Source organism: Lagenorhynchus albirostris, chromosome 6 (genome assembly GCF_949774975.1).
Source record: "Lagenorhynchus albirostris chromosome 6, mLagAlb1.1, whole genome shotgun sequence".
Taxonomy (NCBI): Eukaryota; Metazoa; Chordata; class Mammalia; order Artiodactyla; family Delphinidae; genus Lagenorhynchus; species Lagenorhynchus albirostris.
Genome location: NC_083100.1, coordinates 3667363 through 3738905, shown reverse-complemented (window position 1 = coordinate 3738905; position 71543 = coordinate 3667363). Strand labels below are relative to the sequence as shown.

The 71543-nt window shown below is 44.9% G+C and overlaps 1 protein-coding gene and 1 long non-coding RNA gene across 4 annotated transcripts; one reads left to right on the top strand and one right to left on the bottom strand.

Moving 5' to 3' along the window:
- The first annotated feature begins 23211 nt into the window (after positions 1-23211).
- Positions 23212-35666, top strand: COPS8 (COP9 signalosome subunit 8). Of its 2 annotated transcripts, XM_060151768.1 has the most exons (8): positions 23212-23351; positions 24407-24477; positions 25604-25652; positions 26858-26990; positions 30205-30312; positions 32414-32476; positions 33870-33917; positions 34644-35666. In XM_060151768.1, exons 1-8 carry the CDS (start codon positions 23274-23276, stop codon positions 34721-34723), a joined length of 630 nt encoding a protein of 209 aa, XP_060007751.1. In that variant the 5' UTR covers positions 23212-23273; the 3' UTR covers positions 34724-35666. The 2 variants fall into 2 exon arrangements, with proteins under 2 accessions (XP_060007751.1, XP_060007752.1); XM_060151769.1 differs by lacking the exon at positions 33870-33917.
- Positions 35667-37146: 1480 nt separating this feature from the next.
- On the bottom strand, positions 37147-56602 carry LOC132521990 (uncharacterized). 2 transcript variants are annotated; one of them, XR_009541005.1, is made up of 2 exons: positions 56117-56602; positions 37147-39499 (listed from the first exon to the last, which is right to left on the bottom strand). It is a non-coding gene; the product is annotated as an uncharacterized LOC132521990 (long non-coding RNA). The 2 variants fall into 2 exon arrangements; XR_009541006.1 differs by lacking the exon at positions 56117-56602 and adding an exon at positions 55683-56103.
- Positions 56603-71543: the final 14941 nt, after the last annotated feature.

The window sequence follows — 71543 nt, the reverse complement described above, 5'->3', positions numbered from 1 at the left end:
GTAGAAATAGAATAATTTTTGCATAAAACCAAACTCCTGGGCTTCCCTGGTGGCGCAGCGGTTGAGAGTCCGCCTGCCGATGCAGGGGACACGGGTTCGTGCCCCGGTCCGGGAAGATCCCACATGCCGCAGAGCGGCTGGGCCTGTGAGCCACGGCCACTGAGCCTGCGTGTCCGGAGCCTGTGCTCCGCAACAGGAGAGGCCACAACAGTGAGAGGCCCGCGTACTGCAAAACAAAAAACAAAAAACAAAAAAATAACCAAACTCTTCCCTATATCCCTAGAATTTCTGGGTTAGGATAAAATCCTAAATTCACATCCCAAAGGCTGCCCTGCCCAACTCCCCCCTCTGGGGGGAAAGCGTTTATCCACCCAGGAAATCACATATGGCAGGCGTTTTGTGGCTTCATCAGTGTTCTAGGTCACTTTGAAGATGGAGCTTTTCTTTCCCAGACAAGTTCAAGAGTAGCTCCTCTGTTCTGAGCTAGAGCTTGGGACAACACAGGATTAGGTTATGCAAATCAAACTGCAAATACTGGGAAAGCAGAAAAAGGAAAGAATGCCCAGGAAAGTTTCAGATTGATTTTGTTCGTACTGTTGTGTTTGTAAATGGAGAACTAATAAGAAAGATTATATTTGGGGGATGAAGCAGTGACTGGACTGGAATCCTTTTGTGGAGAGCACCACCTTGTGGTCCATCTCTTGAATTTTCCCAAGAACACGGTAGAGGCACCCAGGCTTGGGGACAGGGGTCTCGCCACCCACACTTGGACAAATACACCTAACCTTCCCACCTGAGGGCTCAGGACCACCACAGACCCACCCCAGCAGGCTCATCCCACTTTCTGGAATTAAGACTGGACCAGGGCACAGGTGTCTTGTAACCATCACTCTGCCCCCAGGTCACTCTCTGCTTCCTCAGGTTGCCGCCACACCTGAGATCATTGCCCTACACAGTGCCCACCCACCCCACCCCATGCCTATTTTGACTTACAACTACCATCTGCCAGGAAATTCTATCCTTCCCTCCACATTCAGACCCATCCTGCAGCCAAAGTGACTTGGCAAAGGTGACTTCTGATGTGGACCCAGGAGGCTGGCCTGGCCCCATATCCAACACTTGGTTCATCGTATTTGATTCATTCTCCCCAACAACAGTTTAATGTAGTGATTGTTTCCCCCATTTTACAGATGAGGAAACAGAGGCTCAGGAGGTTAGAAATGTACTTGTCTTGAATTTCCCTAGACATTATCAACCTGTTGAATGAGTTCACTTTGTCACAGATACTCAAATTCTACTCGTTTGTGACTCCCCTCAAATGGAAGTAGCATCAGCAGCCCCACCGGGACCCCTCAGTGATATGTGGGCATTTCTGGGTGTCTCTGGTCTCTGGGTATCTCACATGGGCTCTCCTCATGGACACCTCTGCTTGCAGAACCGTGGGGGTCAGCACCTCCTTCACCATGGCTGCAGGTGGGTTCTGGAAGAACCATCTGGACAAACTCAGGAGGACCCACGTGTGCAGGGTTCCGTCAGCCCTCTCCATGCTGCAACGAGGCTGTTCTCCTTACAGAACTGGGCAAACTATCCTGTCCTCCCAGGGAGCATGTGTGGTGACCAGCATTTAAGCTGAAAACTGCTCCGTCACGCTCTGTCCAGAGCCCTCTTGCTGCAGGGCTCAGACCAGGGGCCACCAGGCACAGGCACTGCTTTCCTCTTCTTTACTCTGTATTCATTTTCTACTGTTGCCATAACAATCACCACAACCTTAGTGGTTTCACCACACAAGTGTGTAATCTGTTGTTCTGTAGGTCAGAAGGTCAAATCTCGCCAGACTAAAAGCTGAGTGTAGGCAGTTGCCCTTCTCTCGGGAGCCTGGGCCGGGGGGGGGGGGGAGGGAGGGTCGATTTCCTGCTCATTCAGGAGTCAGCAGAATTCAGTTCCTTGTGGTTGTAGGACCGACGTCCCTGTTTTCTTGCTGGTTGTCCTCTGAAGCCTGTTCCTAGTTTCTATAGAACAAATGGGATTAACAGGATGTCCTTCAGAGGGCTGAGGTTCCTCGATATCTAGCGTGGCATGCAGATGGGTTCTTGGTCTTCAGAATCATCACTCAAATCCAGCTCCCTCAGATGACAGAGAGCCCTTTCTCCCTGGTCACTATTTTACGGAAAGCAGATAATCTTTATTTCTCAGTCTGTCACTCTGTGTCTCTCCTGCCACTGTCCCCAAAGTTCTACCATGCTCCTGTTCACCTCTGAATGGTTCCCGCATACCATGAGGTCTACTCACCAGTCAGCTGCTCTCCCAATGATGTGGGAACATCGGATACTGGGGGACCAAGTCAGAGAGACGGTACATCCCTACCTGGAGCAGTCAATCCTGCTGAGATCCAGGGACTGCTCAGAGCCAAGAGCTAATGGACAGGACAGGAAGGCTGGATCTGTTGATGTAAACTGGGCAGAGGGGCTAGAAGATTTGAAAAATGGAGAGACCATCAGCAGGCACCCAGAGGTGGAGCAGAAAGCTGGGAGAGGCTCATTAACTGGGGAGACAAACGTGGGAAGTCAGGAGGGAAAGGGTGGCCCTAGGTGACTCTGGAAGAAGAGGTGCAGGTGCTGCCACTGTCTTTAACTGTTTGGAGCAGGAGAAAGGTTGGCAGCCCTTTCCATCACCCCCCGCCAGGCTGGGAAGTGATGGACCAGCGCTGGGGTCCTGCCACATTTCCTGTAACTATGTCTGCCCACTTCTCAGACTCTCAGGTGACCCTATGCAGGAGGCCCACGTACCTGGGACAGGGTGCGCGTTGGCCACCCAGACTCGAGGCCACCTACGGACAGGCAAAGGCAGACTGCAACACTTAGGAGAGCAAAAGGAGGCATCCAGAAATGGTTAGAGAGGAATTCCCTGGTGGTCCAGTGGTTAGGACTCAGTGCTTTCACTGTTGGGGCCTAGGTTCAATCCCCAGTCAGGGAACTAAGATCCCACAAGCTGCATGGCATGGCCTACATAAATCAATAAATAAATGTTTTTAAAAAATGGTTAGAGAAAAAAGAGCAGAATAACACAGCTGTGCTGGAAATTGTCATGGAAACAGTAATACAGCCAAACAGAGGATATTTATGGGATCTGTACTAGAGTGAAGACTAGGGCGAAACAGTGAGGTGAGCAGAGGCCTAATGATGGTTTTCAAGGGCTTTGCAGGCAGTAAGAAATATGCCAGAAGGAGAGGTGTGGGAGGTAACCATGTGACTCATGTGTAGATAGTGAACTGAACATGAAGACCCAGGTGGTGGTCAGGGCTGAGCTCCCCCATAGGCTCTATCGGCCCCAGTTAAGATGGCTCACGTCCGGGAGGAAGGCTGCTGACTGTGTATGTAGGAGACCCATCCTGGATCAAGAAGTTTGAATTGCATCCAGCAGAGGCACTTCCATCACTAGAAAGCCAATATCTCCAACTCTGTAGGCCTAAATCTTTCATCTCCACTGAAGCATGGCTTGCAGGCTGTGGCCAGGAGGTCAACACGCTGCGCAGATCCAACCAGCTAGCTGAGCAGAAGGAAGACGGAGCCTTTGCACGTCATTTATCAGTGGACTAGCTTTGAAGGGACAGCCCCCCAGGATCGCAGATGTGTTGGGATGAATGACCAGGTGCCTTTGGGACCTCTCAAAAATGCCATGCAGGGCTTCCCTGGTGGCTCAGTGGTTGAGAGTCCGCCTGCCGATGCAGGGGACACGGGTTCGTGCCCCAGTCCGGGAAGATCCCACATGCCGCAGAGCGGCTGGGCCCGTGAGCCATGGCCGCTGAGCCTGCGTGTCCGGAGCCTGTGCTCCGCAACGGGAGAGGCCACAACAGTGAGAGGCCCGCGTACCAAAAAAAAAAAAAAAAAAAAATGCCATGCAAAGGTGACAGGGCACACACTGATCCCAGCTTAGCAGCCCATAGGCCAGTTGCTTTGGCTTCTGTTTGGACGGGGGACAGCTCCCACTTCCAAAGAGACTTCTAGAAGTGGAGCACGACCACTAAGGAGACGGACAAAGCTGGGACCCCATTGCCCCAATTCACACACTGATAAGCCCCGCTGGTCCTGGGCTATACATAGAAGACAGAGCAGAGAGGAATACTTGGCTTGACTTGCCAACATCCTCTGGGTTGTTTTAATGGAAAAGTCCTGATGTTAAGCTTCCAGAGAAAGTTTTAAGCACTGAACCTGAGCTAGATAGACTATTACCTCCTGTGTTGTGTGTTCACATCTGTGAATCATCTCTCTCCCATTTATCTTTCCCTGTCCTTTTACCTCCATGTGAAAGCAGCCACTTGTGATCCTTTCCACTGAAAACAATATGATCACACGCCTGGAGCTCCAGGCGCTGGACCACAAAAGAGAGCAAGATGTGATAAATAATATTTAAACCACTGCAAAGTTTGATTTTCATGTCTAATATCTGCCTCTGGAGATTCTGCTAAATGTCTTTTATTCCTCTGTTCATAAATTCTTATGATAACAGCTTTATTTGGGAATTAATCCAGATTCCCATTACTCATTGAATTAGACTTTCTGGGAGTGTAATTCCTCGTTGTAAGTTACAAGGCTTTAGAAGCTGCGTTAACTCTTTCTGGCTACTATAGTGACAGGGAGGTATTGCTAATTCTCCCGTGTTTCAGTATTATATCTTAAGAGCATTCATGTAGTTTTAAAGGGTTTACAAATTAAAACCAGGGTGAAAATTGGCTCCTGAGAGAACCTGATTCGCACTATTATGGGATGTTTAAATACACTGCTATTTATCCCACGGCCATTGCCTTTGGCCCCCATGCAAGGAACGGGCTTCCCTCTTGAATCCCTCTACAAGCATGCAAGCTCTGGAATGGGACTTCCAGGGTTCAAATCTTCGCCCCATCCCTCACTGGCTGTGCGACCTGAGCCATGCTGCATAAACTTCCCGAGCTTTGGTGTATTTGTTTGTAAACTGGAGAAAATAAGACCCACTTCCTGAGGCTGTTGTAAGGATGAAATGATAGAGAACAAGTTAGGAGCTGAGAATCGTGCTTGGCCAATAGTAATATGAGTTAACATTGACCTAGGACGTGGCCACGTGCCACGCAAGCGTGCCTTCCTAAGTGCTTTACAGGACTAACTCAGTGAGCCCCTCAGCAGCCCTGAGGTTGGGCTCAGGGACTGCTGGTCATTTTCTGTTGGTTCGGACCCCTGGCAGCCACTCACCGCACTGCCGGTGGCTCTTTCCAGATTTCAGCCTGGAAAGCACGCCCACGCGGCCTGCCTCAAGTCCACGGGCTCTGGGTGGGGTCGAAGCCAATCAGAGCCTCACAACATCTTCGCACTGACTGGCCTACTGGGCGCCAGATCCCGTGGGACTGTCTCCTGCTGCCCTTGAACCTGAGAAGGTGAGGCTGGGCCTGCCTGCCAGTGTGCCAACTCAGGGGAAACTGAGTCACGGTGGGACGGGAGAAACCAGGTTCAGGTGGCAACATGAGACCCCCCTCAGAAAGCCCGCCTGAAATGCCCGACTCCGGGCTTCTCTGTTCTTTGCGCCCTTGTCGGTTGAGACGGTGTAGTTGGATTTCTGGCATGAAAAGTCCTAACTGACACGGTAATGTACAAAGTATGATCATAAAATGTATCTGAGAAAATGAATTCCTTTCCTTGTATCTTGACCCAGAGCATGGAAGCTTCTTGGGAAAGCACTGAGGAGGAGGCTAAGCCCCACGTCCCTCCCCCACTCTCCCCCCCCACCCCCAGGAGGAGGGACCCGCGGGGTGAGGGCAAGTGGAGTTGACATGTTCAAGGGAGGGCAATGCCTCCAGGCTTCTCTCTTTCTACAGAAAGTAGATTAGAGGTTACCAGGGCATGGGGGAGAGGGGGCGGGGAGTTATTGTTTAAGGGGTACAGAGTTTCTATTTGAGGTGATGAAAAAATTGTGGAAATAGTGATTATGATTACACAACACTGTGCATGTACTTAATGGATTATAGCAAATTGGGGACTTCCCCGGGCGCAGTGGTTAAGAATCCGCCTGCCAGTGCAGGCGACACAGCTTTGAGCCCTGGTCCAGGAAGATCCTACGTTCTGCGGAGCAACTAAGTCCACGCGCCACAACTACTGAGCCCATGTGCTGCCACTACTGAAGCCCGCGCGCCTCGAGCCCGTGCTCCGCAACAAAAGAAGCCACGCAATGAGAAGCCCGCGCACCGCAAGGAAGAGTAGCCCCTGGCTCGCCGCAAGTAGAGAAAGTCCGCGCGGTGTAACGAAGACCCAACGCAGCCAAAAATAAATAAATAAATAAATTTATTTTTTTTTAAAAAGCAAATTATATATTATTTAAGTAAATCCTTTTATAATATTTTACCATAGTAAAAGAAATATAATAAAACACCAGCTCTACTGAGGACAAGCTGTGTGACTCTGGAAGAGGCTTTACAACCCATCGGGGCTTCACCAGCCCCATCTTCAGATGGAGGAAACTGGACGCACCGTGTGCCGAGTCTAATGATGGATGAGGGGCCCAGGGCCCAGCCTGTGTGACAGCCTGACCAACGAGAACCACGCTCGAGGCAGCCCCATTCAGCCCGCAGTCCAGGCTTCTCACGTCGGTGGAGGGTGGGGAGAGGGGGGCGCAGGTCTCACGCCCGCCCCCTGCCGGCCAGACCTCCCAAGGGCTGTCTCTGTTGGCGGTTGGTTTCCCTTGCTCCCCCAGTCCTGTACCCACCTGCCCAGCTTTCCGACAAGCCAGACCCTAAGGCTCCTTTGAGGTCCTATAGATTTCCCACTTCTTTCATCAATTCTCCCTGTGGACTTAGCTTTTCTACGCGCACCCCGACTTTGTTCTTTCCCAGCGGCCCCAGTACAGGAATCTGTGTCATCTACCTGCTCAGAGCCCACGGGGCAGGAGGTGACTCCCTTTGCCACTTAGTCCTTGTCAGCACCCAGCAGGCAGCTTATGCATACTTACTGACTCGACTTGAAAACCAGACCTCCCAGCACGGGCAGGGCAGCCGCCCGATGCAAAGCAGGCCCGGCACCGGTGGAGGCGGTCGGGGGCCTCTGTCTGGTTACCTACAGAGCTCAGCTGTCCGCCGTGATTGGCAGCGATCTGTGTCTTGGGTCTGGGCACTGTGGCCCTGGGAAAACGCTACCCCTGCCCTGGTGGGTCTACTGGACCCAGACGATCCTTTCCACCAGCACAGAACTGTGAGGTCACCTGGGGCTACTGCAATGGCAGGGGCGAGGCTGCTGAGCAACTGCACAGACCCCCGCCTGTAGCACAGGTCTCTCCCTCCAAAGCCTTCTTTGCCCTGTGTGTTGCGGAACCCGCGGAAAAATTGTCTGGGGAAAAATTGTCTGGGCTGGTCGCAGGCCATCCCGCCCATCTGCAGGCCCCGCCTCCACCATCTGCAGGCCCCGCCCCTCCTCACCCACGTGGTCACCCAGTCTGGGTATCACACCTTTTCCAACCCCTGGGTCTTCATCACCACCACCCAGGTTCTGCCAAACTCCAAGCGAAGATTCAGACCCCCAGCTGCAAGTTTAGGAGTCCCGAGAGCCACCCTCACTCAGACCAGCTGGTTACAAGTTTGGGGCTCCCTATGGACACCCACAGGATTAATAATCCGCTAGAATGACTCACAGAACTCAGGAAAGCACGACACTTACAATGACAGTTTTATTATAGCAAAAGGAAATAAATCAGAACCAGCCAGAGGAAGAGACCCATGGGGCAGGTCTAGGCGTGGGAGCGTTCCAAACGTGAAGCTTCTATATCCTCAAGGACGCAGTACCCTCCCGTCACTGATGTGTGACGATCCACACAGAGTTTTCCCAGCCCAGGAAGCTCACCCAAGCTTCCGTATCCAGAATCTATTATTGGAGTTTCATTCCAGAGGAATGATTGATGGAATCACCACCTGCATGACTGAACTCCACATCCAGCCCCCGCCTGTCCCCCTGGATTTGGGCTGACAGCTTGAGGATCAAACCTCCAACTTGCTGATCACATCATCGTTCTATCTGGCATGGCCAGCCCAAATCCTGAGTCATCTCATAAACATAAAATATCTAAGGGTCCCCCACGAGTCACCTCATTGGCATCACCTACCAGGTGGGGTCTAAAAGGCCCACCATGAATAACAAAGACCTTCCCGTCACTCAGGAAATTCCAAAGGTTTAGAGGTTACCTCCTCTCCCGGGAACCAAAGATAAAGGCCAACCAGATTCCTTATTACATAACCAGCTACTGACATCCCTTTGGGTGAGTAGGGCTCTGGGGCAGGAACGCTTACATTTAAATTCTGTAACTGGATAAGTATTTAACCAAACAGCAAAATTGTAGCCCCGTAATCATACGTATAATGCCTCTTTGGCCCGCCCACTTTCTGTGAATTACTTTTTGTTTTCCTCTGAGCCCATATTTAATATCAGTATCATATTCTATTGAAGGCTCTCTGTTTTGCCAGAGCTGATGTTATCAATCACCCTGAAATTCAGAAACTTCACCCTGGTTTGTCCCCTCAATTAGGGAGTACATCAACAGTTCGTGTAAGCTGGCCTTTGCCTGGGGGCCACAGGATGTGCTATTGAATATCAGGAAAGTCATTTCCCACAGAGGTCTTCTGAGGATTTCAACACTCACCAGCTAACAGAGACCCAGTAGCTCTAAAAGGAAATGAGTATGTTTCTAAAAAAATACACTTTCCTCTTCCTCTGGGCAAATGGGGCAATGGTTTGCTATCTGCCCCAGATGATGTCAGCAATGGTTGAACCCTTCAAAGGGGTCAAACCATGTGGAAAATTTCCAGTGCCTCCTGGGGAGGAAAATGAAATGTCATCATGCAAGCTTCACAGGTTGCAGGGCTGTGAGCAGTGGGGCCCTTCAGAGCCTCCAGGGCAGAGCCTTGGCTGGTGGCAACAGAAGACCCAGGTCCCAGAGGAGCAGTTCGGAGAAACCATCTGGTTAGGACCCAGCAGTGATCAGCTCGGAAGAGTAACATATCCAAAGCCTTCAAAGGCTGAAGTGTCCTCTAAAATACTATTTTAAGACCCCATAATGAAAATGTCAGCTCTTAGAGGGACCAGACCCCTCCGTCCAGGCCCTTCTCTACCTGTGGATACCTTTCTGGCAGGAAGGTCATTTTGGGTGCTGGAGGGAGGGAATGAAGGACTTGGACATTTTTCAAAGCCCCTCACCATTTCCCTTACCCTGGCTCAAAGAGTTGAGGGCCTCCTTGCCTTCCCTAGAGACGAGACTTGCCAAAGAAACCATGATTTCAGTGCCCTTGATCATGACCTTGTTGGCTGCACCAACCATATTCCATGTCTGCCCCCAATCTTTTATGGGATATCCAAGAGAGAGGAGGTGGAAGTTGCCAGTCTTCCTGAAGACTAGTCCCCTTAAAGAACTGACAGAATTCACTTCTATGTTCTACTGGGCACAGTAGAAGGAAGGAAGGAAGATTCAGGGTCAGCCCAGATTCTGCATGCAGTTAGCTGCACGTTCATACTGGGACTCATGGAATTGACTGTGTCATCTTTGGAGTCAGTGAAGATATTCTTCATTCCTTTTTAGAGCTATAAACCTCTGAAAAGCGTTCCACTGAGAGTATGTACCATGGTTTAGCCAACCAAGCTTCTGCGTCTCAGCATTTAGATGGTTTTCAACTACAAACAATGCCTTAATGAATAAGATGGTTCATGTACTATTTGTTGTATCGTTGGAGGTGTGTCTTCATGATAAATTCCTAGAAGAGGCATTATTTGGCCAAAGGGTACATGTATTCATTGCCTCGGACTACCTAATACATGCTAGTATTAATATTACCTAACACTACAAAATGTGTGGTTTTAGGGAATTCCTAGGCGGTTAGGATGCTGTGCTGTCACTGCCGAGGGCTCAGGTTCAATCCCTGGTTGGGGATCCCGCAAGCCGCGCAGTGTGGCCAAAAAAAAAAAAAAAAAAAAATGTGGTTTTAAATCACAGTAATCTATTCTTTCACAGTTTTGGAGGCTAGAGTTCCAAAATCAAGGTGTTGGTAGGGCCATGCTCTCTAGGAAGGCTCTAGGGAAAAATCCTTCATTGCCTCTTGCAGCCTCTGGTGTTGCTGGCAGCCCCTGGCATTCCTTGACTTATGGACCCATCACTCCAATCATCACATGACCGTCTTTCTGTGTCTGTGTCTCTTCTCTTCCCATAAGGAAGTCATATTTGGTTTAAGACCAACCCTGCTCCAGGATGATCTCGTCTTAACTTGATTATATCTGCGAAGACCCTATTTCCAAATGAGGTCCCATTCACAGGTTTTGGGTGCACAGAAATTTGGGGAGAAGCTATTCAACCCAGTCCTGTAAGTGTGTATGTAGTTTGGCTATATTGTGTTGAATTCCCCCCCACGGACTTACCCCGTGGTGGTCTCTCCGTGGCGGTGTATGGGAGCGCCAGTTTCTCCACAGTCAGCAACAAGGTGTGTTGTCAAGCTTTGGAAATTTTGCCAACCTCACATGTGGAAAACAGTACTCAGTGGTCCCATTTTCATTATGCATAAAGTTGAGCGTTTTTCTTATGTGTCGATTTGCACATTTTTTTTTTTGGACAGTTCATATCTTTGCCCATTTTTTCTAAGGAGCTCTGGTCTTTTTCCCTCAATTTTTCCTATCCAACTTGTCCAGGATTTTCCCTCAATTCCTTTTTGTTGTTCTTTTTCGTGTGGCGAAGTTTTCACGACCAGTTAGAAGGAATCGTGGCTCACACTAGCTTCTCTAATCCACAGAGCTCTCTGCCCTTACTCATGTAAAACGTTTTTTAAATACGGCAGCTTGGTTTCTGAAATTCCCTGGCTATGTTCCTCTTGTTCAGTTGTATGCAGACCCTCTCTTTCCCGTTTCTCAGTTGCCCCTTTTCTGGAAACTGTTTATTCCACTCCCGGCAGTTTCTCCCGGGTGCAGGGTGTCCCGGAAGAAAGCCCTGAGGGGTCCGTTTTAAGAGTCAACTGGGGCTAGGAGGCTCCACCCCCCTTCACCAGGGACCACCGCAGTCATTGGCTGCTGAGGTTGGCTCTGTCCCTGCCTCTGCGCTCAAATCATGCTTCTGTGCATTATCGTGAAAACCCCGTGGCTATTCTGGGGGTTTCCTCTTCCAGGGTCCATCAGAAGCCCCATTACTTCTGCTTTTCCTTGCACAGACACAAAAACACACGAGTCTTCACGTACTGATAATGGTCTGCTCCCATCTGCTTGTATTTTGAAGTTCTTAAGACATCTTGTGACCCAGTTTTATTATAAATGTTACCCGTAGCTTCTGCTTCTCTGTCTAGTTGCTCTAGCTATTCTTATGGAGGAATTCAGAGAGAATGAAAAACCAGAGTACTGCCAACGTGGCCATCTTCACCTGTCTTTGCTCAGTCTTGAAGGATTCTTTATGGGCTCCTGAAATTGTCCCTGTTTCTGATACATTGCAAGTATTTTCTGGCAAATTGTGTGTGTGTGTGTTTTAAGCAGTGCACGTGGCACATTTGGGTTGCAGAGGTGCTTTTGTAATTTTTATGTGTTTTATTTTACTCACTTTTTCTTTCATGACACCTGGATTCTGATTCATAATGAAAAACCTTTTCCCCATAGAGGAATTCACTCATGTTACCTTCTAGAATTTGTATGATTTCATTGTTCTCGTTTATATGTCTAATTCATTTGAAGCTTATTGTTGTGTCTGAGATGAGGAATGGTTACTTAATTTTCTCAGCATCAATTGTTAAAAGGCCTATCACTTTTCCAGCATGTGAAATGTCATCTTTATCATAGACTAGATTTCCCTATGTACTTGGGTTATTTCTGGACTTTTGTTCTGTGGATCAGTCTTTCTATTCATGCACCAACACCCTGAGTTTTCTTTTAAAAGAATACTTTCTTCTTACAGCATTTACTGTGAAATATTGAAGACATACCCAAAGGTTTAAAGAGTGAGGCAATGATGACCTGTATACCTATTACCCAGCTTAAGAAAGAAAAAAAATCACTGTAACAGCTGAACCCCTCTGTGTGTGTGTCCCTCCCCCACTCACACCAGTAGAAACACTGCCAGCTTGGACTGAAGACACATAAAGAAAGGAAGAGTTAGACCAGCAGGAAACAGATTGAGGAGACCATTTAGCTGTAAACACATTTGACCTTTCATGAATAAAGGAAGGATGGCTCAGAGTCAGGAGCTAGAGAGATGTGGAAACTATTCCAGAAATGGTCGCCATTTACCCAACTGAATTTCAGAACTGCTGTGGACCAGTGACTCCTTCATACCCCCATTTCCCCCCCTTTCTTGAGCAGGCATATCTACAGCGGTTGTCCTGTGCCCGTCCCACCTGCAGTGCACAGGGGACAGGGCATGTGTCTCTTTAGTTTCACAGATCTACAGATTGAGAGGAACTGTACTTGAACCACACCCTGGGGCCTTGTTCACACCCAGATCTGATTCAGACGCTGAGATTCTGGACTTTGAGCTGATGTGAAAATGGAATGGGACTTTGGGGGTCTTGGGAGGAGTTGAGTGTATTTTTCATGTGAAAGGGATGTGAATCTTTGAGGGCCAGAGGGCAAACTGGTGGGCAGCCTCTAAGATGACCCCAGTGCCGCCCCGCCCCCCGCCCCGCTTCAGGTAGCCACACCTTCTTCCAGTGCTCACAGCCTTTCCAGGAAGTGTGGGCTGCACCTAATGACCTGATTCTGAAGAACATAAGACAGCAGAGTGATGGGATGTCACGTCAATATCCAGTTACGAAAAGACTCTGGTTTTAATTTGTGGTGCTGTCTCCCATCTGAGGTGGCACCGTGAGCTGATCTGCGGGGGGCCCGCCTGGCAGGGAACTGAGGGAGGCCTCCAGCCAACAGCCCTGAGGTGCTGAACCCTGCCAAGGACCACGTGAAGGGGCGTGGAAGGGCTCCTTCCCCAGGGCCCTCAAGAGGAGTCAACACCTTAATGACGGCCTGTGAGAGACCCTGAGGAAGAACCCAACTAAGCCACACCAGGATCCCAAACTTTAGGGAGTATGAGATGATAAAAGTCTATCGTGTCATCTGCTACGTTCTGGGATTGTGTGTTATGTAAATAATTAATACAGAATGGAGAGTAAATTCTAGAAAGCACAGACCCCAGAGAAATGCCTCACGGGAACGTGGGCGGCCCGAGGACAGAGACTGTGCCCCAGAAGCCAGAGCAGTGCCAGGCGCACAGTAAGCACTTGGTACACGAGCTGCTCCAGGAGGGAGAAGCGCTGACATGGGCAGAGTGAGTAGGTCTTGGTGGGGTAGTGGGCAGAGTGGATCTAAGTGCGGAGAGAGAACGGAATTGAAAGGATCAGGAAGGATGTGGATTCATAATATGGCCTCAGAAATTCAGCTGTGACCTGGGCTTAAACTTGTGTCCAGGCTGCCTCAGGCACCAATCCCCAGGAGTCACATAGCTGGAGAGAGTGCCCCTTGGTACTGAGGGGTCCCCCCAGCCTCTTGTGCAACGCTGCTGAGAATGTGAGTTCAAACCTCTCATACTTACTAGCTGTGTGACCTCCGGAGAGTTACCTAACCTCTCTGAGCCTTGGTTCTTCATTTGGAAGAAGATTGCAGGAGTTGCTGCAAATAAGGTAGCTTAATACATGGTCATTCAAATCTAGTTAAATCCAGTTCAAAAATCATCCTCGGGCTTCCCCGGTGGCGCAGTGGTTGAGAGTCCGCCTGCCGATGCAGGGGACACGGGTTCGTGCCCCGGTCCGGGAAGATCCCACATGCCGCGGAGCGGCTGGGCCCGTGAGCCATGGCCGCTGAGCCTGCGCGTCCGGAGCCTGTGCACTGCACCGGGAGACCCCACAACAGTGAGAGGCCCGCATACCCAAAAAAAAAAAAAAAAAAAAATCATCCTCAACTTTATCGGACTCAGCCCCCGACCTCCAAGACATGCAGCAGTGACCTTTTCACAGCCTCACGCTCCTTCACACCGGCCCCTCCTTCAGCCCAGCAGCCTCCCCAAGACAGCTGGGAACGCCCCCTTCCCAGCAAGGACGCCCAGAGGAACCTACCTACCAGCTTCCTTCCCCTCTGCTCTCCCAAAACCTTCATCGAATTTGCACCCAGATGCTCCCGGCTGATCCTGACCTGCACCCCGAGCCTCGTACACACGTCCACTTGCTTGGACCATCAGTGCAGCCCAAAGGGGACTACAGGCCTGAGGAAGCCGGAAGATTTAGAGCCAAATATAAGGCACACGGAAGGGGACCCCTCAGAAGCACAGAGCCCCAGGTTTCCACTTGAAAAAGTCATTTGGAGGAGGAGGAGGAATTAATTGCCCTGAACTGAAAAATAGAGGATGAGATAAGGCCCCGCGTGTTAAACTGCTCAACCCAAGGTCTGTCCGAATTCCTCCCGGTAGGAGGGAAATTAAAGATCCTCGCGGTGCGATACCGCCCCCTAGTGGCGCGTCCTGAGATGGCACCCAGAAGGTTTCCAGGCGGCTCCCGTCTTTGCTTTGGAGGAGAGAAAGCTGAAAATTACTTCCCTACGATCTTGTTGCCTCCAGAAAACTTAAGTATAATGTTTGCTTTCCACTCTTACAGGTTAAAGAAGCTGTGTCTTAAAACCCCGGCTGAATAAGGTTATGGGACATCCCAACCTAGCGTCCATCTGGCTGCTTCCACCGGTTAACAATAATCACCTCGTTTTAGCCCAAACGCTGGACTAAGAGTAACCTAATCCAGTCCTCAGAGCGGCCTTGCAGGGCAGCCCCGGTGTTGCCTCGGTTTGACAGGAGCAGAAGTAGCCTCAGAGGGGCTAAGGGTCTCGCCCAAGGTCAGTGATAGGATTCTAAGGCTGGGATCCCAAAACTTCGGCTGTAAGTTGTGTGGGAAACACTTTCTGGTTTCAGCTTTGATTCCACAAATACACGATGAGTTCTGTTTGGTTTCCAGAATTCCTACATTTCTTTCCCCACCAAAAACTGACTTTCTGTTAGTCAACTCCGGATTCCAGTCTGCTTTTAGGAATGTATAAATCATCCCTCCGAGAGAGAGAGAGAATTGATGACATGCAGTTTGCAAGGGAGCTGGGTTAGGCGCTGTGGGAAAGCAAGCAGCAGGAGTCTCACATTCTGGGCGAGCGGTTCGCACAGTCCAGTGGGCACAGGGTCACCCGGGTGACTCTGGTGGCTCCAAAGCATGGCTACAATCAGACTCCCAGCTGAGAAATCAAGTGAAACCCAGGGTTCATTACCACGTGCGTGCTGTGGCTGTGAGCCTTGGGTCAGGCTTGCAGGTCACAGCGACTCACTCCGGCACAGAGTCTGCTGGGACCTGGGGAGCCCTGAGCAAACAGGAGGCAGGAAGGAAGGATGAACAGGGAGAGAAGTGCCTAAGGAAGATACCGTCTCGATTCCACCTCTGGAGATGCTCAAGATCGGGACGCTGATCAAGCCTATGGGGCACGACATCCTTGTGCAGGAATGAAGGCGGCCACCAACCTATTCACCCCGATCACTCCAAGTTGCTCACCAACTCTGATCCTAAGCGGGGATTCTAAGACCACATCCAGGCTCCATTGGAAAGAAGGCTGTGATTGATTAGTAATGGCTGCAGCAGGGGCCACATCCACACGATGAATTTGCCTTTTCTGGTTCCAAGAGAGCTGTCTGTACTCAGGCTGGAAATGGAGGAGATGACCTAAAGCAAGGGGAGGAAAGTCAAGGGCACTGGATGGAGTATGGAGTCCTAACCCAGTGGGAATGGGTTGGGTCCTGGGTGGTCCTACAGTCCAGGAAGAGTGAAGAGGACAGAAGCCATCAGCATAAACCATGAGGGAGTGTTGCAGGACAGAAGGCAGATGTCCAGGCAGAGGCTCTGGGTGCTACTGGGGAGGGCAGAGGGGGATCCTAGGAGGTGACATCATGAATGTCCTGTGCTGGGCTCCCTGAAGACAAGAGAAGTTCCAGCCACGACCCTGTCCTGAGGTTTGGGTGCATGCAAGGAGCCAGATCCCCCCGGGTGGGGAGGGGAGAGCACCACCGAGACACCCTTTTGTCTTGAGAAAGGTCCTCTTCATCAAATGGCCACCGGAGCTGAAAGTACCAGAAGACCCTGTTGCAAAGAGATGAAGACACAGAAGGAAAGGAAGCAAGAATTAATGGACAGAGAGGAAGGGCAAGCAAGACCAGGTCCTGGTCTCAGGGAATAAATGAAAGTAAACACATGCAGTCAGCATTCATTCAACATTGACTGAGCACCTACAACGTTATGATGTGCTCACAATACAAGAGTGTGGCACTGCCCCATGGAGCTTAAAGAATTAAAATAAAACTAGCAACGACAAAGCATAATGAACTGTTTACATTCCCTCTCATGTTGTTAGCCAAGAGACTCGTCTTTACCGAGGAAATAAATAACGAGTATGAGAAGGGGCTTTAAATGATGACATTTTTCTAGAAGACTGCCCCTGTTCCCGGTCCATCCCTGGCCTCGCTTTCCCTTGTACATCTTCTATTCTTCCCTGCTTTATTTATAATGCCTTTGCTTCTACCACTGCCATCATTTTTTTTTACCACTTTTCTTTATTCCTCCAAACTTTCCCTAACATTTATCTGCCCTTAGCTCCAGGGCCTTTCAGAAGTTTTGCAAAAATGTTCTCTTTTATTATTCAACTGTGAACACAAGCATTAGTCAAAAGGGGGAAAAAAGAAAGAGACCAAAAAGAAAAAAGAAAAGAAAAGAAAGAGAAATGTCCTATTTTTTAAGTTTGGATTGTTAAAGTTAAGACTTGGGGCAAAAAAAATCATTAAAATAATTTTACAATATCTTTAAAAATCTTAAAAGAAAATATTGTTTCACTGATCATTTATCCCCCTAACCTTAAAAGAGTTTTCAATTCTATGTTCCCTTCCAATATCTATCCATAAATCTAGTCTAGAACATACTAATAGCCAAGAGGTATATATAATATCACTTTCCATGTTTTTTTTAATATTATCTCAGAAAGACTACTCTTACAAAGACTTTATGTTTATGAATTTAATTGCTGCAAAAATCCCCTTGAATTGATTGACCATGACACGTGTGGCCATTCACCTATTAAACATTTAGGTCACGTTAAGGGCTTCAGCCGTTGTATTCATGTTGCTGCGCCATTTTTAGCTATGTTTACTTCCTCTTTTGCAATGGCCCCCTCAGGATAACTTCCGAGGGGCAGAACTCTACATTGAGGCTAAGGTCGCATTGCTAACTTACTTTCCAAAATGGCGGCATCCACCAGTGACGCCGCCCACAGGGCATGACTTTGCCAAGAGCTCCATTTGTAATTTTACCACACAGAGACCCATACACCCTCTAAGTCAACGGGCCAATGGAGTACATCAGTACTACCTTCCTGCTCTTGGCCACATCGGCAGCCCCCAAATGCCTGGGCCTCCAGAGGACCACCCATCAGAATTAATACACTCCTCAACTCTGCTGAGACTTCTCGATGGCCCAGGAATTAAAAATGCATCCCTTTCCCTCCCTGCCTGTTCTGCTCACCCTGTGACAGAGGCAGCTGCCCATGAGCTGACTTTATTTTCCACCCTTAGTGTGAAGCCCAGGTCCTTGCCACGGAGGAGGGCTGGTTCAAGACTGGCCCGCTGCTGCAGCTGCTTCCCTGCAACTCTGATGCAGACCTGTGTTGTCAGCAAACTCCACCCATGGCTCTGGTCCTTTGTGGCCCATCCTCTTTCCCCAGGTCCTGCTGCCTCCTGCCAGTTCCTTTCTGTCTCTACGGATTTGCCTATTCTGAATATTTCATATAAAGAGAATCATACTGTATTTGGTCATTTGCAATTGGCTTATTTCACTTAACACAATGTTTTCAAGAGTCCTCCAGGTTGTAGCGTATGTCAGTACTTCTACTGTTTTTATTGCCCAATAGTATTCCACTGTACAGGTATATCACATTTTATTATCAATTCATCAATTGATAGACATTTGGATTGTTTTTACTTTTTGGCTGCTATGAATAATGCTGCTATAAACATCTACGTAAACATTTTGTGTGGACATATTTTCATTTCTCTTGGATGTATACCTAGGAATAGAATTGCTAGGTCACGTGATATCTCTATGTTTAAACTTTTGAGGAAGTTCCAGACTGTTTTCCAAAGAAATTGCACCGTATCACAGACCCACCAGCAGTGTATGAGTGTTTCAACTTCTCCATATCCTCACACATTTTTCTGCCTTTTTTATTATAACCACCCTAGTGGGTGGGAAGTAATATCTCATTTTGGGTCTGATTTGCATTTTCCTAACCAGTAGTGATGTTGAGCGTCTTTTCATGTGCTTATCGGCCATTTGTACATCTTCTCTGAAGAAATGACTACGTAAACCCTTTGTCTATTCTTAAATTTGGTTATTTGCCATTCTACTTTTGAGTTATTCTAAACCCAAGTCTCCTGTCCAACATATGATTTATAAAATTTTCTTGCATTCTTTGGTTGTCTTTTCACTTTCTTGACGTGTCTTTTGAAGCACAAAAGATTTAAGTTTGATAACATCTAACTTATCTATTTTTTCTTTTGATGCCTGTGCTTTTGGTGTCATATCTGAGAAACCAGTGCCTAATCCCAGGTCATGAAGACTTAACACTATGTTTTCTTCTAACAGTTTTATAGTTTTACCTCTTACATTGAAGTCCTTGATCCAGTTTGAGTTTATTATTGTATCTAGTATGAGATAGGAGTCCAACTTTTTTCTTTTGCGTATGGATATCTAGTTGTCACAGCACCATTTGCTGAGAAGACTATTCTTTTGCACACAGAATGGTCTTGGCAGCCTGGTCAAAAATTTATTGAATGTAAATGCAAGGGTTTATTTCTGCACTCTCAATATGTCCCATTGATCTATATATCTCCTCTAATTATCCATTGACCTACATATCTACCATGTATTGATTACTGTAGCTTTGTAGTTAAGTTTTTACATTGAAATGTGTGAGACTTACTGTTCTTTTTTCAATTACTTTATTTATTTTTGGCTGCGCTGGGTCTCCATTGCTGTGTGCGGGCTTTCTCTAGTTGCGGTGAGCAGGGGCTACTCTTTGTTGCGGTGCGCGGGCTTCTCATTGTGGTGGCTTCTCTTGCTGCAGAGCACGGGCTCTAGAGCGCATGGGTTTCAGTAGTTGTGGCACGTGGGCTCAGTAGCTGAGGCTCATGGGCTCAGTAGTTGAGACTCACAGGCTCTAGAACATAGGCTCAGTAGTTGTGGCACACGGGCTTAGTTGCTCCACGGCATGTGGGATTTTCCCGGACCAGGGCTCGAACCCGTGTCCCCTACATTGGCGGGCGGATTCTTAACCACTGTGCCACCAGGGAAGTCTGAAACCTACTGTTCTTAATTTTCAAGATTGTTTAGACTATTCCCTGTCCCTTGAATGTGGATAGGAATTTTGTGATCATCTTGTCAATATCTGCAAAGAAACCAGCTGTGATTTTGATCAGGATATGCACTAAATCTGAATGTGAGTAGTGTAGCCATCATCATATAAAGTCTTCCAATCCATGGACAAGACATGCATTTCCATTTCTTTAAGCCTTCTTTAATTTCTTTGAACAGTGCTTTATAGTTTTCAGAGTATAAATTTTGCACTTACTGTGTTAACTTTCTTCCTAAGTATCTCATTCTTTCCATGCTATTGTAAATGAAGTTGTTTTCTTAATTTCAGTTTGTTCATGGTTACTGTATAGAAATCAATTCTTTTGTATGTTGATCATCTATTCCTGCAATCTTGCTGAGCCCGTTTATTAATTCTAGTTTTTATCAGTGGATTCCTTAGGAACTAGATGAAATTTTGGAGTCCCGAGTTAGCCATCTTCCCGTTTCCAACCCCTTGATGACAACTGTGATTCTCCTCTGAGAACCGTTGGGAGAGGAGGGGCAACTTGCAGAAGTGGGGGCTAAGCTAAGGGTAATGGGTATGAGACCTACACTCTCCAGCCTCAGGAGCCCACGCTTCCCTGCTGCATGATGACCCATCCTTCATCCCAAGCGCACTGGGAAAAACAGCCTCCCGCCAGCCCCAAGGTAGCATCTCCGGGGAGCAGAGCTTCCTTCTGGTGGCCTCTTCTCTACTGTCTTGCTTTTGCAGCATTTCTATATCTCTTCTGAGTCCTACCTCCTGGAATTACTGCCTTCTATACCACAGTGCCCTTTATCATACCCTTTCACTCCATTATTGAAAGTTTGGGGGTAAAAACATAGGTACAGCACCATCAGTAACAACTTAAAACTGAATGTCAGCCACTGCAGCCCTGGAAATCCATCAGCCCTTCACGGTCACTTGGAATTCTCTGCATGTAAGCCAAGTCTCACCATAGGCCCCCAATTACTCCATTCCCCTCACATTCAGAGCCCTCTTTCCCTCTCCAAGACTCTCTTCCTTCCCCCCTGTAGCTCCCAGCCTCCAATTCCCAAATCCCTGTACCTGTCTGTTAAAGAAGAGCTTGGTCCTCTGACTGACACCCCAAACTCTACCTCTAACCTGTGATTGTATTTCCAAAGCTTTATTGTGATTTTCTGTTCAGCAAAAAACCCATCTATTGTCTTCATCTTTTAGCAACCCATATTACCTGCCAAAGCTTTAAAAATCATAGTTTTCCCTTTAAATGATCAAACTGCTGGAATCAGGTGAAATTTCAGGGATCTGAATTAGCCATCTTCCCACTGGATCCTTCTTAGTCAGAAGTAGGCTGGGAGCCATTCTCACATGTTGAAAATTCAAAATCTGGCTCCTCAAACTTTACGGAATGATCTCAGAATCATTCTGCCCTGAGTCCTTCTCTCTTCTGCATGATTAATGAAACTTTGTTGCTTTATTCCTTCAAAATATCTAGTTATACTAGCTATTTGATACCTTCCTATTTAAGGTTGGCTATTCTTCAAGGGACTTTTGTAGTCTTTTTTTTTTTTTTTTTTTGCGGTACGCGGGCCTCTCACTGTTGTGGCCTCTCCCGTTGCGGAGCACAGGCTCCAGACGCGCAGGTTCAGCGGTCATGGCTCACGGGCCCAGCCGCTCCGCGGCATGTGGGATCTTCCCGGACCAGGGCACGAACCCGTGTCCCCCGCATCGGCAGGCGGACTCTCAACCACTGCGCCACCAGGGAAGCCCTGTAGTCAGTTTTTATTTTTATATTCCATCCAATGCATTACTAAACACAATCATTTCCATGTGGAAACAGTGTTGATTCTGCAAAACTAATCAGTAAAGCCATCACTGTCTTAGCATCCTTAATAATTTTATCTTCTAGCTTGTGTTTGGTAAATGAAGTCCACAGGGACAGTGGAAACACAAGCAGAGAGACACATGCAGTGTGTTGTCTGCCATTCCAGAGCGTGTTTAAAATACCCCATGAATCTAGAACTCTCAGTGGATCCCCAATGGTGGGAATTCACCCACCCAAGACTCAACATGAGTGCAAGGCAACTGTGTTATGTCTTCAATAGAGTACGCTGGGTGCTGACATCCCTGAAAGGCCACATTTTCCCCTTAGAACCTGAACTGGCTTCAAATGCATAATGTAGACAATGGTGTCCTAAGAAACATGAATAATCAAGGAACCTGATCATATTCTTTCTTACTTGTGTTACTTCCTTGTATGATGCTAAATATTCCTTTGTTTTGAAAACAATAACGTAACAGTGAAGGGCAAGATAGGGCAACCCATAGTTCCTTTTGCTTTCAGTCCTCCCTCACACATCCATAAGCCTAACTAAGGTAGGGAGTGCTGGTAGGGCTTCTGCAAAAAACAAAGTGTGGTAAAAACAGTTGAGTTCATTTTGTGAAGCATTCCCATGTACGAGCTATGAAATACAAATTGTGTGATTTCTGTGATTCCACGTATCAGTTAAATGCACTTATATTTGCTTTTAAAACTGGCTTCCCAATGGATGGATTGGGAGTTTGAGATTAGCAGATGCAAACTATTCTACATAGAATGGATAAACAACAAGGTCTTACTGTATAGCACAGGGAATTATAGTCAATATCCTGTGATAAACTATAATGGAAAAGAATATGAAAAAGAATATGTATACACATATATAGAACTGAATCACTTTGCTGTACACCAGAAACTAACACAACATTGTAAATCAAGTATGCTTCAATAACAAATTAATTAAAATAAAATAAAATTTAACGGGCTTTGCATAAAGATGGATGGTAAAATTCATGCTAATAATTTAAAATTGTATTACTTTTTCTTTACTTAGGATATGAAATAGCAGTTTTTGAAATGATGTGAAAGTCTGAGAGACACACTGCGAATAAAGGGAAAAGCTTTATATTACATAGCTTTAATTGTACTTTCCCCTGTTTTTTGAACAAGGGACCTGCGTTTTCAATTTCCTCTGGGCCCATAAATAGTGTAGCCAGCCCTGCAACATGGGACAAATGGAAGTCACTTCCCTGGCTGTGTAGCCAAGGGCAGCAAAACAAAGATGTAAATAAATAATTCACAACATAATGTTCGCTAACGATAAGCACCGGGCAGAAAACTAAGGAGGCCAGGATGGCCAGAGCGAGTCAGAGGGGATCTGGGAATTAGATCTTGAAGCCCTCTGCAACCAATGTGAAAGACTGGATTTTAGGAATTTGTTGTTATGCTATCATTTTCATCAGAGCAACAAGATCTGATTTATGTTTCCGAAAGCATCGTTTCGGCTGCGGTGGCTGTGTGGGGAGTAGCCTGGAGGGAGGCAGGAGTGGAAGTCAGGATAACGTTGCAGTTCAGGCAGTGCTGGAGGTCCAGGCCAGCGCAGCTTCCCTCGGAGGTGGGGACGTGAGGTCGCCGGAGGGGAGCCCCGCAGGGCACCGCAGCGCCTTCACCGATGTGGCAGGGCTGCTGAAGGAGTAGGTGCGGGAGGAACCAAAAGTTAGGTTTTGAACGTTTAAATTTGCATGGCCTCAAAGCAAAGACGTCTAATCGTCCTCAAATATGCACAAAACCCCTCCCATCCCGACTTTGGCTGCACGCTCTTAAAGCGACTGGCTGCCTTGGAGGCCGGGCCAGTCCTCCAGAGCACCGAGAGCGCCGGCCAGAGCGGTGGCATACCCTCCCGACCGCAGGGATGTCTGCTGACGCGGCGGAACCAACGAGGCGCCTGCGCATGGGCGCTCGGCGGCATCGTCGGCTTTTACGTCATCGCGGGCGCGACGCCCCGAGGGACAGTCTGAGGTCCGGCTCGGCGGGGAGGTTCGGTGGCGGGACCGGCCGGGAAAATGCCAGTGGCGGTGATGGCGGAAAGTTCCTTTAGTTTCAGAAAGTTGCTGGATCAGTGCGAGAACCAGGAGCTCGAGGTAGCCATTCTCCTCGTGGGGTCGCTCGTGGCTTCGGGCCGCCCCGGTCTCCAGGGTAACGGGGCCTGGGGCCCACGGGGCTTGGGGCCGGCCCCTTGCGGGCGCGGGAGCTGGACGTGTGGAGTCCGGGCCGCCGGGGCCTGCTCCGAAGGCTAAGCATCCAGGCCTGGCCTCCCCCAACTCGCTCGGAGCTTTCTGTTGTTTGTCTTCAGCTAGTGAGCCCGAAAACGCTGTGCATCTTTGCTCCTAACATCCTTTATGCTTCTCGTATTAAACTAAATCTCTTTCCTCCCCATTGTGGGGAGAGGTGGAGAATATGTATATTATTAAAGACGTTTGTGCAGGCCTACACACAGACCAAGAAGATGTAACTTGTAACCTTTTATTAATTCGGAAAGCCCTTAGTCTCCTGTGATCACTGAAGCTTACCGTTTGTTTTCAGTAGGGCAGGTGAAGGTTATATCATGCAACTACTAAAGTAATTAAGGGTTTGTTTTTTTTTCTTAGAAAGGCCCTTAAAGACATTTATAGCATTGGTCTAAAAAGCTAATTAACCAAAGGAGGGAACTGCGAAGAAGCAGCCGCTCACTAACAGACGCTTAGTAGATGTCTCCTGAATGAATTAAAATTGAATGAGGGGAGTAGTGTCTTTGTAACTCAGCTGTGATGCTTTTCTCTTTATTACTCATTTATGTAGCTATTTAACATATTCGGTATAATGGGCAGAATCATATTGCTTTAGGAATCTGTTGGAAATACTTCCTATAATAGTGAGGCTATTTAAATAAGAATTTGAGAACTGGAAAAGGGATCCCATTTAAATACTCTTGTGCGTATGAAGACACAGAGGCCCAGAGGGGGAGAAGTCACATCTGATGACAGATCTAAACTTAATACTCTGGGTTTTTAGTGTGCAATACTTCTCTAAGCTGTCTCTCCATCTGTAAGTACTATAGAATATACTTACTCTTTAGATGAGTTAAGAAAACACTTCTAAAAATATAAAAGTATAAGAATAAATGAGGTTTTTTTTCTTTTGTTTTTTGGTCTTACAGGCTCCAGGAGGAATTGCTACACCCCCAGTGTATGGTCAGCTTCTAGCTTTATATCTGCTTTATAATGACATGTAAGTACCTTTTACCTAAAGCTAAGAGAAGCGTTTTCCTCAAGCAGTTATTCTTGCCTTGAAGTACCAACACTAAAGCATAGGCACAAGGAGCTATACTTTTTAGTGTAATACTTAATATGTTTATTTCGTATATTGAATCATGACAAGAAATTATTAGTCTGAGTTATTTTTAAATACACCTGTTTTACATATACCTTGTAAAAAACATTCCAGTTTGTTACGAGAAACTGCATTGTCAGTAAATTCCTTTAAATCTATTGATCTTTTCTTTATTCTCTTGTTATAAAACCTCTGTCTTTTATGACCTCTGTTTACTTAACTTCACATGTAAAGTTTACTTTACTGTTGACTTAAACTGTTTACTCAACTTCCCAGTCTCTATTGAGACTGAGAGAAACTGAAAGGGAAGATTGAGAAGACTAAGAGGAATTTGTTACTAACATGTATGACAGTTCTTGAAAGGTTTTTGTTTTTTAATTATTCCTAATTCACGTTCATTGAAGAAAAGTCAGAAAGTATAGTTGTGCAAAAAGAGTCCCTTGTAGTTCTGTAACCCACTGATGGTTACTGTTAAATTTTGTTTTAAATTCTTCTAAACCTTTTCATTTCATACCTTTTAAACTAAACTGAGATTTTCATTATGTCATATGCTTGATGTCATTCAAGCTTGCGAACTCTTTAAAAAAAAAAGAACTACCTTGAAGTTTTGGTGGCTCTATATCCACTAGTAGGACGAGGGGTCATGATAAGGAGAAAAGCATCGTGTACTGTGTATATTGTCAGGCAATGCCAGGACCCTGAAAGTGTATGAATTTGTTTATTTTATATATGAATAAATTATTTAGGCAGTTCTATTTAAGGCTTTGTAGTGTTGCCTCAATTTAAGATCTGTATTATTAATTTAAAAATTCACTAAAAATGGTAAAACATTACTTTGGTAAAAATATTTCATGTCTTTTATCTGGAAAACCACTGTTACTTCCCCTGGATAAACTCATTATATGAATTTCGCTCTGTATTTTATAGAGTATTTTAAAGTATACTTCTGGGATCTAGAATTCTAAACATTTACGGAGGTGATTTTTTTAAATTGCTTATTCTTTCTTGGGGGGGTGTAAATTAGGAATAATGCAAGATATCTTTGGAAAAGAATACCACCTGCTATAAAATCTGTAAGTAGTCTTCAATATACCTTATTACTTTAATATAGTAATGACATTCATTTAAAAAGCAATCTCTTAAAAGTTTCTGTTTTCTTTTTCATGTGGATCACAGAAATAGTTATTAAACTGGTATTAAAGTTTAAGAATAGATCTACAAATTCTTCTCATCAGAAATTGTAATTTCCCTTGGGTGGTACAGAAATCTGTGCTCAGCTCCTGCCGATCAGGTTTCTTAAGACACTTTGTAGCAAAGTGTCAATTTACGCAATAAACAACTGGGTCAGTTTAGGTAAAAGTTTGGTTTTTGTTGGTTAGGTTTTTTTTTTTAACTGATCTGTGCAGTTTCCTATAATGATATTTATTTTGCAACTAGTATTATTTACAAGAACACTCTAAAAATAATAATTATTCAGAGCATTAAGATTTTTGCTAATTAGGATTTTGGATTTCTTGTTTTTCGTGTGAGAATAGATGAACTCACTTAAAAGTTTCTTCCAAGATGGAATGAAGTAAATTTTTAATTTCAGGTGATTCACTGTGTCTAGCATAAATGTGAAGTGAATTTTTTGTACATTCACAGAGCATTAATAAGAATTCACCTAAATTCCTTTGTTCATTATTGATATTCAGCAGCAGATCAGATTAGCATTTATACTCTCTTTCTTTCCTCCACATTCTATTAAGTAAGTTTGGAATGTTCCTCCAGCTTTACTGGTTTAAAATAAAGCTGTAAATGAGATGATATTTCAGTGATATTAGTGGGAACTTTATCCTTAGGCTACATTTTATGACATCTTAGATTGGGAGTCTATATTATTAGCCATTTTGCTACTATTTTTGCCCTAAGAATAGGTGTATGTATTTTATGTACATGCATATGTGGATTAGTACATGTTCTGTATACTATACATAAGTATATATGAAATATAAATAAATGTAAATCTTCAAAAAACAATGTTTCAGATAACTAATTCCTAAACTTATTTGTGAAATATTGTTGGACTAATTTCCCATGCCTTAATTTTCTGTTATAATAAAACGTGCAAATAAATTCTACAGTACTGTTCAAAACATTTGAAAACCTTTTTGATAGTGGTTGGGCTGAAAAAGTAATTACACCTCTTAAAAGAAATGTTGAATTATGTTTTAAGATACATTTGTTGGTATATGTGCAGAGTGAATATCTTCAAATGAGGCAATGATATTTATTGCAGGCAAATTCTGAACTTGGGGGAATTTGGTCGGTAGGACAAAGAATCTGGCAGAGAGATTTCCCCGGGATCTATACCACCATCAGCGCTCACCCGTGGTCTGAGACGGTCCAGCCAATCATGGAGGCACTTAGAGGTAGTGTTTCTTTGTGGCTCAGAATTAAGTCAGACTAGACCTGTTCCCCTAAGGTGCCAGGGTGTTGAAGTAAGTCGATGATGTGTGTGAAAATAGGTACGCTCTGCTAAGTGAGTAGGGTTTTCAGAAGTCTTTTTTAGATTTGCTGTAATCATGCTTTGATTTCACGTTGCTTGAGTTTATGTCGGCAGCTGAGGACCTCACTGTCTATTAATTTAATTCTAGAAGTGAAGTTGCTTGTCAGTAAGAGGTGTTTTTTTTGCTACTGAAATGAAATGTAATATTCTAATAAGTCCAGGTCATGAGTTGGATAAGATTTCAAGCCTGCATGTTTGAAAGTAGAGACTGCTTTGGACTCTGTGGACCTCAGCATTTGATGGGGTTGTCTCCAGCTTCTGGATTTGCGATTAATCAGTTCAGTACGCAGATGCTCAAACTTCTTTTAATCACGCTGAAAGATTGCAAGTCTGGTGTGACATAGCACTGATCCTGCAACAAAACTCCCCCGTGCTTCTCTCTTTCCATTCTCCCACCCCCAGCGTTTGCTTCCAGTCTCTTGGTTCCCCCTCTTATATGTTGTTATACCCTCACTTCTTGTTACCTTGTTTCTCTGGCCACTACCTGCCCTCACTGTCCGCCCTTCTGCTCTGGAGGAATCAGTGAGCAGAAGTTCTTGAGAATCGCTCATCACTCTGGCAGGACATGTCAGCTTTTCAGGGGCAGGAGGGGAAGGTTGCTTCTGAGGTGCACCCGGTTCTTGGCGTGGTGAAGCAGAGCAGTGTGAGTGAGGAAACAGGAGTCGCTTCCTTTCAGCGTGGGGGAAGTGAGCAGGGGCACGGAGCCGGCAGCGGTGGGAGGGAGGCGTGTGGGGTCACTGCTGCGCCGGCGCAGTGGGGGCAGCTTTGGATCTCCGCACTGGAGGCAGCCTTAACCGCATTGCATAAGCCCTGAGGAGCGGGGATACAGAGCTTTAGCCAGAGCGAGACAGGGAGGGGCCGAGGAAATACATTCCCTGCCCTGCAGAATCCCATTCACGGAGTAAGGGAGCCCAGGTGCCACAGGCCTGGGTGGCCGCCGCCCTGGAATTTAAGGGCAGAGATGGGTTGGGAAGGACAGCAAGCTCACCTTCCCTTGTGTCTCCAGTGCCGGCAGTTGGCAGTTCCCGGTAGATAATAGGCACATTTAAGTATTCGTTGAACAAAAGAATGAGCGTTCTCTTAGGGTCTCCCCAGGACTGTCCCAGGATGAATTGCCAGCAGTATTAGGTGCGAGCTCAACTGATGCCACCTTCCAGCTTGTCGTTGTAACGCGTGCCCTCCTGAGGTTACACGTCTCATAGATCTCCCGGGCCACATAGTGACTGGTGAGAATGCAGATGTCAGATTCATTCGCGCTGAGAGGTTAAAAGCCGCCTGAGTGTCTAACTGGTGCCCTGGATCACTTAGCCTTGATTTCTGCTCTCCTTGTCAGTCTGCTGTGCCTCCCCTTGTATGTTTCTCTTCTCTCCATTCTGTTTTTCTCTTTCATTCACATTCTATTCTTGTTCTGTTCCCCATCTTTTTCAAATCTGAGAATCTGACCAGAGTACTTGAACTAAAGTGAATGTTTTTACAATATGGTAAGCTTGCCAAATGAATGTAGTTTTCGGTGCACCCTTGTATTTTCCTCTTTCATTGTTGCTCTCGGTTCTTTTCCACTGAATGTCTGTAGCCTTGAACGGAAAAAGTTCCTTCATCTCTAAGCTGTATTAGAAGTCTGATTTAAGGTCGTTTGCTGAGAGTTGGTAGCAAGAAGGAAGGAATTGGAAGAGGAGCAAACAGTGGCTCAGTGAAAGCTGGGGAGGGTGTCAGCCTCAGTGAGAAATGACACAAGGTGATTGACTGCCCGCGATTTTTCAGGCAGATGGGAGCACAAAGCCTAGGGCTGGGGTCGGGCCCCCTTGGGTCCTGGTGAGACCTTCCACAAGCCTGTGTACAGCACATACTTCCTTAGAGATGCTGGGCCCCTCAGGGGATATAAAGATATAAAAGCCCTCCTGCAGAGAAGTTCCTGATATAATTGAGACGATGGGGTGAGGAGGGGTGCAGTGTACACCACAGGTGGTAAAAGATTGCTTGTTCAATAAGTAAACGTTACTGTGAGTTCAGAGAAGGGCGGAGATTGCAGTGACTCCAGTGCCACAGGGAGAGTTTATAAACAGACCTGGGACTAGAAGAGAGGAGGGTGGTTCAGACCACACAGCAGCATAAACCCGACGCCGCAGGGATGAGAAGGTGTAAGGCTCCTCTCTCAGAGCCAGCAGGCCACTTTGGAGCAGTGTGTCTATGGGGATTGATGTGGCTGTTAGGCGGTGTCCCAGGAGTGGAGAGCGGATTTTCTTATGTTGCAGGGCTATCTTGTACGTGTATACTTGCCTATTAAGTGTGGAAAGTAAAATCCAGAACACTTGCTAAGCATGTTGAAGGCAGGTGGAGGATGCTTTGTGTTACTCAAGGAGCAGTGGGCGGGAAGACAGACCAGCTGGGCTCCACTTTCTACCATTTGGTTATTGTCTCTGCTTCATTCCTGAATTATTTAATGTGGAAATTTAAGCCTGGGGGGCGGAAATCCCACATGTGGTCTCCAGGGAGGAGGTTTTGTTGCTGGAATTGCTTGCAGCCCCTTTCTGTGAGGCTCAGTCATTCAGGATTTGCAGCTGAATGACGTCAAGAGTTCAGAGTAGACTTGAAAGTTAGGAAGGTGCTCTAGTTACAAGGTTTGCTCTGCAACTCCCAGGTGTGGTCCTATAGCAGAGGCCCTGATGAGAAAGGACAACTAATTATGGGACTAGGTAATTTCTGCTCCATTCTTTCTAGTTTTTATAAGTGAGATAAAAAAAATTTTGAAATATACATCCCCAGTACATCCCAAATTTAAATGAAATTTTCTTAGAGCTGGAGTCTTGTGTATATTAACTTTTTTCCATCTTTGTAATTTTTATTGCCACCTGAGATTTTTTGACCTAAGAGGAAGTGCATGTGTTTATTCAGCAATATTTGAGCCCCTCTTACATGTTAGGCGCCTACAGCTGTACCTGTAAACACAGAAATTTAGGTTGATGTAGTCTTGCTTATCAAACTTGGACAAGGACAGTGATGTAATAATTTAATTGTGTGTTTCAAAAAATGCCAGCTCTTGTGGTTCACTGTTTGTCAAACCTCCCCTCCCACAATAGATGCCACCCGGAGGCGAGCCTTCGCCCTGGTCTCTCAGGCATATACCTCCATCATTGCCGACGATTTCGCAGCCTTTGTTGGACTTCCCGTGGAAGAGGCTGTGAAAGGTATTTGGGGCTTACTTTTTACTTTCAGGGAAAACGGAAGTGTAAATTACAGGTCCACGGTCCCTTATCTGAAACCATTGGAACAGGATGTGTTTTGGAGTTCAGGTTGTGTGTGTTCTTTAGAAAGGTGCTGGCAGACCTGCACTGCACAAACCGTAGCAGCCAGCACCACGTGGCCAAGCCCAGTCGTGGTTCTGCAGGCAGCAGAGCGCAGACCCGCACGCAGGTGGCGTCAGGGAAGAGTGTACAGAAAAGGCTTGGGGGTTCGCATCAGATTTCGCCACCATGGCGGTTAAAGAAGACTTTTTGGTTCATAGAGTTTTTTTGACTTCCGCGTGTGGATGAGAAATTTCGGGTTTGTGTTTACTAAAGCACTTTTTGCCAAAGACAGGCAGCAGTTAGAGATGTCTTAGAACAGGAGCTTTGTAAAGGAATACTTTGCCATTTTTATGAAATTAACATTTGACTGTGTCTTTGAGATGTACCCTTGTTGCATGTGATTATTCTAGCTCTTTCCTTATGGAACCTCTTTAATGTTCCTGTAGCTATTTCTTATCATGGTACCCATGGTCTGACCCCTGAATATTTTCTACTTTTATCTCTAAGACCTTTGATCAACTCCTAAGCCCTACGAAGTGATAGTGAGCTCTCCAAGTTGATGCCTAGGAAGGAAAAATTAGAGCTGCTGTTGACTAAGAGTGGAAGGAAAAAGAAGGTGGTGAGAACAGTGAGTTACTGGAAGAAAAAGGTAGTGAATGGGGGGACAGAGTCAAGCATTCGATAACATTCCCACATCTGAGCCCCAGGTTACAGCATAGTTGTTACAAGTGGTAGAAAATGTGAGATGCAAGAAAATAAAGCATGTGCACATTATTTGCTTCTAAACATGCCAGGTGGGTAACATTATATTCATAATTCTGAGCTTAAAGTTTGTAACGTCTTTAAATTATTTCTCTTCCTTTGAAAATCAGCACGAGGTGGGGGTTTGGTTGGTGGGTTTTCTCAGGGAAGGAAGTTTTAGTTGGTCTGGAACTCGCATTTAGAAATCCCTGTTTCACCCTTCCGTGGTGAAGGCGGTCTCATCCCAGTATCCCTTTTCAGCCCAACTTTTCCCTCACCATTTCTTAACAGTAAACTAGGTGCTTGCACCCCACTCTTAGCCACTGGTTTCCAGATGTGCTTTTGCATTTTCATTTTTCAGGTCATGCCCAAACTGTCCCCTCCCCTTGCTAGGTTGCTGTAGAATATTAATACTGCATGTGCCTTGTGGCGTTGTTTTACGATGATGGATTCTCCAGTCAAAATATGAGCTCCACTAAGCACCACAGATTATAAATTTCCAAGGCCTAGCACAGTTCTAGACGCATAGACGGCAGGTTAATGAACGTTCTTATAGTAAATCATACTGTTACTTACTAATACAAACATTTATTTGTTTTGACTATTTTGAAATTGATCCATAATTTATTATCTAATAAATAGTATATCCCAGAGTCCATACTCTTAACTGACTGAGTGTGAATCCTGGTACCCTTCCCCATGCTAGCTACGTGACCTAAGGCAATTTACTGGAATTCTCTAAACTTCCTTTTCCACGTCTGTTCAATTATGGTGCTGTGTCCCCTTACAGAGTTGTGGTGATTACGTAAAGTGATCCCTGTAAGAGCACCTAGCACAGTACCTAGTGGCCAGCCTTCTGTGTTGTGTATGTATGCTGTTGTTTTTATTGTCACCATCGTCTTTGTTATTACTGATGTAATGATTATAGAAGATACTAAATAAGTCTTCCTTATGTCTGTCTTTAATAAGGTTTGATCAGGTTAATACTATAATATATATATATTATAGAAAACTAATCATCTGTTAGTGATTATAGCAGCCTGATAGAATAAAATCATAGATGTTTCAGAAATATTTCAAAAATAAGTTCCCATGAGAATGCTGTCTCTAGTATACGCTTCTAGTTAAAAATACACATTACAGGTTAATCTACACACGTCAGGTCTCCCGTACAAGTAGTGTCATTGACAGATTGTGAATCTTGTAAATGAAAAGTTTTTGGTTTTTTTAATTCATTTCTGTGTTAAATACACATTTTTAGGTATCCTAGAACAAGGATGGCAGGCCGACTCCGCCACGAGGATGGTCATGCCCAGAAAGCCAGGTAGGTGGAGCTCTTCGTCCGTCTTGCAGCACTGAGCTCTTGTAAGATCACTGAAGTTTTTCAGGCATTGAATTTGAATAATTTGATATAAAATTCTGCTATACTAACAAAATGAGAGTAACTCATGTTAAGTTCAGGTATAGGATGGACACTTAGGGTAGAAAGGATCTTAAAGGTCACCTGGGGCTTCCCTGGTGGCGCAGTGGTTGAGAGTCCACCTGCCAATGAAGGGGACACAGGTTTATGCCCTGGTCCAGGAAGATCCCACGTGCTGCGGAGCGGCTGGGACCGTGAGCCATGGCCGCTGAGCCTGCGTGTCCGGAGCCTGTGCTCCTCAATGGGAGAGGCCACAACAGTGAAAGGCCCGCACACTGCAAAAAAAAAAAAAAAAAGTCACCTGGTTTTACCTTAATTTTTTTAATGTATTTCATACATAAACTATTTTATGTGAGTGTTTCATAATCTTTATTACAACTTAATTTTTAATAAGTATTAATCTCTCATTCTTTTATTTATGGGGCCATTTCTAACTGCTTATTCTTAATATCTAAACTATTGCCTTTTAAAAAGATATTTAAAATATTCAGAAATTCCCCTTTTCTCCTCATGCTGTAGACACATAGACTCTTCTCCTAAACAAGATATTCAGTGGCTTTAACGTTCACAAAATTAAGGTCTCTGGCCTTTACAGGCCTTAAATGATTTGGCCTGTCCTCATTGTCTCCACCTGAATTCCTGGTCCCTCGGCCTTCCTCTCTGAAATGAGCCACGTTCCCTCCTGCAAGAAGGCTCCACTCCCTCCTGCTTACCAGGAGTGGCCTTTCCTGCCCTGTCCTTAGAGCTGGCCTCAGTGCCCACATCCATAAACCTTCTGATCTGCCTCATCCCAGAGTTCCTTCCGTCTGCTCTGAACCCCTGTTGTTAGACATTGTTGACCCCACAGTAAAGTGGTGCACAAATCTCCATGTGCTCGGACCTGCGAGGGTGCAGAGGAGTGATGCGAGGGGGTCCTGTCAGTCTAGATGGGGAGAGAAGACTGCTGCAGTAAAAAAGCAATGCAATAAAATAGAGCGTAACTGTCTCTGTCTGAACGCCACTGCATTAAAAATGACATGTTCTGGGCTTCCCTGGTGGTGCGGTGGTTGAGAGTCCGCCTGCCGATGCAGGGGACACGGGTTCGTGCCCCGGTCTGGGAAGATCCCACATGCCGCGGAGCAGCTGGGCCCGTGAGCCATGGCCGCTGAGCCTGTGTGTCCGGAGCCTGTGCTCCGCAACGGGAGAGGCCACAACAGTGAGAGGCCTGCGTACCGCAAAAAAAAAAAAAAAAATGACATGTTCTATGTGAAGGTTCTTTACAATGACTTCTGTAAATTGGGCTCTACATTTTATTTAGTTGCAGGGGCCCTGGATGTTTCCTTTAACAGGTTTATTCCCTTTTCAGGTATGTATTTTCATATGCTCATTTAAAAATTGTTTCATCGTTTTTCTTGTTTGCTGTTGTAGTATTTATTTTTCTTAGCTCTAATCTTATAAACAAGGGGATGAAATCCTAACTTGGTATTTATAATAGTACATCTGGTTACAACCGTGAATGTGTGGACTCCCCTCTGTAGCTTACCTGGAGGTAGTGATCCCCTCTGGCCTGGCCGCAGGGTGTCCTGTAGGGGAGGTGTGATCGAGCATCTCACCAGCATTGACACAGACGCAGCCCCAGGCTGACACTTAGTAGCTTAAAAGTTAGAAGTAAACTTTTGGGGGATGGGGTCCTTTGTGGGTTTTTTGTTCACTGACAATTGAGTAGTCTAGAGGAGTGCCTGGCATGTGGCTAGCACTAGGTGACTATGGAAGTAAATGTCATGTGGGGAGGGTCTTTCCAAGAAGGGCTATGTTCCCTTGGTAGACGGATTACCTGTTAAAAGTATTTTTAACCTTCGCATGGAAAACTTCAGTAACAGCAAAGCCAGACATGCCTTTACTCCCAGGTTGGGAAAACTACTCATAAAAATTGATGCTTCTTGGCTTGTTTTTTTTAAATGTCCAAGATCAAGGCAAAGCTAAGAAAGTTTCCGTATTGTTAAATTAAAGACATTGGAGGGCGGGGGTGGCAGTACCAAAGATTTGTGACCCTGGTGTCTGACTTGAGTGTGTTTCTGTCTCCAACGCGCAGAGCCTGCCCCCGTTCCACCCATCCCCAATGAACAGCAGTTAGCCAGACTCACCGATTATGTGGCTTTCCTCGAAAACTGACTTATCATTCTGAGTTCAAGATCCACCTTCAGCATCCTGAATACTGACAGAAAAATGTAAAATTCTTATTTTCAATTTTATTGGATGGATTAAGCACCTCAGCATTCCTTACTGAGTATGTGATAAAATACGTATATAATATAAAATATATTATATATATTTTGTCCTTAAACATGCTGAATGGTTGTTGAAACAATTCTCATTTTGTAATATTTGACAGTTTGGATGGAGCCCGTCAGTATTAGGCAGTCAGTTTATATTTCCTAGTGACTCGTGAAATACAGCTCTCCTGCTTCGTGTAGAACAGTTGTTGTCAGCTGTCTTCTTCTGCCCCAGCACACAGCACACTCCCATCTCTACCACAGGTTGACAGTTGCAGTGATGCGTCTGGGGTTTGAGAAGGACTGTCCCCAGGGGCAGGATCTGAAGTGCTGGGGACTCTAATTCACCCCCTTTGGAGAATATGCTCTTTTTCTCTCCCCTCCTGAGAATCACAAATATAAAATGCTGAGATAGAGCTGAGGAACAAAGGCCATCTCCCTAGTAACGCAGCTTGTTAACTTCAGATTTTTTTCTAAGAGTGTGAGTACATCCATTGCTGGCAGTGGAGGGCTTGCCATGAAAATGCAACTTGTCAAAGACATTCATGAGAAGTATTAAGTTGTAATATTTCCTTTCAAAAGAAGGGAAGTGTAAGTGTGGAATGCATTGTTTGGGAAAGAAGCGATTAAGTGACACACTCTGTACAGCTGTCCGCAGCCTTTTGGCTGCTTACGTCTGGCCCTTGGGTCAAGTTCTGCCCTTTGGAGAAATACTGAACAAGTCTTTCATGTTTTGTGTGACAGCCCTCTGAATGATATTTGAAGTTGTTTATTGTATCTTCAGGTTAAAACCACCCCCTAGTTCATTTATTCTGCATTTGTTCAATAAATATTTAATTGAATTTTTCAACTGTTTTTTCGAAGGTAGTTTCTAGAAGTTTCACTATCCTGTCTTCCTGTGGATGTGTTCTAATTTGTCATTGTCTCTTTTAAATTACAAATTTCTTAATTAAATAGAAATGACCTATATAGTGGTAATTACATGAGTCATGTTTTTCACTCATTTTAAATAGACTTTACTGGCTATTTCAGCTATTGTTAACATTTATGGAAATACCTGTTAAATTAATGTTTTATTTAACCTTGATATAAGTCATGTTGTTAAAACTTCTTGTTTTACAGTTGAGGAAATGGAAATTCAAGAAGTCAGAGGATCAATAGCTAGAAAGTAACAATGCTAGTTTGCTAGTCTTTGAACTTCTAGGTTTAAGGACAAATTGTATCCACGGGTCTTAGTTTTAATAGATTGGAATCAACCCAAATGTTCATTAATAGGAGACTAGTTGAGTAAACAGTAGTGTACAGTATGGTGACGCCATGCAGCTGTAGAATGCATGCATGCATGAATGAGTGAAGATCTCGGTGTACTAAAGGTGATCTCAAGTGAAAACACAAAGTAGCGGGGGTTTATACTGTTATTTTGAGGGTAAGAAAGGGTGAATGGATATACAACTGTGCATACATGCATATTTACCTGTATTTCAAGCAGAAGCCATTGAAGGATAAACCAAAAACTAATAAAAATGGTTCCCTAAAATGGAAGGGGAGGACAGTCAAGCATAGAGGAAAAATTATTTCAGGTGACTCGTAGTATTTCATAGTATTTTGTTTTACATTATCAATGGGATACATACAAAGGACAAAAAAATCTCAAACTACTGAATATGGTTTCATGGTTAATTTCAAAAACGATTTTGTTAATCGTTATTTGATAATAATTACCATTATTATTAAAAGTATATTATAGGATAAAACCAATTGGAAATTACATAATTTAATGTTAGAAGCTAATCTTAAATTTGACTCAACAACCTCATATGGTTTATTTTTCTTTCTAAACAGTAAATATTTCCTAGCTCTGCCCATCTGTAAAGGCCTAGAAGAATTATAAGCCAGTAACAATGAGAACCACTAATGTCCAGGTCGTGGTCTCTAAATTCCATTTTCAACTACATAGAACAAGCACTTATTTGCAAAATGGTTAATACTAGGTCTGGGGCAATAATTGTAGATTGGGGCTTCCCTGGTGGTGCAGTGGTTAAGAATCTGCCTGCCAATGCAGGGGACCTGGGTTCAAGCCCTGGTCCAGGAAGATCCCACACGCCACCGAGCAGCTAAGCCCGTGCACCACAGCTACTGAGCCTGCGCTCTAGAGCCCGTGAGCCACAACTACTGAGGCCCGCGCACCTCGAGCCCATGCTCCACGACAAGAGGAGCCACCGCAATGAGAAGACTGCGCACCACAACGAAGAGTAGCCCCCGCTCGCCATAATTTGAAGGAGTTCCCACTGGCTAAACATGAGACAAACTGAGCATGAAAAATAGGTGTATGTGTTTCTATTTTTAATCGCAAGGTCATAATTATAATATTAGAAAAACCTCATCATATACAAGAAAGTACACTCGCTTAGTTATCAGTTTTCAGAACAATGAATTGATGCCCTAGCAATCTCCAAAGTAATAAAATGGAACCTGCACAGTAGCCAGCTGACCAATGATGGGAACTTCTTCATGGAAGAATTCCACCTAAAAATACAGATAGAAAAGCAGTCCTTTGCCGCCCCTAGTGAAATAAGTAAGGCATCTAGGGCACGAGTAACCGTGGCTGCTGAGACCACGGGGTGAGAATCAGCCCATCCTCGTGCTCTGGCTGCCACCGAGACTGCCCGCTGCACGCAGGCAGCACCTTGCTGTACATCCAGTGAGGGTTACTGTGACACTGCCACAGGGGCTGCCCTTGCAAACTGGGGAAGAGAGTTAGCTCTTCAGCAGCTGGGCACGTGATATGGTGAGTAAACACTCCCTTCCTTGTCTTAGGAAGACAGTTCCAGGGTACGTGCTCTACCTGGTTCCTGAAAAGACCCCAAGAAGATTGAGCTTTGGTTGCCCATTGTAACCAGCCTGTCTGCAGCATGGCCTTGGACTGTTTCTTCTTCATTTTGCTTTTCCCAGTTCTCCATCTCTTTCCTGGAATCAAGAGCAGTGGTCCACCTGTGCGTGGAGGCTTAGCGTCACTAACAGTGGCACCAGTGGGCCTGGTGCGGAGCCATAGTAAACACGTAGCATCAGCCATAAGTTTTCTTGTCAAGGCAAGCCCCGCCCCCACAAAATGCATGTGAATCTAATCAAGGTTTCAGATGTACCTGCTCATTTACATGAAATGTGGGAATCGGATGAACAAGTTAAACACCCCACTAAGGAGCAATCAGCCAAATCTAGAGTGAGGGGAATTTAGCAGGACAAAGAACCGAGTTTCCTTAAATAAATAACGTAAAAAGAGAGGTGGAGATGGCGATGAGGACATGCGTATTTCTGCTCCTGGCTGAAGTACTTTCAGGCAGACCCACAATGTGCCAAGAACGACAGAAGGAGGGATGCATAAAATACAAGTCTGTCTGGCGGCATTGGAGAGCTGGGGAATGAGGAGCTGAGGTTTGAGAGCAGAGAGGCTCCTGAGGAGGCTGTGTCTGCGGCAGCCGCTTCCCGGGGGTGCAGCTTCTGGCGCCGCTGCTGAGAACCGAGCAGCCCGTGGGACTCGGGTATTTTCCCAGGGCTGGAGTGCTAAAAACAGGACTTGCGAGGGCTAGACCACACTGCTGTTTATCCATCTGGTAAGCTTTAAGGCTCCTTGGGGTAGGAAGTCAACAGGCCAAATCCAGAAAACCATTTGAGTACAGCTTGGTTTTCTTCAGTCCGCTGTGCTGGGCTTCAGTCAACACGAAAGGCTCGGGGTCGCGAGGTGCCTGTAAGCATAAACTGCAGTAAACCATGAGTAAAACTGCAACTGGAGGGTACTAGAAACTATTCAGACTGAAGCACAGAAAGGCACTGGTACACAGTACAGAGACAGACCCTGTAGTAATTGGAACCCAAGAAGGAGAGAGAGGATAAAGAAGGAGAATAATGCTTGAAGTACTGGCCAGGAATTTTCCAAAACTGATAAAAGAAATCAGGCCACAGATTCAGAAAGCTCAGAAAACCCCACACAGGATAAATACACAAAACCACACCCTGACACATCATAGTAAAACTACTGAAAACCAAAAAGCAAAATACTAAAAGCATGGGGGTGCAGGGAGGGGGACTTTCTCTTCAAAGAAGCAACAGTAAACTAGAAGACAGTGAACTGGCGTTTCTAAAGTGTTAAAAGAAAAAACTCCTATTTGTGAGAGATGCTTAACTTTCAGTCTTCCTGTGTTGTTAAAAGTTGGGAAGAGATACGTCAATGCAAATACTAAGAGAAAGCTGGCGCAGCTCAGGTAATATTACAAAAAGTAGGCTTTAAGGCGAGAAGCATCATTACAGAGAAGCATTTTTTGTGGAAAAGGTTGCATTGGTTTCCTGTTGCTGCGGTAACAAATTCCCACATGCTTGATGGCTTAAAGCAGCAGGGGATACACTTACAGTTCTGTAGTTCGGCAACCTGAGATGAGTCTCATGGGCTGACATCAGCTGTCAGCAGGGCTGCGTTCTTTCTGGAGGTTGTCGGGGACAGTCTGTCTCTTTTCCCTTTCCAGCTTCTAGAGGCCGCCTACATTCCTTGGCTCGTGGCCCTCTGCCTGCATCTTCAAAGCCAGCAGCGTCGGGCTGAGCCCATACTACCCTCTCTCTGGTTCTCTTTTCTGCCCCCTCTTCCACTTTTAAGGATCCCTGTGGTTGGTTACATTGGTCCCACCTGGAAATCAGGATAATCTATTTTAAAATAGGCTGACTAGCAAACTTAATTATATCTGCTCTCAATTTCTCTTTACCATGTAACCTAACGTGTTCACAGGTTCCAGGGGTTAGGATATGGATGTCTTTTGGACCATTCTTCTTACCACAGGAATCAGTTCAACAGGCAACAGGAATATGTAATTCTAAATGTATCATTAAATCTAAAACGAAGTCTAATCAAGCAAGAGCTGACAACTGGGAGTCCTCTGCGGTCATGGGTGGGGACATCACCATCCTATCAGACATTAAGCCAGCGCAGAGCCTCTGTTATAAGGGCAAGGCACTGGGGCGTGAGTAGCAGGCAGCCCAGTGGAATGGAACAGAGATGAGAAGTAGACAGATGCAGGGATGCACTATAGGACAAAGGTGGCATCGCAGAGCGCTGGGATAAAAGCAGACTTTTTACCAAATGGTTCTGGGAAAACTGGTTAGCCATTGGAAAACTAGAAAGGTCCATAAGAATAAAGTACAGATAGATCGGGGATCTTGATGCCAGCGCTGGAAGAAAAGATGGATGAATTCCTCTTTAACCTGGGCAAGGGAAGGGCCTCTGGCTCCCCGATTAAAGAAAAGATTAAAGAAAAGAATGATCAATTTGACTACCTAAAAATAAAACATTTGCATGGCCAAAAATAAACTCAAACAGATGTCTGACAACTGAGAGAAAATATTTACAACATAAAGGACTAGTAATATTCCTAATATGTAAATTGAGGGAATTGGAAGAAAACAGAAAAAAGTGACAAAAGACATGAATACACAATTCACAAGACGTGAACACAATTCACAAAAAATTTATAAAAGTGGCCCTTAAACGTGAATAGATGTTCAACTTTATTGGTAAGAGAAATGCAAATTAGAAACAGTGAGTTAACTCATCCAATTGGCAAAAACTAAGAGTTTTAACTGCATTCTGTTGTGAAACTCTGGGGAAATTGGTTCTCGTGCTTTGCTGATGGGAATTCGCATTGGAATGGTTCTTACAGAGGGGGATTTGGCAATATCTAAGGACTACATAGTCCTTTACTTTTTATCCCAGCAACTAATCTTCAGGAATTTACCCTGAAGATTCAACTCCCACAATATAAATATAAATACACACAGACATACACTAGGTTATTTATTGCAGCATTAATTTATTGCAGCATTGTTTCTGATTGTAAAGAATTTGGAAACAACCTAATTGCTTATACATGAATAGATGTTCGTATATCCATGTAAGGGGGCGCTACGTATCTGTAATAAAGGATGATGACAGTCACTGATGTGGAGGGATTTTCAGGCTATGTTGTTAAGGAAAATAAAGCAAAGTGCATAAAAATGCCTAGAGTATGCTATTTTTTTGTGTAAGAGAAGAGGAAATAAAATATACCTGTATTTGCTCCTCAGTGGACACACACACACACACACAGAGAGAGAGAGAGAGAGAGGAAAATAATGGAATTGTTTGTTTTCAGGGTATGGGAAGGAATGAGATGGAAAGGATAGAAAAAATTGGGGAATTAGGGTCACTTTTGTACAGTTCTGACTTTTGGAATTATGTTAATGTTTCACATATTCAAGGAAGAAATAATATAAATGGTGATGGAGATGTGGGGAGGAGTGACCCTGTCTGTATTTCAAATGAATAACGTAACTGCCCTGAAAGCAAGGGACGTAACTCAAGTAGGTTTCGAACATGCTACTTAGATATGTTCAGAGGTTAAAGACAAAAGAACTTTAAACATGTTGAACTCCAGTTAGTGGGTTTCTTTTTTGCAAAAGTAAAAGTTAGCAGTTCTAAAACTACTTTGTGTGTATTCTAGGATTGAACAAATAAGTATATTGAAGATAATAGGATCCAGTTTGCCCACTGTCGGAGGAGTTACAGTTATAGAAAAGAGGAAGCATTAGACTGAATCCTGTGATGTTGGACTGAACTAGAGATATTGCATAAACTCCTGGGTTTTAAGATGGGTGGATGCATGGGTGGGTGGATGGATGCATGGATAGAGAGGGACATAGATATATCTCCTAATTCCATCCACTGAGAGAGACTAAGCTCTGTCCCCTGAGAGTAGAGCAATGACACCTGCCCTCAGGTCATTGCTTCTAGAAGCATCTCCACTAAAAGGAACTAGGGACTTCCACTTTCATGTGTCTTCTGATACAAAACAAAGAAAGCTTGAAAAACTGTTCCAGTTCAAAGGAAGCTAAAGGTGCACAACAACTAAATGCAGTGCTATAGCAAATAAAAGTACATCGTAAAGCACATTATTGGAAAGTAGATGAAATCTGAATAAACTATAGATTACGTCAGGAGCTGGCAAACTACAGCCTGTGGCCAAAACCAGGCTACTGCCTGTTGTAAATAAAGATTTATTGGCACACAGCCACGCCCATTTGTGTGTTTACTGTCTGTGGCTGCTTTCAACCCACAAGAGCAAAATGAGTAGTTGTGACGGATTGTATGTCCTGCAAAGGCTAAAATATTTATTGTCTGGCCCTTTATAGAAACTTTCCCAAATCTTAGATTAGATAATTTTGTTTCAACATTAATTTTCTTGATTTTGTTGATTTTACTGTAGTGACAGAAGAGAGCATCCTTGTTTTCAGAAAGTAAATTTACTTAGAAAATGAAATATTTATAAACATATATATATACACATACATATATGTGTACATAGTTTACATATATGTACTTGTCAGTAATAAATATTAGAGCTACTTTTATAAGATGATTTAATCAATGAGAGCACTGAATTCTCAAAGTTTTTTTGCCTTCATACTGTTAGTGTATGCAATACATTCATTACATAAGCTTTTCAAGCTTTGTGAAATTGGTGTTCCTGAAGAGTGCAGGCCAGTTATTTTGTAAAATGTCCTTCATTTGGGGGTTGTCTGAAGCTTCTTAATTATTAGATTCGGGATATACATCTTTGACATGAACACCACGAAAGTGATGTTGTGTTCTCTTCAGTGTTTTGTATCAGAAGGCACACAAATGTGGAACTCTCCAGTTCCTTTTAGAGACGCTTCCAGAAGCAATGATCTGAGGGTAGGCGTGCTTTTTGCTGCTGGGGTGTCATTGCTGTATGCTCTCTCAGTGGACAGACAGAGCATAGGCTCTCGCAGTGGATAGAACTAGGAGATATATCCATGCACGTAATTGACTATCAATGCATTTGTAATATTTGGAAAGGTCTCCTGAAGATTTTGATACTCCCTGCCTCTAATTGAGAATTATTAAAATAAAGACATCTAAAAACAAAATGTCTCCAAACTTATAAACTATTATTGCCCAGTATGTTAATCCTAAATCATTGAAGTGTTCAAGAAGGAGGAAAGACACAGATAAATTTTAGACGTTAAAATCTAGGGTTAACGTCAGCTTCTGCCAATATACTTGTCTAAATGGAGAAAACCTTTAAGTCTAGAACAACTAAACTGTGGTTTAGAGTATTAAAATTATTTTTTAATATACATTCATGAGCTCGCATGCAAATCCTCAAAGGCCAGAAACAACTGGACTCCAGTGCTGGAGCTGCATTTGTTCTTGGGGCATCTGCCAGTCTTGACGCCCTAGAACCCGAGTTACTTTTGGCCACTGATAGGAAGGAAGGAAGGGAGGGAGGGGAGAAAGAATCAGGATAAACTGAAAACTAGAGGATTAAATTCTCAAAGACATTACACTAGCTATCAAAATTATAACCATATAATAAAATATTACAAGTATACATATATGCTAAAATGTTTATGAAACAAATTTATTACATTATATTTCTTAAATATATGTACGGAAATCAAGGTACAGAAAGTGTGAAGAATGAAGAGACATCAAAAAATACCTGGCATATATGAAAAAGAACTAGAATCTCTCAAAAAGAAAAACACAATAGTTAAAATTAGAATCTCAATGGATGGGCTATAGCTTGGTACTGTCAGATTAAAAGGTGTACAGCAGTCCTTTGCTGTTCAATGAAAATGGTAAATTTGATAGCAGGTCCAAGAGGTAGAGAGAAATTACACAAACAGGTAACCCAGACTCAGATACTTCCTGCCTCTATGGTACCAGCTCCTCTCTCTCAACGCATGCTTGTCGTTTTATGGGAGGTGTCTTCTGATAAGCGGATGGAAGAGACAAAACCCCATGCCTGGTTCATGTTTAGGTCAGCTTGATGTGTTGATACAAGCCAAAAATGCAAGGCTGCCGTATGACAGACCATTTAGTGGTGACCATAAAGGAAGCAGTGAGGGGACTAATCCCAGTGGGCAAATTTCTGAGCAGTGCTTTTGGCCATTCACTTTGAGCAAAGTTAGGAGCCTATGTTATAGACTTAAAGACAGTGGCAAAGGCTAGGCTGCTTGTCAGGGTCCTGAAAGGAGCACGATTGGAAAATTGGAGATACAGACATCTGGGAAAGATGGTTGAACTCAAGGGAGTAGACACACAGCAGGTAGATCCCTGGGTTTCAATGTTAATGCCCGCCAGAAAGCACCCACCAGAGAGGACAATCTCAACTACCAAGGTGACAAGATAACTCTTCTTTTGGACGCAAGCCGGGCTCTGTTCAGTCACCCTACTGCTGGCATGATGGGCCCCTATGCGGGGCCACACGGTGGCAGGAATGGAGATGATGCGTGAGCTAGGCAGAATGAGGTCTCTATCACCAAGGCTGACCTGGCCTCAGCAGAAAGTGATGTTGAGCCCCCCAGAGGGCACCGTTCCTGAAAGAAAGCAAATGACCAGCCGGTGGCAAGTTGATTGTCTTGGCCCTTTCCACCGAGCAGCAAAGGGCAGGGCTGCCTCCTTGTTGGAAGTGACATCTGGTCCAGGTGTGGTTCGCCCTCCATGCTGACAGTGTCTTCTCTAGCATCTCATTCCAAGAACATCCAAAATACCTGATGTTGATAAAAATCCTGCAGAACACTGCCTAGTCTGTTATATACAAAAGAAGACGTGACACTGGGTACATGACCACGTGATCCATTGACGTTAAGCTATTCCATTGATTCTCAATCCTTACCTGAGAGTACCCGGCCTAATAGAATGGTGGCATGTCCTAGTCAAGGCTCAGCTAGTGTACCAGCTTCGGGACAGCAACTTGCCGATCGGGAGGCTTCCCTCCAAGAGGTGGAGCATTCACTGAACCAAACCACAACTAATGTGAAGCTGTGTCCTCAACAGCTGGAAGGCAGGAGCACGAGGACAGAGCATCATTGGGTGCCGTCCCCATAACTCCAGGAGATACAGGTCCAGATTTTTTTGCTTTTCTCTTAAGGTTGTAAGAACGTCACTCATTCTCTAGTTTCTACAGGTTAAGCTCTGAGTAATGATCCACAACTGATAAGGACCCAGATGTTTCACAGCACTGTAAAATCAAAGTTACATTCCCTGGAAGAGCCCGGTGAAAGTCAACTAGGCTTAATAAAGAAATTGTTCAGCAAGATAGCAGCAATCATTTTCCAAATTTTGGATAAATAATCTTTAACAGATGCCGTAGAAGGAATGTTTTCGAGGAGGGGCTGTACAGCATGAGAAGAAAAGATGGGGTGGGGATGATGAGAATCCTCAAATATTGGACTTTCATGTGGAAAAGTTTTGTTTATTGCTTCCAAAAGCAAAATTAATTGAAGGTTAGAGAAGGCCAGTTTGGACTCAACCCAAACTGTCTAGATCAGCCCTATCCAATAGAAATAGAAGGTGAGTCACACGTGTAATATTAAATTTTCTAGTAGCCACTGTAAAAAAGTGACAAAGGAGGGTTTCCCTGGTGGCGCAGTGGTTGAGAGTCCGCCTGCCGATGCAGGGGACACGGGTTCGTGCCCGGGTCCGGGAAGATCCCACATGCCGTGGAGCAGCTGGGCCCGTGAGCCATGGCCGCTGAGCCTGCGCGTCCGGAGCCTGTGCTCCGCAGCGGGAGAGGCCACAGCAGTGAGAGGCCTGCGTACCGCAAAAAAAAAAAAAAAAAAAAAAAAAAGTGACAAAGGAAAACATATGAAATTAATTTTAACATATTTTATTCAGCCCAGTCCAAAGTGTGATCAGTTAAACAATGTCAACGATATCAAAAAATATTAATGAGATATTTTACATTGTTTTCTTCATATTAAGTCTCTGAAATCCCTTGTGGATTCTATACTCACAGCACATCTCAGTCTGGACCACCCAAGTGTTCACCAGCCGGCCACATGTGCCCAGTGCGTATTACACAGCAGTGGTCTGGACTGTCTCAGAGACCAAGAGAGTCCTGTCAATCAGGTATCATTGGAACCAAGTTAGATAACCACTCATTAAGGACGTTTAGAGGAATGTACTGGTTATGAAAGGGACCGTTTCCTGGTCTCTCCTCCCCACTTGCTTCATCTCCACTTTATGTAGCAAAAACAGGAAGAACAGAACCCCACCTAACGGCAAGCATCTTCTCTGCCCCTGTCCACCCAGATTATGGCAGTGAGGGCTGTTGGCCTTCTGGGAAGGATTAGCGGTTTTCCAGAAGTCTCCTAGCTTCCAGTGAGTTTGGAGGATTTTTAAAACAACCCGCAATCAACTCTGCATTGAAAAGCAGGGAAACAAAAGCATCTATTGACTCTTGACAACTCATGAGGAGTAAGTACGGTTGACCCTTGAACAACAAGGGTTTGAACTACACGGGTCCACTTACACGTAGATTTTTTTCAATAAATAGATTGGAAAAACTTTTAGAGATTTTTCAACAATTTGAAAAAACTTGCAGATGAATCACACGTAGCCTAGAAATATTGATAAAATAAGAAAAGTTATGAATGCATAAAATATACATATGTACTAGTTTGTCCTTATATAGGTGTAAGGTAAGTGATATTTAGGATAAAATTAATAATATGTTAGTTTTCTTCCTATTTTATGACTACGCTTTCAAAGAATTACATCAGTGTACAATACGTCCCTCTCTCCTAACTGGGGATACTGCATATCAGTCTATCATCAGAGGTGGGTTTTTTTTTAAGTATAACAGTATTTCCAATACTGTATTATGAATGTGACTGTAATACTCTATGCCATAAAAGTTTTATAATGATGCATTCATTAGGATATAGGCTAGTCTACTGTGAAGCAATCAGATCGATTACACTAGGCAACCATAAAGCAATCACATTGCTGCTGCTTCAGATCAATGCAATCGTCATACCTATAAATAAATATGAATTTTTTCACATTAGCTTTTAATTTTTGATGTCTAGTGTTAGTAATATGTATAACATCTACAGTGTTTTGTGTCATATTAGACGATGTAGGTACTGACAGACAATTCATCTTGTAAACAGATGACATAAACTTAGGGTATTGATAAACACAGTACTTTACTAAAAATGTATTTTCTCTTTCCTAAGTAACATCTTCTTTTCTCTAGATTCCTCTATTGTAGATACATATATAATATATATAAACATACAAAACACGTATTAACTGTTTCTGTTATCGATAAGGCTTCTGGTCAACTGTAGGGTTTAGTAGTTAACTTGGGGAAATCAGAAGTTATATGTGGATTTTCAACTGCACTGGCGGGGCGGCTGGCACCCCTAACCTCCAAGTTGTTCAAGGGTCAACTGTACCTCTTTTTAAGCAAATGCTATGCCTGGGTATCCCCTCACTTGCAAACCACTGATAACACTGCAATTTGAGGAAGATGGAGGCTTGCCTTTTGACGGAGTTGATAACCTTGGGTCATCTGATCACTTTTTAAGGTCCAGCAAAGTAATAACACTCCTATGATTTTGTTGCTTCTCTAAGGAAAGGAAGTTTTCAGAACCCAGTGGAAAAGACAGTTTAATTTTATCTAAATATGTAAAGACAAGCTAAAACCAGGGTGGAAATTTTCTTCATTTAAGTGATGGACGACATTCTCCTGGGTCAGTCGAGACAGTGGGAAACCAGTTCTTCCAACATCTTTTCAAGAAACGAGTGAACTTGTAATCAAGACAGTATGGTACGGGCACAAAAACAGAACTATAGATCAATGGAACAGGATAGAAAGCCCAGAGATAAACCCATGCACATATGGTCACCTTATCTTTGATAAAGGAGGCAAGAATATACAATGGAGAAAAGACAGCATCTTCAATAAGTGGTGCTGGGAAAACTGGACAGCTACATGTAAACGAATGAAATTAGAACACTCCCTAACACCATACACAAAAATAAACTTCAAATGGATTAAAGACCTAAATGTAAGGCCAGATACTATAAAACTCTTAGAGGAAAACACAGGCAGAACACTCTATGACATAAATCACAGCAAGATCCTTTTTGACCCACCTTCTAGAGAAATAGAAATAAAAACAAAAATAAACAAATGGGACCTAATGAAATTTCAAAGCTTTTGCACAGCAAAGGAAACCATAAACAAGACGGAAAGACAACCCTCAGAATGGGAGAAAATATTTTACAAACGAAGCAACTGACAAAGGATTAATCTCCAAAATATAAAAGCAGCTCATGCAGCTCAATAACAAAAAAGCAAACAACCCAATGCAAAAATGGGCAGAAGACCTAAATAGACATTTCTCCAAAGAAGACATACAGATTGCCAACAAACACATGAAAGGATGCTCTACATCACTAATCATTAGAGAAATGCAAATCAAAACTACAATGAGATATCATCTCACACCAGTTAGAATGAGCATCATCAAAAAATCTACAAACAATAAATGCTGGAGAGGGTGTGGAGAAAAGGGAACCCTCTTGCACTGTTGGTGGGAATATAAATTGATACAGCCACTACGGAGAACAGTATAGAGGTTCCTTAAAAAAACTAAAAATAGAACTACCATGTGACCCAGCAATCCCACTACTGGGTATATACTCTGAGAAAACCATAATTCAAAAAGAGTCATGTACCACGATATTCACTGCAGCTCTATTTACAATAGCCAGGACATGGAAGCAACCTAAGTGTCCATCGACAGATGAATGGATAAAGAAGATGTGGCACGTATATACAATGTAATATTACTCAGCCATAAAAAGAAATGAAATTGAGTTATTTGCAGTGAGGTGGATGGACCTAGAATCTGTCATACAGAGCGAAGTAAGTCAGAAAGAGAAAAACAAATACCATATGCTAACACATATATATGGAATCTAAAAAAAAAAAATGGTTCTGAAGAACCTAGGGGCAGGACAGGAATAAAGACGCAGATGTAGAGAATGGACTTAAGGACACTTGGAGGGGGAAGGGTAAGCTGGGACGAAGTGAGAGAGTGGCATGGACATATATACACCACCAAATGTAAAATAGATAGCTAGTGGGAAGCAGCCTCATAGCGCAGGGAGATCAGCTCGGTGCTTTGTGTCCCCCTAGAGGGGTGGGATGGGGGTGGGTGGGAGGGAGACGCAAGAGGGAGGGGATATGGGGACATATGTATACGTATAGCTGATTCACTTTGTTATAAAGCAGAAACTAACACAACATTGTAAAGCAATGATGCACCAATAAAGATGTTAAAAAATTTTTTTTAATAAGAGTGGATATATGTAAAAAAAAACAAAAAACGAGTGAACTTCACTGATCACGTGTGTGCATCCACCTGACCAAACCCTGAATGTGAATCACAAGATTTCTCCTGGGTGGAGCTGTAGGCAAAGGTTTCCTTCTGAATAAAGAGAAACCAGGCCATTTTCCACGTGAGTCACATGAATGGAGGAATCGCCAAAAGTCAGTTTTGACTTAATAACGTTCTCCTAATTGTGCGCCAGTGCCTGGATGCCTAGAGGAGCCACTCAGGACAACCAGCGAAATGCCCCGCGTGTAAAGATCCGTATGGTGATAAAAACCTAGTTTCAGGTGTCCCATGTCAGTTAAATAACAGTTTAAAAACTGGAGTAGGTTGCTTGTGAGGTTGTGTGGTGAGTGATGTCAAAGGAGAATGGTCTAAGAACTTCCAAAGCCATCTGGCAGCCTTAAGCCGATTGGATGGCTTCCTGTAAAATCTGGATTTCCAGAGAACTGCTACACAGGTTTCTGAGCCCACGTCACCATAAAACGCAAAGAACATGGATGGAAATACGGGAGCAGCCGCTTGCGTCTTGCCGGAGACACTTTGATAGAGACTGATTTCAAAAGGGCAGGAGGCTTTTGTCTTCCACCCTGTCTTCCAGGATGCAGGTTAACTCGGCTCAGTGGTTGTTTTGATGCTGCACCTGACGTCTTCCCCGTGCCCACAGCTGCTGCTGTCGATGCGGGATCCCCTGCAGGGAAGCGTTTCTTCACGTCCACCCGGGATCCCCTGCAGGGAAGCGTTTCTTCACGTCCACCCACGCCCTCCTCGGGGCAGCCTGGGGCTCCAACCAGACACACAGGGTCCACACTGAATGGCCTGAAGCACGTGGTCTAGGCAGAGCCAGGCGTCTGCGTAATTCTTACCCCTCCCCTTGCTGTCACTCGGTCTTCTAATTGTCTGGAAAACGCTGCTGTAATTCACTTGGTGGGCAGGGTCATTCCTGTGGCTCCAGGCTTTGTGGTATCAGGTCACTGTCACTCACTCCTGGCTGAAAACGCAGAGTCTCCTAGAGAAATAAAACTTACCTAAAGGCTGGAGAAAGTGCCCTTAGATACTAGATATTTTGGACAAAGAGAAGTTTTGTTTTCTTAGTTTTTAATTGTTTTGATCAGCCCTTGAGATGTCAGTCCTTTTGTCATAGAAGTGGGATGGATGAGTTTACTAAGACTTGGCAAGATAGAAAATCTGTGGTGAATTTAGAGCTGAATCCCTAATAATTAGGGAAAAAAATGAAAAGATCTAGCCAAGGTGTAATTCTTGGGAGACAGGGTGGGGGGCAGTGGTCACATACCTGAATTCATAAGTTTGGAAGACCAAATCCAAATGTAGGCTAAATTTAAAAATTAAATTAAATTAATATATAATAATTTAAAATTTTAACTAATAATAATGAAACTAATAATTTAAAAAAATAAAAATAATTCTTTTAATCTCAAAACATAAAATAGACAAAACCAAATCACATTACCCTGGATGTTTGCTAAGAGAGGTCATCTGCAGAGTCCGCACAGGGAGCGCCAGCCGGGGCCGACTGAGGACATCCCCCCCCCCCCGGGGTGGGGGGGGAAGTGCAGCAGCCGTGGCTGCAGGTCCAGTGCTGGTCAGGCTATCAGCACCAACAGGCAGGCAGCATCGGCCCTGCACATTCAAGTGTGTGGCCCGGCCTTTGTCTGCAACCCAGGGTGTGAAAGCACTTTGCTCTCATCAGGAAATTAACTCCAAGTGCTCTGCTATCCAGGTTTCATCATATTTTCAGTTGTGAAAAATCACATTCATAGAGGGAGCCCCGAAAGCCCTGATTCTCAAAGTGTGTTCCCTGGGCCACAAGTTGAGCATCACCTAGGAGCCCCAGTCCAGACATACTAAACGGAAACCTGCCCTCAGCCAGCTCTGCAGGTGATTCTCTGCAAGGAAAGCCAGGGAGGTGGCCCCAAGGACTTGCAGTCTTCGTTCTAGACCCTCGCTCTACCCTCGTGCTGGCCCTGCCCTCGATGAGACAATCTGAAGAGGAGCCTTGGGACACGGCTTTTGTGTTTCCTGTCAAACTAGGGAGAAGGCAGCACCCATGCCACCAAGTGACGTGCCTACATGAGACCCCTCTCAAGTGAGAAGTTCCGCCAGGCCTCTGCGTCCGGAGAGGGAGGCTGGTGGATCCTGTGATCCTGAAACAAACACACCTGCCATTTCGCCTTGGCCCACGGGGAGCTCAGAGCTGTTCCCGTGTGACACTGGGTTTTCTTCCTAAACTTGCTTTTTCTCTCCCTCTATTTACTGCCCACACACCCTGATTTTTTTTTACTTAATTCTCTTTATCCTGAATGAATTCCTCTAAATGCCCTCCATATTTTTTTCTAGAACAAGGGGGGAATCCATTAGTAAATTAATATTATTCATGAAGATGAATAGTCTTCTGTGATGGTGATGTTTCCTCAATGGATAAAGGAAGCCTTCGTGATATTTTTCAAAGGACCACTTGCCAAGTTTCTTGACCCCAACATTTGGCCTTCCATCCACCACGGCAGCTGCTCCTGGGAGCCAGGCGTGAACGTGCGAAACAACAGCCGGGATTCGTGATCCACTGGCCTTTTGTCATCAGAAGGGGAAGACACTCTAGCTCTCAGAATTGATGTTAACTTTTGCCATTAGTGTTTTTATATATTTAGTGTTTGACTAAGGTTTGTTATTTTAGTTTAGTACACTGCCATGTTCTCCATATACATTGTTTAATTCCCACAAAACTATGGGGCTGCCCTCTGTGTCTCCATTTTGTAAATGGTAAGAGCGTGGCTTCAGTGAGCCCAAGGTCACACAGCAGTGATGGAGCTGGTCATCTCAACTGTCACACTGTCCCAGAGGAAGGAGACCAGAGGGTTGGCCAGAGTCCTTCTGAGGCCACAGATGACGACTGATTCGACAGGAAGTTTCAGAGAGAAAACTGAGATATCCTGAAATCCCTAGTATCGAATGTTCAGATTAAGGCAGCAGATGTAAACACCCCAAGAATTTCTTATCCACGTGATCCAGTAATTCTTCTCATCATTTCTTTCTAAAGAAGTCATCTCAGATGCGGCTAAAGATTCTGGGAATGATAACATTTACCACTACATTATTTAGAAAATCAGAATGGCATTTCCAAAGGAAGCGAATGTATTGTTAAGAACGGCTTAAGCAAAAGGCTCTGTTCTCACACTTGTGCTGCAGTTTGGCCGAACGGGGCAGGCTCTTCTTCCTTTGGAGATGCGTCTTGGGGTGAAGAACACAAGCAAGGACTAAAATTAATTAATGGTCTCAAAGTTCCAAAGGATGCTTCCATGCTCGGCCCCTGGGGGTCATGGGGGCAGGCTCGCTCCTGGTGTGGACAGAGCACCCTGTCCTGCAGGGTGGGTGGCTGCCTCCGTGAAGAGCTGGCTTTCGGGCTTGGGGACATTGGCTCTCGCCACTGTCCAGCACCACCATGTCAGCCCTGATGATCAGCGTTCTGCTTCCTGGTTTACATAGTGATGCAGAAAAGTCACTGTGTCTCCCAGTCACTGAAACACGCTTCTAACAGCCATGGCTGGTTTTCACTCCAACTTCCAAAACCAGCTTTGGGAGCACAAGTCTTCATGGTTTTAGACAAACAGCCTCCAACACCTGATGAGTCCTCAGCGTGCTTTCCCGTTGATCCCCCCCGCCCCAGAATCCTGATCTCCCACCACGTTCCAGACGTCTGAACAGTTATGTGCTCATTATTTGTTGTACACTTCTCTACCTGAAATCATTCTTTGGTGTTGCAAATCCAGCTTCAAGTGGTAAGAAAGATGATTAGAAAAAGAAACCCATTGCTGTCAACATTTTTAAGAGAAGAATCACTTTTGCTTGAAGGGCTACCCCTAACCGTCCTAGTTAACCTGCCTTAAAGCTGGCCGACCATGACCGAGGGGGCTCACAGCGGCGTTCACAGCGCCCCTGCTGCCTGGACCTTCCCAGCCATGCAGTCGCGCTCTGCTGGGAAGCTGTCCACCCCAGTCACGCTGTCGCTGCTGTCACCCTGGGCTTAGCTGGGGACCCTGCTCTACCCCATCTCCGTCTTCCCTCATTCCCCCTCCACAGCATGGCAGAGACCAGTCTACACGTTTTAATACAACTTGCTAACAGTGTAAGGATGCGGTAGGAAAATGCATTGAAGTGAGTGACTTTTCCTGGCGTCAAACAACTGTCAGGGCTGCAAAGAACGGAGGGCTTGATTTGGGGGCTTAAGAATTGCAATTCAGGAGACACAGATTTGGCTAAATCCCCAAGAGTGTTCTGGGGAGGACAAAGAGTCAGGGGTTTACAGAGACAAAAGCCACAAGGTTGTTAAAGTTGCCTGGACAGAGTGCTGACTGACAATGACACAAACCAGGAAATACTTGTCCTTAAGGAATCACAAGTTATTTTAGGGTAAGGGCCTGCTAAGCATCTGGAGAAGGGCAACGAGTGGTCAAAAGGTCACACTGGTGAAAATGGGGTCCTTTCAGAGAGTCACCAAGTCGTTACAGGACAGACACACACTCCCCAGTCCTCCTGGGCTGTCTGCCCATCACACCGGGGGCCCCGGCCTGTGCACCCTCGTCTGAGCCAGAAACAGCTTCCCCCTCTGATAGCACAGGAGAGAGAGGGGCGCCCTTTGGAGTGAGAACTCTGTTTTTCCATCTAAGAGTGTCATGATGCTGGGTGAGTGTTTTTTTGGGGCACATTTGCAGAATAGAGCTGGTGTTCCGAAAGGAGTTTTGAGGGAGTCATGCACCCCTTTCCCTGACTCCAGGGGTCCACTTTCTATGGAGCTTGGCTAAAACCAACCTTAAGAGTGTCCGCCCAAGTCACCACAACCGGGCTCCTGGTACGGCACCCTTCCTCCCTTTCTCTCTGTGACCCACTAATCCTTCATTTATAAGAGAAACCAGACCCCAATGACAGAACAAAAACTGTTCCCAGACACCAGCACTGGTCATGACTAAGGCCCTCAGCCTCCCTCTGCCTCTTTTCTGCCAGGGGACTGGAAGCTTTCTTGGAGAAATTAGTCATTCAATTAACTTCAAAATATATTTAGAAACTTTGGCATTTACAAACCCATCCTGTAATTAAAAACACAAAGAACTGAAGGTTTTTCCATTGTTAAAAAGCATCAGTTTAGACTAACTGAATTGCTATGCTGTCATTTTCTGTGTCCAGTTTGGTGTAGAAAAAATTAAGAGGGGGACTAAATGCTCAGTCTGTTTTCTAACATCACAATAGGATAGTGAATTTTAACAGACTAAATATCCTTAATGTCAATCCCTGAAAAGGAATTTGCAGCACTTCAAAAATTGAGAATTAAAAAGGCCCAAGTCTAGAAATGCATCTCCTCAGCATTTCAAAAAAAAGAACCAGCATGTTCGTCTAACTGACTAAATCTTTCCACCAGGAAGAGGATTTTGTTTCTTTCAAGTTTGAAGGGTAAGCCTGAGCTGCGCTGGCATCGTCCAAATTTAAAGTGAGTTTAAGTTCAAATACATTATCACATACAAACATATATATGGATGTGTGTACACACACCGAGGCACCAGATCACCCACTAACAGTTCAAGCATAGCAGAAATAAGTCACCAAAACCCACCGCACTTGTCTTCTTCCTCCCCTACATGTTCTGTCCCTTTCCCGTGCACCCCTGCTGTCTGCCCCACAGAGCACCGCATGGGCACCCTCTCTGGACAGAAGCCCTCTCAGGAGTTGGGGTGCAGGGGTGGGTCAGCGCGCGGGGCAGGGGAACGGGTAGTGCTGGAGCCCGGCCACAAGGTCCCCACCAGCTTCCCTCCTGGGCCCAGTCGAGGCCACTGCCAGAGCTTCACTTTAACGATTGCTAAAAGGTTCCCGTGTGGACCCAGGCTTTGAACCAGGGTCCTGGCATGGGCTGCAGGGTCTCTGCGGCTCCGCAAATGCATGCAACCATGGGAGCAGGGCACGAGACCTCCCTCCGCATCCTAAGGGGACACAGGTGTGGAGCACCTGGGCCCAGGCCAGTTGTGCCCCTGCACCTTCCCGCCACCCGGAGGGTCAGCCCTCAGCCCAGCTCCCCACCCAACCCTCTCTACCGGGGGAGACCCGAGGCTGGTCCAGGACTCTCTGGGTTCCTCACATCCCACCTACTCCTGGGTCAAGCCTGAGTCTGGTCTTCACACCCTCCCTGTGTGAAGTCTGAGCCCAGGGTCCCACGAAGGCCCCTCCTCAAGGCCACCGGGCCACCCTCCCCGGCAACGCCCGAGGATCACAGCATCTCTCTCCCCTCTCCGTCCTCCACACCCCACTCCCCTACTCGGACCTATTGCCCTCTCTTTGCTGCTTACTTTTCCACCCCATTGCCCCTCTCCACCCCCTCTTCTTTTTCTTTCTCCATTTCCCTTTGAGCTGAAACCACATTTTGTAAAATTCAGCCTACAAGGCCCTTTCCTTGAAACCACTGTCTCCCCCACTGCTAAAGGGAAGCCGAGGCCGTGACGGGAGGGTTTCCCCGGCCTCTTGGACAGCGGCAGGCCTCGTCAGCGCCTGGAGCCCCGCCTCTTGTGCGGGGGTCACCGCCGGGCGAGCAGCGGCCTCGACTCCACCGGCCTCAGACTCACGCTTTGAGCCAAGCCGTGTTCCGAGCAACTTGGGTTTTGCTTTCTGTAGTTTCCGAAGGAAAAGCGAGGCTATGGAGCTCGTTCCCACACTCCTCCAAAGAGGATCCTACGCGGGGCTGGGCTGCTTCCCCTGGAACCTGGTACGAAGCCTTCCAGCAGGGCCGCCAGCACTAATTAGCATTCATTATGCTAATGAATGCCTGCCAACTTCACTCCTAACGCCTCAAAATGCAGGACGGCTGGTCTGGTTAGAAGGAAATTTTAAAGTTGCATTTGGGCCTCTGTAAATCACTGGATTTAAGCTCCTTGGAGAAGCAGTTAAGTTTGCTAAGTTCATACATTTCTGGTGGCTAAAATGTCCTACTTTCCCTTTTCTCTTAAAAAAATGTTAACCAATGCCCTGAAGAAGCAAAGACAGAAAGCATCGTTGTTACCCAGCCGTTCCTCCCTGATCCTTATCAACGGCTTTCAGATAAGGGCCCGCCAAAGTCTCAGGACAGCATCTTTATTTACTAAAACCTCCTGTTTCCTGGGATTTCTCTGAACGCCACATCAGCTCAAGGCAGAACATTTCTAAAGCTGCTTTGATTCTGAGCTCGCTCAGCTGTGTCGGTGGTGAGATGGGTGGCGGGCTCTTATTTTCCCGGGTTCGGGGCAGGCACCCTTCCCTGTCAGGCTCCGCACAGCATCCGCTCCAGCTCTGGCAGGAGCCAGGCCACTCCCTCCTCAGTTGCAGAGCAAGAGGCCGGCCTCTAGCCTCTGTTAACCGGGCAGGTGGGGGGCCCTGGAGGCCTGGCACCCACAGAGGGAAAGCAGGCCGGGCACCAGCTGGTACTTCCTCCGCTCACATCTCCTTCCTCAGCCCCTGTCCAGAATGACCCTGCTTTTCTCTCCCAGCCTCTCCTCCCTCACGTCTCCCGCCGCCCGAGAAACCACCTGGAAGAAACCCAGGTTCTCCAAGTGTCTAAATAAACAAGTAGCTTGTGACTCATCACGGGATGAGGCGGCTGGAGGATGGAGTGAACCCACTGCCAAACCCATGACGGGAACCCTGACTCAGAGCGGGAAGCGGGAAGCGGGAAGCGGGAAGCGGGAGCTGGGCATGGACGGGGCGAGAGCTGAGCGGCAGCGTGCGCGTGCGCGGTCAGGCCGCTCGACACGGCTGATCTGCTCTCTGCACCTGTGCTTGCCCAGCCCCTGCGCCACCTGCACCTACGCACAGAAGCTTGCCTGCCCCCCCCGCCCCCCCCCCCCGGCGGCCGGTTCTAACACTCCACCTGGTAGTTCACTAAAGGGAAACCTCTAACCCTGAGATGCTTGTTAAGCTGAGGGATGTGCCCCCCCACCCAAGGCTGGTTTCCATGGTAACTGAGAAGGCCATCCGACATCGATCCTCGCATAAATGGCAGCCTTCTTCTCCCCCGAGCAGGGAAGGTTACTGCCATCCATGGTGGAGTGTCGCTCCAGGACCTTAGTTTCGGACGTGTAAGGCCCCCAGTCCAATAAACACTTGATGTCCTTGTTGCTGTCTCTGGACTCTTTCCTCCGCCTGGCGGCCAGGCGATTACAGGCCTGCAGGGCTGCGGGCTGCGGCCCAACAGTGTGAGAGAGTCTGTGTGTGGGTCAGTGAGTGTGTGTGAGAGGGCGTGTGTGTAGGAGTATGTGAATGTGTGTTAGCCTATGTGTGAGCATGAGGAAGTGTATGTGTGTGTGAGACTGAGAAGCTAAGTCTGTGTGTGAGCTTGTGTGTACAGGTACGTGTAAGCAAATGTGCATGCGTGAGAAGCGGTGTGTATGTGGGACCGTCTTCGTGTGTGTTCCTGTGTATATCTGTGTATATCTGTTCCTATGTATATCTGCGCACACATTTCCCTGATTCCCCTTTGCCTTCCCCAGACTGCTTTCTCAGGAACAGGCCTTGAAACAAGGTTCTTCCACCGGCTGCTGACTTACGTCAACCTCCCCACCCCTGCTCCTTGGCCAGCCTGGGCTCAGTGGATTCTGAGGCTTCACAAAGCCGCCTTCTTCAGTGCATCCCACTTACCTGTATCCTTAGGGGTGATTCTGTGGTAACTCGGAAGCTGATAAAGGTCTCATGTTCTGTTTCAGAGGCGTGGCGCTGTCGGTTCTGCCCGGTCCATAAGGAGAAGCAAGACTTAATGCAGCAGCTGGGCAGGCTCGCCGCTCCTCACGACGTTTCTCACCCACTGTGATAACCAGGGGGAGAAACAGCACATGAAAAGGAGAAGAGGGGAAACTAGAAACCCAACCTCAACCAGGAAAGAAGCGTCAGGTGAGGCTTTACTGAATGCTTTACACGTTGAGACCATTCACTCCTGCAGAGGAGCCTGTGGGTCCGGTACAGTTTTACAGCCTAAGGAAACTGCCCCCCACCCCAAGGAGCAAGCTGGACCCTACACGGTGGGAATGGTGCAGCCCAGATCCTCAACTCCCTCTGATTCTAGCCCATCCTTTCCGCAATACCAAGTGGATACCAATAACAAATATTTTAAAAGGTATTAGAAAACATAAACCTTGTCTTTTTTATCTATTTTACAGGAAGAACCATCTTTGGAGCTGGGGAGGGCCTGAGGTTGTCTGAGAAGGTAGCCTTGGACGGTGAAAGCCCTTAGGAGACCTTTGACCCAGACCTTTGACCTAACCTCGCCTGCATTAGATGCTCGGCAGGGGAGCAGATCATAAAGCAAATCCAAAGAAACTGTGTGACTGTCAGAACTAAAATGTATTTGTGCAGATCCTGGGATGTCCCCGTGGCTGAAGATGATAACCTCAATCAGTGGTTCTCAACCAGGAGCAATTTTGGCCCCAAGGTTCATTTGGCAATGTCTGGAGGTATTTTGGTTGTCACAATTGGTGGTGGAGGTCACAGGGTCCAGGGAGGCTGCTATGCCCCCCACAGGGCCCAGAACAGCCCCACCGCAAAGAATGATGTGGCTCAAAATATCACTAGAGCAATTCCTTTCTTTACCTACTGGCCACTGGCATGAGGACCCAAGTGATGGTAGCCTCAACCCCAGTGGACCCATTACAGCGCCTCCTAGCAAACTCAGGACCATACTGCAGTGGAGCCTAAAGCTGGGACTTCAATGGGTAGCGCAAATTCCCTGAGGGTGACGAGACATGCTGCTGAGGACAGGGCACCGGGTTTCCGCTAAAGGCTTAGCCCATGTGTGGCAGCCTGTGAGTCAGGCCCTGCCTTGTTCACTGTTCCTTTATTAAACCCTCTCACGCTCCCCAGCTTGAGTGTGCCGTCTGTTTCTCGCTGGCAACCTGACTGTCACTACACCAATCTCCTTGCAGAGTAGTTCCCGATGCACACTCCTGGTAAACAGCAGGAAGAGCCCAGATCTGGAATTCTGCATTCCTGATCCAAGGGTTTCTGTTTAACTTAGGGAGTTTTCCAAAGTGGTTATACCAGTTTACACTCCCATGAGCAGTGTATGAAAGTTACAGTTGTTTTACATCCTGATCAACAGTATTGTGTGGTTTTCAAAACTTTATTATTTGAGTCCTTCTGATGGGTGCATAAAGAAACTTCACAGTGGTTTTAATTTGCGCCACTCTAAGGACCAATGAAGTTGAACATTTTTTCCTATGTTTGTTGGTCATTGGATATCATTTTTTGCCAAGTCTTTTGACCATTTTACTGTTGGATTGGTTTTCTTATTTTACTCCTGACTTTAGGAGCTCTGCATATGTTCCGAAGATAAGCCTTTTGTTAGATATGTATAATGCATATGTATCTTCCTCCACTCTATGGGCTGCCTTTTCACCCTCCATATGTCATTTGTCTTGATGTTAGTACCTGGAGTATCTTTTCATTGCACTTGTTTATGCTCACTGATTCTTGAATTGTTTCTTTTTCCTTGGATTCCTCTTTGATTTTGCTGAATTTTATTCCAAAGCACATTTTGGGACAGATAGAAGATAATATTCTGATTTCTTGAATGTTAACAGGTCTTTATTTTGCCCTTATTCTTTATTGGTAGTTTAGCTGGGTATATAATACTTGGAGAATGCTCTTTTTCTACAACTGCACCAGTGAAACGGTTATGAAGAAAAAAATACTTCCTGACGTCTCATTTACAATATATATTTCAAATTTCTTAACCTTGGTTTCTTTTTGTTAAGTATTCTTGTTTCTTAAAATACCTGTTTCATAGAGATTCAATTTCCCTGAATGGGTCAACTGGTCTTCAGTTTTTCATCTGCAGAAACTAGTGAGTTTTAGATGCTTTTTTTTTTTTCTTTTAAACCCTTACAGAGGGAAATCTATTCCAGGTAAAAGAATGGAAAATTTTAGAATTCTTAGCATCTCTTTTTGGTAGATTTAATGTAATTTGATGTGCAAGTCAGGTAATGGAAGGTGGCACACACCTGGGACGTCTTCTGGGGGGAACAGTTTCCCCTTCCAGTGGGCCATCTGCTGTGGCAGTCTTCAGCTGGCTGGGAGTACTTAGCCTTTAACTCCCATTGCCAGCTGACAGAGGTCAGCAGGAGCTGATGCAACAGAATTTTCTGCTCCATGCAGAGAGCTGCCCTCCCCACCTCTCTCTCTAAGCAGGTATTATAGGCTGAGGTTGCCCCAGACTGGCTGCAGCAGGACTGAAATTCAACCCCTATGCACTCAACCACCATAATCTGTAGCCCCCTCTGGAAGATGTAAATGGTGGGATGGTCCACATTTTCCTTTAATCTCTTTTTTTTCTGGTACCATTTCTTATTTCAGAGCATCAGGAATTCAGGAATTTAGATGGTGCCTTTTCCAATTCCCAGTGATTATGGAGAATTTTCCTTATTATTCTGTTAGGTCATCTCAGTGGGGATTTGGTAGAGTAAAGGATATAAAAACTACTAAAGGTTAGAATATCACCCTGAATGAGAAGATCTAGTAGAAGCTTTGTGATGGAAATCATCTGTAGATTTAAATGCATGCCAAAGAGCAAATTCAGAGATTTAAGGATTAAATGTGATTAAAGCACAGACTTTTGACTATTGCTTCAGTTTCTAGTAAAACCCATAGCCAATTGGACGGTCTCCCTTATTAGCTCATTCTGAAATCATCAGCAGTTTACATTTTACTCGAGTGATCCAACAGCTCTGGCTTAATTATCCATGAAACTGAAGGTAGCCTTCAGCTAGAAGAGCTAACTGACCTGCTTCTTAATTCAAGCTGCAGGAAATCCAAGGTATGTCTCTGAAAATGCCTTGATTACATACATACTTTGGAGAGATTCACAATTAATCTTTACCAAGTGTTCCCATAAATGCTAGTTTGAATTCTTTTTAAATCAAGATAGCATGTCAAGGATTTCTATAATTAGTTCAACTCGACCTCTTGATAGTCAACATGTTTATTTTTGGATGACTATTTGCTATTAGCTCTACTGCTCAACACTAAAATACAGTCCCTTAATCCGAAAAAGAATATATCTATAAATGAATCAATTTGCTGTACACCTGAAACTAACACAACATTGTAAATCAACTATATTTCAATTAAAAAATAAAATAAAATACAGTCCCTTTCCTAACTAATTCCTAATTAATTTCCTAACTTTCCTAACTAATTTTCCTAACTAATTTTACTTCCTAACTAATTTTACTTCCATAAGCTCTATGTTGTTAAACAGATCAAGTCACATGACCTAATGAAAGTTTAAGTATATCTAAAATTTCAATTTTCCCCAAAGTGATTAATAAATGAAATTCCCAATGAAAAGCTTTGAAACCCTGTAAAGGTATGCCATCTGTTTTCTTGCTTTTTATTTTGAAATAATTTCAGACTTACAATTGCAGAAATAGTACAGAAATACTATACTCTCTTCTTCCAGCTTCTTCAAATATTAACTTCTAACATAACCAATAGTACAGTTATCAACACCAAGAGATTAATGTTGATATAACACTATTAACTAATCTACAAACCTTATTCACATTTCACTTCCATTGTCCCACCCATGTCCTTTTCTGGTCTAGGATCTGATTCTGAATCCCACACTGCATTTGGTAGTCCTGTCTCCCTGGTCTCCTCCATCTGGGACAGTTCCTCAGTCTGTCTTTTTTTTTTTTTTTTTTTTTGCGGTACGTGGGCCTCTCACTACTGTGGCCTCTCCCGTTGCGGAGCACAGGCTCCGGACGCGCAGGCTCAGCGGCCATGGCTCACGGGCCCAGCCGCTCCGTGGCATGTGGGATCTTCCCGGACCAGGGCACGACCCCGTGTCCCCTGCATCGGCAGGCGGACTCTCAACCACTGCGCCACCAGGGAAGCCCCCTCAGTCTGTCTTTTATGACCTTAGTGTGAGTGAAGAACGTCAGCCATTACTTTGCAGACTGTCTCTCAGTTTGTATTTGCCTGATATTTTCTCATGATGAGACCGAGGTTATGCATTTTTTGCCAAGGATACCCCAGAAACTGCTGCTCCCTTCTCAGTGCATCATAGCTGTGGGTACATGAGGTCCATGTCTTATTACTGCTAATGGTCACTTTGATGATTTGCCCAAAGTGGTCTCTGCCCGGTTTCTTTACTGTCATATTAGCATATTTCCCTTTGTACTTAGTAAGTATGTGGTGGGGAGATACTTTAAGACTAGGTAAACATCTCATTTCTCATCATACTTTTCACTCACCAATTTTACCATCCATTGAATGCTGTTTGCCTACAACAATTATTAGTATGTGTTACCCAAATAATGACTTATTATTTTCATCATTCTTTCTACATGTATTAACTGAAATTTTATTGTAAGAACTGTTCTTTCTCTTATTTTATATGTTCAATTATTTATTGGTATTAATATGACCTCTTGGGTATTTATTCTAGGAGTTATAATCCATGACTATCATATGATGAGTCTTTTAATTGCTCGACTTGTCCCAGATTTAGTCATTGGTGATCCTTCGAGTTAGCTCCTGTTTTGACAGTGACCCCATCATTTTTGGATCACTGTCATATTTTCTGGCACTACAGAATGTTCCCGGCTAGTCTTGTACATTCCCTGGGCCAGCTCTGGTGTCAACTGTCTCTCCAAGGAGCCCTGTTCCTTTAATTGGACAATGTTATTTAGAAACCAAGATCTGGGTACTGGGTGTGTTCGTTGCTACTGGGTTGTCACTTCTTCTCAGCCCTCTCAGTTTTCATTTAGGTTTACATGTCACTTGTGTTTACTTGTGTTCCATTTTGGTTTCCCCCCACATTCTGTTTGTCGAAAAAAAGTAAGATGGTCTCAGTTTCCTTCACTGAAGTTGTGTTTTACTTCCTCCCGTTGGAGGCCAGAGCTCAATGCTTCTAACTACTTTCCTACCTCGTTTCCCCCTTTCTTTCTTTACATGTTAAGAGTATAGAATGTTTGACAAATTTGACATACTTCCTAAGGGAGCTGGATAGGAGCATCTGTCCTAGAGCCTGGCTGGCAGGCAGCCTGAATGATGTCCCCAGGTGACCTCAGGTTCGGGTCTGAGAGGCCTGTAGTCCATCTGACCTTGTGCTTGCAGTTCAGCTCTGTCTCAAACACACCTTTTAGGGATGGAAGGGATTAGTCATGCAGAGAGAAAACAGTTTTCCTCAATAAAATTTAGTATCTTTCAAATACCACCTCAACTTAGTTTTTTGGGGTTTTTCCCCCCAGATTTGCTTCAGTTCACCTGATTGAAATGCTCTAACTCTGGCTTGGGAGGGAGAATTCCTGTTGAAATATGTGGATGGATGTTCTGATCCACAATGTGCATCTTGTGTGTGGAGTTGTTTTTAAAACAGCAAGTTGTTGTTGGGTTTTTTCCCCCGTGCTTCAGATAACCCAAAACCAGAGAGGATGTGTGTAAACAGGCACTTTAATGCACTGTTGGAGGGAAAATAAATCATTTCAAGAATTTTTGAAATAAATTTTGCAACACATTTTGAGATTGAAAAATGTTCATATTCTTTTACTTCTTAATTTCTTCTCTGGGAATCTATTTTGGGGACCAAAGCAATTAAAAAAAAAAATAGGCAGAGGTTCATTTCAGCATTTTTGCAATAATAAACTTGAGGGGGGAAAAAACTCCAAAATATCCAATCATAGGAAATGTGAAAAAATTATTACGAATACTCGATAGAATATTAAAGAGCCATTAAGCAGATTTCCCAATAAATTCGTAACATTAAAAAGGATTATCACATAATACATTGTAAAAGGAAGATCCTGGGTTAGTTAGACATTTGTACAGAACACACACACATTGTTTATGCATGTTTAAAAGACCAAGAGGAAATATACCAAAGTATACATAGTGGTGATGGTACTTCATGTATTTTTTTCTTTCTACTTCTTTGCGTCTTGTAAATCTTCCTGAATGAGCGCAAATTACTTTGATAACACGTGGAGAAAATAAGGTTTTTCATTTCTAGTAAGAATAAGTGGTTGGGCTCAGGGGATGGCACACAACAGAGGTCGTGCCGAGGGATCCAGCCCCAGAATCCCTTGTCTGGGCTCTGGGGTTTGAGCTGTAAAAGGGCCGGGGAGCATGGACACAGCCTCCAGGCCTCCAAACCAGCCATTTGTCCAACATGGTCATGGCAAGACCTGCGGTGAACCTAACTGCACATTGTTCAGAGAGCTACCGAGGCCAGACCTCCCGTGGCCCTTTGAGCTGACCCTGGTGCTGCTGGGGTCTCCCTGTGTGGCTGACGAGACCAGGGGTGGGAGAAGCAGCAGATGTTTAGAACAGTAGGTCTTGATCATCAGGTCAGGATGCAGCCTCAAGTCATGCACCAGGGTAGACTGGATTGGCCAGTGTAGAGATCTGGTCCCCTTTGCACTAGGACTCCGCAGAGCAGACCATGGCCCCAGAAATGTCATGTCAGTCCCTGGAGACCTCCTTGCTGTTCCAAAAATACTGTATCGTCTGTGGGTCTCCTGACACACAGGCTCCAGTGGATTCGGCTGGGTGGGAGAAGGTACTGAGTGTTCCTACTGGAACCTCGGGACCACAGCCCTCCCCAAGGCCAAGGTCACTGACTCATGTCCCCAAAGGCCATCTTCCCCTTTGTTCGTGGGAACAGCGTTTGGCCAGTAGCCCTGAGCTGTGGGTGGGAAAATTGCATCTTCAGGACTTCAGGGAATAGTTAGTACTCTTCATTGTACACCCTTTCTAACGACAATCAAAAGATGAAAATCATCTGAAGACCTGGAGTTTCTAACCACGGGCACACACCGAGCCTGTTGCCCCTAGGTCCTCACGTTCTCCTGACAGAACCTCCAAGGGGCAAGAGGTGTGAGGTCAGAAGGGCCTGGGCAACCCCCTCCCAGCCTCGCCCCTCAGCCAGGCCAGGGCTGCCCAACATCCTGCTACCCACCCTGCATTAACTCACTCTGCAGAGATGTTCTGACCATTAAAAATTTTCAGATCTGGTTCAAGATGGCAAGCCCCTCAACCAAACTTTGCTCTCTCCAAAATTCCCACGGAAAATCACGGAACAAATGTAAGAATAGTGCTGGGGAGTGAATCAACCCTGGAAAACAGGGAAGGTTGGTATTCACAGGCAAGAAACCTCAGGAAACGTCTTTCACGTACAAAGTAGATGAATAGAAGGAAAGAAAGGATGGACTGATGGGTATAATTGCACATATCTTAGAAAACCTCGCCTGGAAAGAAAGTGAGGGAATCCCTGCAGGGACCCCAAAGAGCCTGAGGCTCAGCGGCCCAGGGCCTGGAGGGCCTGAGGCTGCAGGACAATTTGGGGAAGTGTGGCAGGGTCCGCGCTTGTGGGACAGAGGCTGTAGGTGCTCTGATGGGCCCAGGTTCCACTGCCTAAAACAGACATCACCAAGGAGAAGTGTTATGTTTCTCACTGCGCCACAGCCTCCAGCAGATCCTGGCCTCTTCTGCCCACCAGCCACGGGGTTTTTAATCAGGCACAAACACTCCTGAAGTCAGAGCCACAGTCTTTCCAGGAGGACCAGCAGTGGGGCAGCGAGCAGACGGGGAGGCAGAAGAACTGGCCGGGGGGCCGCTTGGCCTGGAACACAAAGCTGGTCTCCCCTTAGTTGGTGGCAGGGCCAACCTTTATCTGTGACCTGAGATGGGCCCAGTGGACCTCAAGAGACTGAGGCAAAGGGACAGCATGTCTTTGGAGGCTCTGACGGTCATCCCAGAGACAGAGGTTCTTGTCCTAGGCCTCCCAGTTACCAGCTGTGTGACCTTTGGGCCTCATTTTCCTCATCTGTAAAATAGGTCTAATCTCAGTACATGACTCATGGGGATTTTGTGCAGACTCTGTGTGGTGATATCTGTAAATCAAATACCCTAAACTATTCCCCTGAGACTCCGTGCTGGGCACTGAGAACTCTGACAGAGGTAGACGGTCAAGCAGGATCTGTTGAATTTACTCATGTTGTTTGTTATAATTATCCGATGCTGCAAAACAAAGCCCCCCAAAACTCAGTGTCTTAAAGCAATGATAAATTATGTACTTTTTGATGTGGTTTTGTGTGGGTCAGGAATCCAGGGGCAGCTTGCCGTGTGCTTTCTCGTGAAGTTGCAAAGGATTTGCAACCCTGGCCCTTTTACAGGTTGCAAAGGTTGCAGAGCTAGGATTTCAGTCGTCTGAAGGCTGCACAGGCTGGAGGACTCACTTCCAAGGTGGCTCACTCGCGTGGTTAGCAGATTGGCGCCGCCTGTTGACAGCGGCCCCATCCCTCTCCGTGTGGGTCAGTCCGTGTGGCTTGGGCTTCCTCACATAATGGTCTCTGGGTTTCAAAGATGAACATCCTGACATTGAGAGAGAGAGAAAGAGAGGAGCAGAAGAAGGAGAAGGAGAAGGGGAAGAGAGGGGTGGGGAGACCAGGAAGAAGCTGTGTCTGTCTCTTTTCTTATGACTTAGCATAGGAAATCATATAGCATCAAACTTCTGTCATACTCCCTTGGTCAGGCAGTCACAAGTCCCTGCCCAGATCTGAGTGGAGAAACCAGACACCATCTCTCAGTGGGAGTGGCAGGAACCCCAATCACGCTGTAAGAATAAATATGTAGGAATATGAATATGTGTCTTTGGAACGTAGAGTCTGACACATTGTTGCTCTTATTATTAGAAACTTGAGAGAGCAGATTCACACCATTCTTTTGTCAAAAACTACTGGCTGTCAGAAACCGGTCTGGTCTGTCCCATGTGTGAACAGATGTGGACCTTTCTTGCCAAACACCTAGTTTGACAAAGACTGGAAATATTTATAAGAATAAAAAATTGGCTGGGTTAGTGAAGCAGCATGAAAAACAGAACACCAAAGAACAAGTCGAGAATTGATCAAATTTATATCATATTGTAAAATTTCTTGCACTTAATAAAAACCTGGCTGTGGGGACTCGTGACATAGCTGCCCATGATATATGGCTTTGAGGAGGAAGGAGGTGGAAACACAGGAGGGAGGGAATCTCCCTCTGTCAGATTTATGGTCTTCACTCTACTCAAGCCTCTGAGACCAGGCAACTCTTAACTCTCAACACACCGCCTTCCTTCTTCCCGGAGAGAGTAGACGCCATCACATGGAGTGCTCTAATTTTGCATCATCATTCCCACTCGTGTCTTCTTTTATCCCATCCTCCTTCTTGCCTGGTACAATGGAGGAGTGGCCCCAGCACTGACTGCAGCCAGCCTCTTTGGAGCCCATCCGACCTCTCCATTCTCAGGACCCTTTCATGCTGATTTTCATTCTTTCCTGTATCTTTGACATGTTGCTCTCCTTGTCTCCTTTTTGTCATTTCATGCCACTCATCTTTAAAAACACACCCAAGATGACCATGATCACCACCAGTGAAAACCACCACCAGTGCAAACAATCCTTTATGCATGTTTGTTTTATTCTGGGTTCTCCCAGAAATGGAACCAATAAAGATATATTGATATATAGTTGTATAGATACGACAAAATGGGAACAGTGAGTGAGGACAGTTTGGGCAAGTTTATCTGTGAAGGGAGAAGAAAGACAAGATAATAGCTGCAGGGGGATGAGAGTGGAGAGTGTAATGTGATGGTTAACTTTATGTGTCAGTTTGAGCCACGGGATGCCCAGATATCTGGCTAAATATTATTTCTGATGTGTCTGTGAGCATTTTTCTGGATGAGATTAACATACATAAGAAGGAATTAGCTCATGGGGTTGTGGTTATTATGGAGGCTGGGAAGTCCCCAAATCCGCAGCTGGGAAGTCCGCAACTCCGCAGCTGGGAAGTCGAAGACCCAGGAGAGCTGATGGTGTAAGTTCCAGTCTGAGTTTGAGTCCAAGGGCAGGAGAAAACCAACGTCCCAGCTTGAAGACAGTCAGCCAGAGCTGAGCACGTTCTCTCTTGCTCCACCGTTTTGTTCTACTCAGGCTTTCAAAGAATTAGGTGAGGCCCACCCACAATGGGGAGGGCGATCTGCTTTCCTCAATCTACTGATTCAAATGTTCATCTCCTTCACTGGACTTGGGAACCAGGGATACTGGGGTGGGAAGGGCCCTTACCCTTTTCCAGACTCAAACTTCAGGACCTGCCCAAGTATTAAACCTTCCTAAGTAGACATCCATCACAGCAGATGAAGCTTGTGGGTTTGGGGCCCCAGTGTGTGCTGGAGATCAACCGAGATCTTGTCCGTGTACAGGGGTCTAGATGGAATGTTTACTCCAAGGTGCTTTTGTTCATTTTGGTGTCTGAATATTGCCAAAATATAGAACTATTAAATAAAAATTCCAGTCTTTGCTGTCAGGACAAAGCACACCCTGTCTTCTCTAAATCCCTAGGGACTGGGGGTTTTGTGGGAGAAGGTACTGATTGGTCAAGAAAGGCCCTCCACTTTTCCTACCTGTCTTACCCGTCTGTCCATCTGTTCGTCTCTCTCTGTCTTATATGTCTGTTTTTCTTGTATGTCTGTCTTAAATATTTGTCTGTTGTACAGCACTTTCACTGATGCCTTAGTGTGCTGGATTTCTTAGGTTGACCCATGACTTTGACCTCTACTTCCAGCTCTAAACCCAGAACCAATGATGCCAGTCAGAAAAGGACTGAGATCTGCTCTTTCTGTTGTGAAAAATGTTCATTCTGCCTTCAAGGCTCTGTTATTTTATTTTGTATAATCCTGTCTGGCCAACCCTCCTTGGTTTATCATGTGTAATTGAGATTTCATTTTTTCATCAACTTTTGAAGTTGATTTGAGTTTTATTTTTACATTCACAAACACTGAAATGTAATGGATGGGAAGAAAAATCAATAGGGTTTCACCCTCGTCAGCATGTATACAATGGACCTCCTCACTCCCAGTCTGTTTTCTCTGAAATATTTCAGTACCGTGCACAAAGCCAGGGGAAGCTGAACACCAGTTTGGTTTACTGTAGTCTCAAACTGGATAGTCAGGGAGCTGTTGGCTTTCTGATCTGTAGTTCCCTTAAAGAACACCCAAATCTTACTTTAAAAACAGATCCCGCAGCCTGGACTTTTCTCCTGAGAAAAACCTCTTGTGCTCCACTCACATTTCCCTCTTGTGGGAAAACCCTGAAGACAGAGACATGTGCTTCTAATTTCTGTGTTGAATATACTTATTGTTTCCACACTCCATTTCCTTTTCTACACCACAGATTCCTGCAGTGTAGGATGAGAGAGCTGGTGTTGCCTGGTATAGGATCTGTTGAGTCATAGGGTTTCTAGGGAAGAAAATACTTAACATATTGTTGTTTTAATGGTTTTCCTTCACAAACTCAACAAGCCTCTTGAAAATTCAATAACTTATGAGATCATTTTGCAAGACCTAAAGAGACACATTATCAGAAAATATACACATGTATACTCTAAGTAAACACAGACTTCAAAATGAAGTCAAGAAGCTTGGCAGTTCCCTTTTGTGTTTTGCCAAACTCAAAACACTTGTATTTTTATAGTTTTAGATGCTCTAGAAACTCAGGAAGTGACGAGCTCGCTCATCTCTCACTTTTATAAGGAACACTGATTGTGCCACATTTAGGACAATGGGGGGCAAAAGGGAGAGTCTGTTGAACCAGGGATCTTAGGATGAGTTTGAAATTTGTCAGAGAACTCCAAGGACGCTGGGAAAGTGCGGTCAAAGGCTTGTGGGGATGGGAGTGACAGACATGGGAGCTATGTCCGAAGGGTACAGAGGTAGAAAGGAGCCACTCTGGGAGGAACAAATGCTGCAGTCCTCATAGATGCTCTGGAGGCTGCAGGACCCATTCAGGAACACACAAGCAGGGCAGGAGTCAGTGACACTCAAGAGTCTTGGCTCTCAGATGGGAGGGTGAGGACCTCATTCATGGAGGTATCCCCCTCTACCGCCTGGTCACCAGCTGCGACCTCTGTGCGGCCCGTTTTTAACTGTAGCCGTTCTGTTGGGTTTGTAGTTTTGTCTCGTTGGATTTTTAATGATTATTTCCTTGATGGCCCATGATCCTAATGAGGCTGAGCACATCTGCCTGTGCTTAGTGGCCATTCACGCATCTTCTTTTGTAAAATGCTCAAAATCTTCAGCTCACATCCTATTGGGTTGTTGATCTTCTGATTAATAAAGATTTCTTTATGTGTTCTGGAAACAAGTGCTCTGTCAAATATGTTTTGAGACTATTTTCTCCCAGTCTCTGATCACCTTTTTATTTTCCTAAAAGTCTTTCAAGGATCAAAAGTTTTAATTTTGATGAGTTCCCCTAACTGATTTTTTCTTTTTATGGTTAATGCTTTTTGAGTCCTGTGTAAAAAAATATTTGCCTAGTTCATTATCATGAAGATTTTCTCTTATTTTTTCTTCTAGAAGCTTTACAGTTTTAGCTTTCATGTATATATCTGTGACACATTTCATATCAAGTTCTGTATATGCTCTGAGGTAAGAGTCAAGGTTAATTCTTCCCCATATGGATATCAAAGTGTTCCAGGACCATTTGTTGACTCTTTCGTTCTATTGATTGACATGGATACCCTTAGTGAATAGCACTGTCTTTATTACTGTCGCTGTGTAGTAGGTCTTGAAATTATGTAGTGTAAATCTTCAACTTTCTATGTTTTCAAAATTGTTTTGGCATTTCTAGTACATTTAATAATTATCCATAATAACTTGAAAATAAACTTGTCAATTCCTACCAAAAATCCTGCTGGGATTTTGGTTGAGGTTGTGTTAGATCTATACATTCGACAAGTCTGAGAGAACTAATATTTTAATAATGTTAAATCCTCTAATTTATGAGCATGCTATTACTTAGGTCTTCATAAAATTTTCTCAGCAATGTCTTGTAGCTTTCAGTGTACAAATCTTATGTCTTGTTACATTCATTCCCAGATATTTCAAGATTTTGCCTGATAGTGTAGATGGTATTTTTATTTTCCTTTTCTGTTGTTGTTTTTAGTATATAGAAATACAATTGATGTTCATGTATTTACTTGTATCCTGCATCTTTGCAAAATCCACTAATTAGTTCTAGTGGCTTTTTTTTTTTTTGTAGAATTCTTAGGATTTTCCATGTATATAATCGTGTCTTCTGTGGGAAAAAAATACAATTTAACTTCTTCCTTTCCTATTTATATATATTTTATTTTTTCCTCTCATCTTAGTGCACTGGACAGAGATTGTACTACGTATTGAAGTGAAGTGGTTAGAGCAGAAATCCTTACCTTGTTTCTGATCACACAAGGAAAATACTCAATTTTTCACTATTAGATATGATGTTAGCTGTAAATAGTTTCATAGATGCTCTTTATTGGATTGATAACATTATCTTCTGTTTTTAGTTTACTGAGAATTTTTATCAAGAATGAATGATGAAAAAAAAAAGAATGAATGATGAATTGTGTCAAGTTTTCTTTCTATATTTATTGTGATGATCATATGT

Bases quoted from the DNA above. Each gene is read 5' to 3' on its own strand.
- COPS8 (XM_060151768.1), top strand. From the start codon at position 23,274: ATGCCAGTGGCGGTGATGGCGGAAAGTTCCTTTAGTTTCAGAAAGTTG. The intron at 24,478-25,603 runs GTAAGTACCTTT...GGTGTAAATTAG, and splicing joins TATCTGCTTTATAATGACAT to GAATAATGCAAGATATCTTT. The intron at 33,918-34,643 runs GTATGTATTTTC...TCCAACGCGCAG, and splicing joins CAGGTTTATTCCCTTTTCAG to AGCCTGCCCCCGTTCCACCC.